The sequence below is a fragment of the Pinus tabuliformis genome, chromosome 2_2 (assembly GCF_031772625.1).
Source record: "Pinus tabuliformis cultivar Carrire ecotype Pingquan chromosome 2_2, CPIR1, whole genome shotgun sequence".
Classification (NCBI taxonomy): domain Eukaryota; kingdom Viridiplantae; phylum Streptophyta; class Pinopsida; order Pinales; family Pinaceae; genus Pinus; species Pinus tabuliformis.
In genome coordinates, this window is record NC_142300.1 from 1,098,554,359 (window position 1) to 1,098,626,447 (window position 72,089).

The following is a 72,089-nucleotide window of genomic DNA, read 5'->3' on the forward strand; positions in this document are numbered from 1 at the left end:
TCAAGCTTCATGGTTGAGCTAGCACAAAGTGTGGAATTGGTAATTGGGGTGGTGTTCTCTTAACACTCGGGTCAAGCTCCTTGGGGTCAATCTCCGTGGTAATTACGGTAACTACAGTAGTGTAACAATCACTCCGTGGTAATTACGGTGGTGTAACAATCACCGTTGAATCAGTAATTAGGCGGTGCAGATAGTCGCCATCGAATCGGTAATTGAGGTGGTGTGGAAGTTGTGGAATTGGTAATTACGGTAATTACGATGGAGTCAAGCTCCGTGGTAGTTGCGGAATCTGTGGTAATTATGGTATGATAAAAATGGATGTTCTATTAATTAACTAGCTCTCTAGGTAAGATACCTGGAGAGTGCCCAAGCACTTCACACATACACACTGCTTACAATCAGGAGAACAACCTAATATATATAGGCTTTCTCACAATCAGGGTGGTTTGAACCACTCCCTAGATATTAGGATCTGAGATCTAAAATTAGAGTCTCAATCCTATCATCACTATAACAGTAATCTAAGTTTAGCTTTCTCCATTATCTCCAACACTCCCCCTTAATGGAGAAAGGGTACTAAACAATAACATATGCCTACTGGTCTAGTCTCAACTAGGCTTACAATTAAAACATGAAAGAAACTTGGTAACAGAGTTTTCATTTTACTCTTCTTGCAGCAGAGCCCATACTTGTTCATTTGTGGATGAGGCTTCATCTTCACTTTCTTTTCCATTAGGTAGTGCTGTATCTTCACCTCATTTCTTCCCCTGTGAAGGAAAACTTGAATTCTTATTCTCACCCTTCTAAGAATTATGGCAAGCTGGATAGGGAAATTTTCCTTCTCACTATTTTCAGTGTCAATCATCTGAATGTCAACGATGATGTTTTCATCATTCATTGATGCAACTTCTGTGTTAACTTCATAAAGACATGGTGTTTCAAGCCATGCTTCGAGAAACTTCAATTCTTCTTCAAACTTCGTTACTTTTTCTTTGTTTTTATTAGTAACATCTGCACACACAAAAATATTAATGAGATCATCATAGTTTAAATTTTCTTGAGCTTTGTTTTCTTCTACCACATCTTTGCAATCAGCTTCATTTTTCTCGTCCCCTTGATCTTCAATACTTTGTTCCTCTTCACATCCTTCCTGAAAAACAACTCGTGAGTCTTCAATCTCACGTTGTTTTAGAACATATAAAATCTCTTGATAATCATGGTCATTAATAAAACCACTATGCCTGATGAAAAAAATATCATCAAGATTAAATATATCTAAAAGTGCAAACATATTGGAAAAGTCCAGCTTATCTCGCTTTGAGATTTCTTTTCGACTCCACACAGTCCTCTAACGAGCTCCAACAAACCCATTACCACACGGGCAGGAAACTTCTCCCTTTGGCAGCTCCTCAACTGTAGAACCTTGTAGACTGTGGCTTCTGTGCCACGCAGGTCTTAGTGCCCTCGGCTTTGGTGACGAGCAACTAATCGACATCTCACAAGCTAGAAATGCTATCAGTATCTAATTTTGATGCACATATTAATGAAATGGATCTTTCTGAAAAATCATTCCTGCAAACATACAACCAAGGATCCACATATCAAGAGAATATTCATATTCTTCTAGATCTACAAGCAGTTCTGGGCCTTTAAAGTATCTGGAAGCCACCCGAACATTGTAGTCCTTTCCCAGGTGGTAAAATTCTGCAAGTCCCCAACCTATCAGGCAAAGTTTCTATTGTTGATCGTCAATCATCACATTGTGCGGCTTCACATCTTGATGCATAATGCCCTGTGTGTGGCAGTAATCTAGTGCCTTGAGAAGCTAAAAAATGTAGTAGCTTATATCATGATCTGAGAACTTTAAATCTATATTGTTTACGTATTCAAAGATCAAGCAAGGTGTCTTAGATTTTGGATCTCTAACCACATCTAAAAGTTGCACAATATTTTGTCCTCCACAAAGGTTCTGCAAAATTCTGATCTCTCTCTTAATCTTTTTCTTTTTGACAGGCTTAAGAATTTTGACAATACAGCGCTAGTTGTTGTTAGCAGTGTTGATCCCTTCAAATACCTCACTGTACTTTCCCTTGCCCGCTTTTCTCACCAGTTGATATACATCCGGATCACCCCACGGCACAACGGGAGATTCGTAATCCCAATAATTTGAAGAACGCAACACACAAAATGAAAATGCGTAGCCAAAATTGCTCCCTCCAATGCGTAGCCTTCTCAGATGGAAGCCAAAAAACACAGCCAGCACAATCGTCGCAGTTATTTTTCTCGGATCTGCGACTAGTCACAGATGTACATCTGATTCCTGCGACGATGCAGAGTCAGCCACAATGTCGACGCGATTACTCTGCAACTTCCCGCGATGATGTCACGTTCCTCAACTCATCGTACAAGCCTCTCCTTCCTGCAACTTTGTTACCATGATAAAAATACCTGGAGAGTGTATAAACACTCATACAAGATACACTCTGTATACAATCAGGAGAACAACCTAATATATATAGGCTTTCTCACAATCACGGTGGTTTGAACCACTCCCTGGATATTAGGATTTGAGATCTAAAATTAGAGTCTCAATCCTATCATCACTATAACAATAATCTAAGTTTAGCTTTATCCATTATCTCCAACATGGCAATTACTGTGGTGTAACAATGTGGTGTAGAAGTCGTGGAATAGGTAATTACAGTAATAACGGTGGGTTCAAGCTCCATGGTAATTACGGAATCGGTAATTGGGGTGGTGTAGAAGTCGTGGAATTGGTAATTATGGTAATTACAGTGGGGTCAAGCTCCGTGGTAATTACGGTGGTGGTAATTATGGAATCAATAATTGGGGTGGTGTATCAGTCATGGAATTGGTAATTACGGTGGGATCAAGCTCCGTGGTAATTACGAAATCGGTAATTGGGGTGGTGTATTATTCATGGACTTGGTAATTACGGTAATTATGGTGGGGTCAAGCTTCGTGGTAATTACAGTGGTGTAATAGTCACCGTCGAATTGGCAATTGGGGTGGTGTAGACAGTCACCGTCGAATCGGTAATTGGGGTGGTGTAGCAGTTGTTGAATTGGTAATTACCGTAATTATGATGGTGTAACAGTCACCGTCGAATCCGTAATTGGGTGGTGTAGCACTCGTGGAATTGATAATTATGGTAATTACGGTGGTGTAATTGTCACCATTGAAGCGGTGATTGGGGTGGTGTAGCAATCATGGAATTGGTAATTACCATAGTGTAATAGTCAACATCAAATTGGTAATTGAGGTTTATATGGTGTAACAGTCATCGTCAAATTGGTAATTGGTGTGGTGTAGTAATTTTGGTAATTACGGTGGTGTAACAGTCACCGTCGAATTGGCAATTGGCGTGGTGTAGCAGTTGTGGAATTGGTAATTTTGGTAATTACGGTGGTGTAACAGTCACTGTTGAATTGGTAATTGGGGTGGTGTATCAGTCGTCGAATTGATAATGATAATTTTAGTAATTACAGTGGTGTAACAGTCACCGTTGAATTGGTAATTGGGGTGGTGTAGCAGTCGTGGAATTGGTAATTTTGGTATTTACGGTCAGTCACCATCAAATTGGTAATTGGGGTGGTGTAGTAGTTGTGGAATTGGTTTACGTTGTGTAACATAATTGGGGTGGTGTAGTAGATGTGGAATTGGTAATTTTGGTAATTACGGTGGTGTAACAATCACCATCGAATGGGAAATTGGGGATGTGTAGCAATCGTGGAATTGGTAATTTTGGTAATTACGGTGGTGTAACAGTCATCGTCGAATTGGTAATTGGGGTGGTGTAGCAGTCATGGAATTGGTAATTTTGGTAATTATGGCGGTGTAATAGTCACTATCGAATCGGTAATTGGCATGGTGTAGCAATGGTGGAATTGGTAATTTTAGTAATTACATGGAATTGGTAATGTTGGTACAGTGTGGAATCGGTAATTGGCGTGGTGTAGCAATGGTGGAATTGGTAATTTTAGTAATTACAGTGGTGTAACCGCCCAATTGATAATTGGGGTGGTGTAGTAATTGTGGAATTGGTAATTTTGGTAATTACTATGGTGTAAGAGTAGCCCTTCAATTGGTAATTGGGGTGGTGTAGCAGTCGTGGAATTGGTTGACGGTGGTGTAACATAATTGGGGTGGTGTAGGAGACATGGAATTGGTAATTTTTGTAATTACAGTTACCATCGGATTGGTAATTGGGGTTGTGTAGCACTCATGGAATTGGTAATTTTAGTAATTATGGTGCTGTAACAGTCACCCTGGAATTGGTAATTGGGATTGGGGTTGTGTAGCACTCATGGAATTGGTAATTTTAGTAATTATGGTGCTGTAACAGTCACCCTGGAATTGGTAATTGGGATGGTGTAGCATTCGTGGAATTGGTTTACGGTGGTGTAACAAAATTGGGGTGGTGTAGCATTCGTGGAATTGGTAATTTTGGTAATTACAGTGGTGTAACAGTCATCGTTGAATTGGTAATTGGGGTGGTGTAGCAGTAGTGGAATTGGTAATTGTGGTGGTGTAGCAGTCATCGATCTCTATCTCCAAATCCGTGAACCACATAGAAAATTTTATCATTTTAAAATTAAGTAATAATTATTATTTTTGTGACGAGTGGAATTGGTAATTGGGGTGGTTTCATACTCACGTTGACACATGGTTTAATTCCGTCCACTGAATATTAAGTGCACCACACTCACTCTTAAAGTTAACGCAAGTGAAATTTAAACAAAATATATATATAACATGCTTTGTTGAATATTTTACATCATGAAAACTAAATTACCATTATAAATATTAAGTGCACCACACTCAGTCATTATAAATATTAAGTGCACCACACTCAGTCTTAAAGTTAACACAAGTGAAATTTAAACCAAAAATAGTATATATAACATGCTTTGTTGAATATTTTACATCGTCAAAACTAAATTAAACAAATATTACTCTATTAAAATATAAAGTATATACCAAATTCACTTTTCCAATTATATTTCATTATTTTAAAAAATTTATATAAATTTCAACATCTATAAATATAATTATAATAAAAATTATCATGGAATACAATTACTTAATTTACAAATCTTATAGAGTGGACATTCTATGATAAACATTTATGTTTTAGATTATGTATTATAATTTTCCTTATTTATAGAATAAACATTTATATACTATTTTTGTAATATTTTCCTAATTGGTTTAGATTTATTTTAATTTTAGATTTACAAAGTGTATAGAGGGATCAAATCTCTTTTCACTCTAAAAGAGATTCGCACCTCAAGAAATTTGATCTCCCTTATGATTGGTAGATCTAGAATTAAGATAAATCTAGGTTGGTTTAGTTATTAAGTATAATTATAATTATTAATTTTATTTTATTTTTAATGTAATTTGACAGAATCAAAATGTTTTAATTAATAATGATAATTGCTAATTTTATTTTATTTTGTTTATTAATTATTTGATTTAATTATTATTTTTATGAGTTAGCATAAAGTGATATTTACAGGTGGATTTGTCTAGTACAAATATTTTGTGGATGTAATTATAATTACTAATTATATTTTGTTTTGTTTATTAATTATTTATTTCAATTTAATGGAATTTTTTTTTACAAGTTAGCAAAAAGTGACTTTGTGAATGTAGCAGTCATCGATCTCCAGATCTCGTGAATGTGAATCACAAAGAAAAAAAATCATCATTTTAAAATTAAATAATAATAATTATTTTTTATGATCAGTGGAATTGGTAATTGGGGTGGTTTCATACTCATGTGACACAAGGTTAATTCTATCTACTAATACCATTATAAAGTTAACACAACTCAAATTTAAACCAAAAAAATTATATATAACATGCCTTGTTCAATGTTTTACATCCTAAAAACTAAATTTAAAAAAAAAAAAAAATATTATTATTAAAAAATAAAGTGTATAAAAAATTCACTTTAACAACTATATTTCATTATTTTAAAATTTGTATATTAATTTCAACATATATAAATATAAATATAATAAAAAATTATCATGGAATACAATTACTTAATTTACAAATTTTATAGGTTGGAAATTCTATGATGAACATTATTTTTAACTCATGTATTATAATACTTAATTTACAAATTTTATAAGTTGAAATTCTATGATCATTTATTTTTAACTCATGTATTATAATTTTCTTTATTTATAGAATAAATACTTATATAACATTGTTGTGATATCCTTTAAATTGGTTTAGATTTATTTTAATTTTGGATTTACTAAGTGTTGAGAGGGATGAAATCTATTTTCAGTTTAAAAGAGATTTGCACCTCAAAAAAATTGATCTCTCTTGATGATTGATAGATCCAAAGTTAAGATGGATCTATGTTGGTTTAATTATTAAGTATAATTATAATTATTAATTTTATTATTTTATTTTATTTTGATTTTAGTTTTAATGTAATTTCACCGAGTCAAAATGTTTGATTAATAATTATAATTAATAATTTATTTTGTTTTATTTATTAATTAATTATTTTATTTTAATATAATCTTGAGTTAGTCAAAATGTCTACATAGCATAACAAGACATGATAGGATATTATAACATTTCTTACATACCGTGCTGGGGAGCATCTCTCAGTGTAATTAGTAAGTGTGTAGTCTCCTTTTGAGATGACCAAGTGGTTGGTTATATGGGATGTTATCTCTTCCACATAGTTTCAAATGCCACGGGGGAGATCTTTGGTCATTTGTGATAAGGCTCAAGGAGTAGGCTCCCACGCCCTTATGGAGTCTCGACTATTACTAAGTCATAAATTCTTGGTATATCTTGCTTACGGACTATTGGAGATATTCCTAGTGTTACAATGAAAGCTACTATATTTGATCATGAACTACTCCCAAATTACTCCAACAAGTTACAAATTCATCATAGTAAAAAAAATTTGTATTTATAACTTCATTTTTTAAGTTTCTATATAACATTATATTAATGTATAAACTTTACTAACTTATTGACTTTTCGAAGTTAAACGCTTCAAATTTTGATATAAAAATTTTATTCATTTGTAAATATTTGGGATGAAAAGGAGAAAATATAATAACAGACCCCCCCTAGAACAGGCTCAAGAGATCGCAGACCTGCAAATTTTGAAGAAAAGGGACTCGATGTTGGGTATGAATTCCTCACTTCCTCCTTCCTCCTTCCTCTTTTACTTCTGATGTTGTTTCCTCACCCTGTATGAATATTTCATCCCTCATGTCCTCTACCACCTGTTCAATATCTGATCTTCAAAATATTGCATCCCCCCCCTACTATTCCCATTTTTTCCCCTAATTACCCCTCAAGTAATATGTCTCCTATCTAAAATATACCATTTATGTTGGGTGGTTCTCTTCTCCCCTAGGCCCTTGTGGTCTCTTATCCATATTGCTTGTGTTCTTAGGTTTCCCATAAAGTCGTTGATGACTTAACATTGGCATACTTTGTTCTTGAATTGGGTGGAGGCCTGAGGCTTTTAGATGACGCTTTTCCACACAGCTCGAGAAAGGGAAGAAAATCCTTCATATCACTAGCCATGAAACAATCATCATCGAAGGTTAAATCAATAATGAATAAATCCATCCTTGGGGAACTTAGAGCTTAGGACCTCGCTAAGATCTCGGGATGAGAATCTTATCTTGGAACATCAAGGGTTGGCCAACCCCAAAAAAAGTTGGCCCTAAAAAGATTAGTTTTGACTTTATCCCCTTAGGTTATCTTTCTTTAAGAAATGATGGTTGAAGGCTCCAAAGCATAATCAATTCTCTCTGGCCCTCTCCCCAAGTAGTCTTTTGCGACACTAATGTTGCTAGAAAACCTGGAGGGCTCATTTCAAGCTAGCAGACCTTCCCATGTGTTGTGTTGTGGCATGGGCTTCCTCTTCTTGCCTAGCTACATCTCTCTTTGACAAGGCCAATAGATTCTTTTTCATTGGTCTAAATATTTACAACCCTTACGCTAACAGGAAGCCCTTTTGGTAGAACATTTTTAATATGTCATGTTTTGGATCAGATCTTTTATGCATTGTGGGTGACCTAACTTTCACCATGGGTCAATCAGAAATATGGGGGCATTCAAACCATGATGATTCCTTAGCTAATTATTTTGTGGATATTCTAGAATTAGTGATTCTGGTGGACATCCTCCCTTCAAATATCCTTCCCACCTAGTCAAACAACAAAATTGGGGATGACCACATAGCAAAGAGGATGGAATGTTTTCATTTTGGAAGGTTGCTTGGATCAAATTTTCAAATTAGGCTATGGATAACCTCCGAAGGGGAGTTTGATCATAACCCTATCATTATCGATTTGAAAATAGGGTCATATAAGCCAGTGAGCCCTTTCAAGCTAAACAAAGGATGGTTAGAAGACCCCTCCATTATGGAAAAAATATGAGAGTCCAGAGTTTTCTACAAACTAGAACATGGTCCCTCCTCCCGCCGCCCAACCCCCCCCCCCCACCAACAATTCAGTTTCAGGAGAATTTAAAAAGAAAAAAGAAAACCATAACTATCTGGGCCAAGGAAAACATAATTTAGGACGAGAAACTAATAATTGAAGTGGAGAAGAGCTTGCAAGACCTCCTTGAAAATTTGGACAATTCAATCTTCTCAGAAGAACAAAAAAAATCCTAAAATCTCTTGAGAAAAAGAGGAGGAACCTTATACTCAATAAGGAAAAGGAGTGGATATTTACAAGCAAAGATTTATGGCTTCAGGTGGGGGATGAAAACACTTAGTTTTTTCATAGAGTGGCCAATCATAAAAATGTTACTAATACTATTTGGGAAATTACAAAATTTGATGGCTCAAAAGCCTCCACCTTCAAGGACATAGCCAGTGAAGGATGCTCCTATTTCAGAGATATCTTAAAAAATAATGAAAATGAAAATATAGAGAAAATTATATTTATTGTTGACTTCATCCCAAGGTTTGTAAATGAAGAAGAAAACTTGGATCTTATGAGGGAGGTCACTAAATAGGAGCTAGAAATGGTACTAAATAGTTTTCAAAAAGATAAAAGTCTTGGGTTGGATGGACTCCCCATTGAAGTTATTTGGCTTGCTTTAAATTCATTGGTGAGGCCTTGAAAAGAGTTATAGAGTACTCCAGATTAAATGGAAGGATCATTTCTCCTTTTAATTCCATTTTCTTGTCCCTCATTCGAAAAAAACATTTAAGGTTGATTCCTTTGATAAATTTCATCCCATCTCCCTATGAGTTTCCATTTTCGAGCACAACTCCCTTGAGCAATTCAATTTTTTGAAACATCATCAAGTCCATGAGGCTATTGGTCTAGCACAGGAGGCTCTTCACTTCCTTCACATACAAAAAAAAAGGCCATCATCTATAAAGTGGATTTATGAGAAGCCTTTGACAAGGGTGGATTGGATAAATATCAAGTTGTTGTTACTTTATTTGTGGCTCAATACACAATTTGTATATTAGATATATGGTCTATCAACTCCTCCACCATGGCCCTATTAATCAATTCCTATGTTTCCCCTTTTTTCAGTCCTCAGAGTGGACTTCATCAAGGATTCCCCTATCCTCTCTTCTCTTCCTCCTCGTCATAGAAGCTCTATTTAGAGCCATTCTGGATGCAAAACAGAGACATCTTATAAAAGGTATCTCTATCACACAAAATTGCTCCCTCATGCATCTCTTATTCTTAGATGATATTATTATTTTTTTAGCTTTGGACTATGGCAGCCTCCATGTTATTAATCACGTTTTGGATACCTTCTCCTTGTCCACTAGAATGAAGATAAATCATGAAAAATATACCCTTCTTGGGTGTGCACTTGATCAAGGAGAAGTTGACATTTTCAATGGGATTCTCTCAAAATCGCCTCTCCCTTTTGGGGGCCCTTTGAAATATTTGGGTTACATGCTTAAGCCAAACAATCATAGGAAAGTTGATTGGGCTTGGCTCATTGCAAAAGTGAAACTCAAAATTAGAAGTTGGTATAATAAATGGCTCTCTAGAGTTGGTAGACTAGCATTACGTAGATTTGTATTGCAAGATATTTCGGTGTATTGGGTCTCTATAATTTAGATTCCAAAAGGTACTCTAAATAAGATCAAGAAAATATCTATGAGATATCTCTAAGCAAGACAACAAGATAGAAAACTTTTTCATTGTGATTCAATCTTCACTTATGTATATAAGAGACTAGGTATCATATTACATCGAGAATCTATTCCACAAAATTGACATTTATCTCATAGATAAGGAAATCTCTTTCAACAAAAAAGTAAAAACCTTGGACTTGATTGTGCAACTTGGACTATTTCTTTCATACTTATATTAGGCCTCAATCATCATTCAAATGTTAAGGATGTATCTCCTCATCATCATGCCTGATAGAATATCAGGCTTAGAGAAGCTTGGATCATCATACAAAGTTCATATCATAATCAACTCAGATCACTGAGCTTAGACTTGGATCATGACATTGAACCAAAGACTTATGTGTCACAAAATTCAGTTCACTTTGTTACATATTTAATCTTTGAATCATTGCTAATTGTATTGCACAACCATGCTACATATGATACCAAAATTTGGACTCCTGTCATGAAAACCAGTTTATGACTTTGTGCTACATTCATTTTGAGAAGTGTATAATCCCTGAATGGCGTCATCCACTACAAGTGGCATCCTCTATCATACCTGCAACTTCTATTGTATGAATTCACGATACATATGACCAAAATTAGTTGAATGTCAAGAACTCGTTGACAAAGAATTTAAACAACCACTATCGAACCATAATGTCGAGGAAATTGTAACTAAGAAATCATAGATAATTCACGAGTGATCCATAACCAATAAACAATGAATCATACTCTTACTAAAAAAACGAATCATACTAGTGATTTGTAACCAAGAAAAGGAACTCAAATGGGCCACAGAGAAGTTCCAGAGATAACCTTGGATGCTTAATTCGTCAAACTCCAGATTTTGGGTTCATAAAATTCGCACATATGGATCACATTGTTGCACTCCCCGTTAATGGCGGTGTTGATCCAACGTTCCCCTGTGTTTCGTGGCATGTGCTTAACACTAGCGATGTGTCTGTTTACTAACACCTGTGGGTTTTGGTGTAGCAACAATTGTGTCTCTGACAACGGGTATCAGAGCTAGGGTCGAATATCCACTGTGAAAACCGCTTAGTGCCATCGCCTTACTTTGGGAGCATTCGTTAAAATGTTGGTTGTTACTCCTGGAGCTGTTGAAGGATCTGTCCAGGAAATAGCTGAGGAATGCTGGAACTAAAAGATAGTTGCTGCTAGAAAAACAAGGTCGTGGACCTATGTTGAAACGTGTTGCTGGAGTTTGAAAGGTGGAGATCTGTGGAGATTGGAGTTGAAACATGGTGTTTGTAAGTTTTTTTTTACATCAAGCTTGCACGTATACGTCAATTTTTTTCTCAAACCAACATATGTATGTGTGAAATGTGAAAAGTTTAAAACATTATATATGCTTTTATATTTATTATGAAACATATATAATTATATGTTGGAATTTTGAAAAGTATATTTTAAAAAGGAGCAGGAATTTTGAAAAGGGTATTGTAAAAAGAGGAAGGTCATTATTACTAAATTTTAAAGAGTAATAATTAAAGTTTTATTTTTAAGTGGAGTTTTTTGTGTTTTGGGGCATGAATTTGATTGAAAATGGAGACAAAAGTTACAAATATGGAGAAGTTGAGCAGGGCTAATTTTTCCCTATGGAAATCACAGATGGAGGATATATTGATTTTAAAGGATCAGTATTTGCCGATTGAGGGCACAACAAATAAACCCTCATCAATGAAAAATGAAGAGTGGAATAAGATAGATAGAAAGGCAATTGTAACAATCCACCAATATTTAGCAAAGAATGTTTATTTCAATGTGTCCAGAGAAAAGACGGCTGAAGGATTATGGACGAAGCTCCATGATCTATATGAGAATAACACAGCATCAAACAAAGTTTTCTTGATGAAGAAGCTTTATAATCTCAAAATGAAGGAGGGTTCTTCAGTCGCTAAGCACTTGAATGCATTTAATATTATTACTAATCAACTTGCCTCTGTTAAAATCATTTTAGATGATGAAATTAGAGCTATTTTACTAATGTGTTCTATGCTAGACAACTGGGAAAATTTAATTGTAGCTATGAGCACTTCAAAAACTATAGGGACCCTGAAGTTTGATGATGTAAACAGTAGTTTAATGAATGAGAAGCTGTGACGCAAGTCAATTGCAGAAAACTAGGGAGGAGAGGCTCTAGCTCTAGCTGATCGTAGTAGTAGAATGGATCGAGGCCGGCAAGGGTGATCAAGATCAAGAAGCCGATCAAAATAAAGGAGAGAAAGAATCATCTGCTTTCATTGTGGCAAACCTGGGCACATGAAGAAATAATTTCGATTTGGAAGAAAGGACAAAAGGATCAGAGACCGTCTAGTACAAATCACAAGTCATCCAACACAAATGAAGGTGAGACTACTACTGTAGCCACAGATGGTGATGCGTTGTTTACTGTTTCAGTAGAGGATGCATGTGTATATACATCTAGCAGTAGCTTTGATTGGATCCTTGACTCTGGGGCATCTCACCATGTAACCCCATGCAAAGATAGTTTTGTTTCATATAATCCCGATGATTATGGTAGAGTGCATTTGGGGAATAATCATTTTTGCAATATTGTTGGAGTGGGAGATGTCTAGATCAAGATGAAATATGGACAAGATATATTGTTGAAACAGGTCAGGCATGTACCAGAAATGCACATGAGTTTAATCTCTATGGGATGACTAGATGATGAAGGCTATTCGACAAGCTTTGGAAAAGGAGGCTGGAAAATTAGAAAAGGTGCATTGGTTGTAGCCAAAGGACCCAAGACATGGACATTATACACATTGAAGACACTGATAGGAAAATCAGAATTGTCTGTTGTCACAAAAGAAGGAAATTCAGTAGATCTGTGGCATAAGCGTTTGGGTCACATGAGTGAGAAGGGCTTAAAAATCCTTGTTGATAAAAATTTATTGTCAGGTTTGAAATCCTACATTCTTGATCTTTGTGAGCATTGTATATATGGTAGACAAAGAAGGGTTTAATTCCTTAGAGGTGGCCATGACAGAAAGAAAAATGTGTTAGAATTGTTACACTCAGATGTGTTTGGGCCTGTTAACATCAAATCATTAGGAGGAGCATAATATTTTGTAACATTTATAGATGATGCATCCAGGAAGGTTTGGGCATATACTATGAAAAATAAAGTGAAGTGTTTGGAATATTTCAAACATTCCATGTTGATGTTGAAAGAGAGATTAACAAATCGCTAAAGTGTTTAAGAATAGATAATGGTGGAGAATATTGCTCAAATGCATTTAAGGAATATTGTAACAGGTTTGGCATAAAGCATGAGAAGACTGTGCCTGGTACTCCTCAACAAAATGGTGTCACAGAAAGGATGAATCACACCATTATGGAAAAGGTGCGAAGTATGTTTTCCAATTCCGGTTTGGAGAAGAATTTTTGGGCTGAAGCAGTCAGGACCGCTTGCTACCTCATAAATAGATCTCCAACTACAGCCTTGGATGGTGGTATCCCTGAAGAAGTTTGGACTGGTAAGAATTTGAATTATTCTCACTTGAAAATCTTTGGATGTGAAGCATTCGTACATATTCCCAAAGAAAATAGAACTAAGCTAGATGATAAATCTATGAAATGCATTTTTTTGGGATATGCGGATGAAGATTTTGGTTATCGTATATGGGATCCAATCAAACATAAAATTATTAGAAGCAGGGATGTTATATTTAATGAGTCAGAAATGTTCAAGAGGACTGTAGGTGAGTTGGAGGTTAAGAATGTTATTAACAAGTTTGAAGAGCAGTAGGAAAACATACCACTAATACAAGAAAATGAGCAGCAAATTCAATAGCATGAAGAACAACAAGTGGAAAATAATGAACAACAAGAAGAAGGAATCTTGCAGGAACCTTTATAGGAAATCGAACCTGATAATGCACCACCATAGTTGGTTTGCAGATCTTCTAGGCCTCATAAGCCTTCACAAAGGTATCCTCCTTCAAACTATATTTTGTTGACTGATGAAGGTGAACCTAATTATTTTCAAGAAGCTTGTAAAGTCGAGCACAATAAAGAATGGAAGAAAGCAATGGAAGAAGAAATGAACTCTTTGCAGGAAAATAAAACTTGGGAGTTGGTAAACCTCCCAAAAGGTATAAAGGCTCTACAAAACAAATGGGTGTACAAGATTAAGCATGAAGGTGACGAAAAGAAGGAGAGGTATAAAGCAAGATTGGTGGTGAAAGGTTTTGCCGAAAAAGAAGGTATTAAATTCACTGAATTTTTCTCACCTGTTGTTAAAATGTCATCCATTAGAGTCATCCTTGGTCTACTTGCTACTTTAGACCTAGAATGTGAATAGTTAGATGTAAAAACTGCTTTCCTTCATGGTGAATTGGAGGAAGAAATTTATATGGAGCAGCCAGAAGGCTTCATAGAAAAAGGCAAAGAAGGCCTTATTTGTAGGTTGAAGAAGAGTCTCTATGGGTTGAAACAGGCACCTCGACAATGGTACAAGAAATTTGATTCATTCGTGTTGGAACATGGTTTTCAGAGGTTGGAAGCTGACCATTTTGTCTATATCAAGAGGTATGATCAAGGAAAGTATATAATATTATTGTTATATGTGGATGACATGTTGATTGTTGGGCATGATAAGAATAATATCAATAGGTTGAAGAAAGATTTGGGTAGAAAATTTGTAATGAAGGATTTGGGACCAGCACATCAGATATTGGGCATGCGGATTATGCGTGACAGGAAAAAAAAAGGTTGTGGTTGTCATAAGAAAAATATATCAAGAAGGTGCTTGACAGGTTTAACATGAAGGATGCCAAGCTAGTTGGTACACCACTTGCAGCCCACTTCAAGCTAAGTACTAAATTATGTCCTAGTGATAACAAGGAGAAAGAAGAGATGAGCAAGATTCCTTATGCTTCAGTTGTTGGCAGCTTAATGTATGCCATGGTATGCACACAACCAGACATTGCATATTCAGTGGGAGTAGTGAGTAGGTTCCTTACCAATCCAGGCAAACAAAATTGGCAAGCCGTAAAATGGATTTTGAGGTATCTCAAGGGTACTAGTCATTATTGTTTATGTTTTGGTCATGATGAGACTGTGCTTGAAGGATTTACAGATGTAGATATGGTTGGAGATATGGATACCAGAAAGTCCACTGCAGGTTATTTGTATACATTTGCAGGTGCAGCAGTATCTTAGGTGTCAAGACTACAAAGAATAGTAGCCCTCTCTACAACATAAGTAGAGTACATAGCTGCAACAGAAGCTTGTAAAGAAATGTTGTGGATGCAGCGACTCCTAGGAGAGATAGGAATAAAGCAGGACAAATATGTGTTATATTGTGATAGTCAGAGTGCCATTCACTTGGCGAAAAACCCAACATTTCATTCAAAAACCAAGAAAATTGACTTAAGGTAGCATTGGATCTGGCATGTGTTGGAGGAAGAAAAATTATCCTTGGAAAAGATCCATACAGATAGGAACCCTGCTGATATGCTCACTAAGATTCTACCATGAAATAAACATGAGTTATGTAGAGGCATGGTAGGACTCGGTGTGACTTGATGACTCTTATTTGGCTTCAAGTGGGAGAATGTTAAGTGTGAAACCAAATTCACGCAATATCCTAGATCCTTCTAGATTAGATTTTTCTAGATCTCCAGGATTCTAGATCCTCCCATAACGCCAATAGTTTCTAGATCATTCCAGATCTCCATTTGAATCACATACAGGATTCTAGATCCTTCTTCTGCCTCTATAAATTTGTAATTTCTTTGGCCAAGGAAAGCAAGCCAAGGTCTAGGCTTGTTAAGTAATGCAAAGTGATTTTTGTTCTCCAGTGATTTCTTTATCTATTCCGTTGTTTCTGACTAAGTAATCTTGTTGTTTCTCCATTTATCTGTCTTTGTGAATTATTCTCTGTTATTGCCATCTAAGTCTCTGAGTATAAATCTGCAGTGTGTTATGTATGCTTTGATCTAACACACATAAACATGAAATAATGTCATGTATAGTCTTAAAGTATACAATCCTCTATTACAACCATTCTGATTCAAATCTCTTTTAATTATTTTCCACAAAATTCATGGATCTCACACATTTCCATAGTAACATGTATAAAATCAAGGAAATTTAACACATAGATGGATGAGAGAACCACTAGGAACCTCTTTAAAATTAGGAGAGATCTATGAAGACAAAGGGATAAAAAGTTGTGAAGAGGTATGCTACAACAATATTAAGTAGTTTTTCTATTCCTCTAATTTTATTTTCTATAAACTGGAGAGTTGATATTTTTTTTGTAAACTGGAGAGTTGATCTTAATGGTGACAACAATTCTATCTCTAAATGAACCAATTAGGGTGACTTCTCTCAATTATAAAAGGATTTGGGAAGGTATCTTGTGTTCTTTTTGATCATTTACTTGTTGTTTAGAAGATTTTGTTTTTTAATTATCAGCGCTAATGATCATCTTTATGTAGAAAAGAAGTTGTCCAATTTCACAATTTGCTTGAAAGATCATCATGCTCCCAGTCTTATTTGATTCCTTGAATGTTGTATATGAGCCTGTATGTTGTAGTAGTTTGAGTTTTTGAATTGGTCAAAGGTCTTCCCACAGACCTAGTGTTAAAATTTAGACTATTATCTTTATCAGTAAAATTAATCTATTTTCTGTACAATCTCTATCTTTGTATACCTCTTATATTTTATATTATTATTCGCGGTTTTTCACAACTTATGCTCTACAGGATTTCAAGGTTTTGACCTAAAATCTTGACTAGCTCGTTGTTAATTGAACTCTGATTTTTGTCTTTTTTTAGTCTCAGTTAATCATTTATCTCATTGTGAATATCATGTTTCAGATGTATATATCTATCAACTTCTCCTTTCTATTAGTTAATATATTTGCAATGTAAATACATCCAAAACAAAAACAAAAATAATAAAATATTAGCACTTTACCTTATATATTTTGAACAAATTGTCTCATTATCTTGTTGGGATAATAAGATTCGAGGGGTTGATTAGTTTATTTTGTTTAACTTAAACCAAACTATCAACATTATTTACATGACACAAAAGTTACAATAAAATTTTCAAATTTATGGTCCAATCAAATATGTAAAAAATAACTTTTATAATAAATTTTTTTTTCAAAATTAAACATTATAAATTTCATTAACTAAATTAATAATGATAAAAAAACCAATCTAATAATCATAATAATAATAAGATTTAATTAATAATATTTGCACACAAGTACAAGGTAAGTTGATCATGCATAGCCCCAAGAGTTAGCTCAATCGGTCAAATCAGTGCCTCGCCAATCGGGAGGTCACAGGGTCAATTCCCGAAAGCTCTTGGGGTTAGGTCAGTATAGGCCGAGGGGTGTGATCCCCTTCGGGGTCGATCTACCCAGTTCTTACCGTGGACGTAGCGGCTACCCAGTGACCATGGGTATCCGTGAACCACATGTGAAAAAAAAAAAAAAAAAAAAAAAGTTGATATGCATCTTGTCGAATTAGATAATGACGTTCGACTCAATCACATGCCCTATTACAACACAACTTCTAGTCTTAAAAAATGTTACAGTTTTGGGAATACAAAACGCGTGAAATCACAAATCGGGAGAGAATATGGGTAATAATCAAATGTTTTGATCTTATCTGCAAATTATATATATTATATATAGAAGGTCATAATAGTCCTTAAAACTCCAAGAACTTGGGAATGATAAAATAAATCAAATCACATAGAGATTTGGGATTTTAAAAAATATCATTGGGCATATCTTAAATAAAAGATTTACATTCATCCATAATCTAAGTGTTGGAAATCAGGAAGACAATATTCTAGAATTTGCCAACCAACCGGCAACCACTTTCCCATTGAAATAGATTATCTTTGAGAATATACCTTGTATCAGATAATATATATTAAATATTAATTTGCAATAGTGGTGGTCAGTGAGTGTGATTTTTTATCTGGTTTGGAATATTTTAATAAATTATTATTTTAATATATATATATATATATATATATAGATATATATATAAATAAATAAGAGTTTTAAATTAAATTTAGTTGTGATGGAAAAATATTTTACTGTGAAATGTTATTATTAAAATTATAAAAAATTTAATTAAACTTCAAAAATAATTTTTATTCCAACCTCTTTTCATTAACTTCAAACTTAAAACTCTTCATTAACTTTAAACCAACTAAACTAATATTAATTTAGGAAAAAACAATACCTTTAAACTTTAACAACATATCACTTTTTCTTTAAAAATAAATAATAGACACCCCTTTTATATCACGGAGTTGTCTTTGGTGCGATTTTTTGGAGATTCCGGTGACGGAATCCGGCGGGGAAAAATGAGGTTAAATCTTGATTTGTATTATTTAAAATGATTTTTTAACTGCATATTTGGATTCAGCACCCTGAAAAACACCCCTGGGACGCTTTGATTTTGCAGAAATTAGTTATCAAACTTGCAATTTCAATAAATTGCTACCGATGTTGACCAAAAAAACCCACCAAAAAAACTTCCAAAAAACCTCTTTAAAAACAACTCCTATATTACATATCTCAATGACAAATCAGATCTCAATGACAAACCAGCATTGATCACTTGATTTTAGCGTTGAAATGTGAAAACGCAACGGCTTTTTCATAATTATACGTAAACTAAATTTATGTGATATGAATGATATCACATATCTTAATGAGAAATTTACATGTGATCTGAGTCATATCACATATCTAAAAGACAAATTTGTAATGATCTTCTGATTTTAATCTTGGAATCTAAATAACACGAGTTTTTCATCTTTCATAATCATATTTAAATTAAATTTAATTATGTGATATGATATTTTAATAGAAAATTTGTATGTATCATATACTTTAATATGTGTAATGAATGTTATATTTTAATATTTAAATATTTTAAGTTAATTTATCTATTTATTTATTTATTGATATTTAATAAAATTAGAGTTAATATAGATTTAGATTGGTTATATATAAGGGTCCGTGTAAGTGGTTTAAAGTCATTTGTGAAGTTTTTTGATATTGTTATTGGTCGTGAGTTTAACTCTTTTTTATTCCCTTAAGATGAGACTCTTTAATTAGGGTTGATGGTTTACCCAATTTACCATCCAAGAAATGTGGGGAAGTACTATGGAGTTTCTAGTGCATCCTGTGGCAGTTGATAGATCTAAAGTTAAGATGGATCTAGGTTGGTTTATAACTAAATAATGTTATATATCATTTGATTAACTCATCATTTTTAAAAAGACTTGAGGGTTAGCTCAATTGGCTGAGTCTCACCATTAAAGTAACTTTGTTGTTGAGAAGTCATAGGTTCAATTCTCTCAACACTCTTGGGGTCAAGCTTTGTTTTAGAGCAAATTATTATTGGTAATTAGGATATTAGGAGCAAATTGTATCTCTCTTTATGATTGGTAGATCTAGAGTTAAGATGGATCTAGGTTGATTTAGTTATTAAGTATAATTATAATTATTAATTTTATTTTATTTTTTTATGTAATTTGACTGAGTCAAAATGTTTTAATTAATAATTATAATTACTAACAAATTAATTTATCCAATTATTAACCCTTTGACAAGGTGGATTGGATAAATATAAAGTTGTGGCCCTATTAATCAATTACTATGTTTCCGCTTTTTTCAATCCTCAAAATGTTTTAATTAATAATTATAATTACTAACAAATTAATTTATCCAATTATTAACACTTTGACAAGGTGGATTGGATAAATATAAAGTTATTATTACTTTATCTGGGGCTTAATACACAATTTGTGAATTAGATACCATGGCCCTATTAATCAATTCCTATGTTTCCCCTTTTTTCAATCCTTAAAGGAGGCTTCATCAAGGATTCCCTCCATCCCCTCTTCTCTTCCTCCAGGTCACGGAAGCTCTATGTAGAGCCATTATGGATGCAAACATGAGACATCTTATAAAAGGTATCTCTATCACACAAAATTGCTTCCTCATGCATATTTTATTCTTAGATGATATTGTTATTTTTTTAGCTTTGGACTATGGAAGCCTCCAAACTATCAATCAAATTTTGGATAGCTTATCCTTGGCCACTAAAATGAAAATAAATCATGAAAAATGTACCCTTCTTAAGTTAAATTTAGTTTAGTTATGAAGTGGAAAAACGATTTACTAATAATGAGATGTTATTATTGAAACTATAAAAAAGTCAATTAAATTTCCATATTTTTATAAAATAATTTAATTTTCCAAAAATAATTTTTATTCTAATCTCTCCTCATTAACTTTAAACCTAAAACTCCACATTAACTTTAAATTTAAAACTTAATAAAAACTAAACTAATATTAATTTTGAAAAAAACAATACCCTCAAACTTTAACAACATATCACTTTAACAACAAATCACTTTTACCTTTTTACTTTGTGATATGAATAAACACCACATCATATCACATGTCTCAATGACAAATCTACAGTGATCACTTGATTTTAGTGTTGAAATGTGAACAACGCAAGGGTCTTTTCATAATTAGACGTAAACTAAATCTATAAAATACGAATCTTATTACATATCTTAATGAGAAATTTACATCTGATATGAGTCATATCACATATCTAAATGAAAAATGTGTAATGATCATAATTTTAACCTTGGAATCTAAATAACTCAAAGATTTTTTCATATTTAAATTAAATTTCATCCTTATTTATGTGATATGATATTTTAATAAAAAATTGTATCATATCAATGAAAAAATTATAATATATATTATATTATATTATCTAAATATCTTAAGCTAATCAAATAATCTTATTTGCATCAGAAAATTATATATTATATGTAAGGCTATAATGGTCTTTAAAACTCCAAGAACTTGAGATTTCTTTCGAAAATGTTTTTATTCAAAATAGAATCACAAAAATTTGAACACGAAAATAAATCAAATCATACAGAAATGAAGATTTTAATTTGAACACGAAAATAAATCAAATCACACAGAAATGAAGATTTTAAAAAACATCATTTGACATATCTTACATAAAAGATTTACACTCATCCTTAATCTAAGTGTTTCAAATCGGGAAGAAAGTAATCTAGAATTTGCAAACCAACCTCTTTCCCATTGAAATAAATTATCTTTGAAAATATACATAAATATTAAATTGTAGTAGTGGTAGTTAGTAAGTATATTTTTTTATTTGGTTAGGATATATATATATATATATAGAATTGAATTTATTTATTAAATAAAAAATAATTTATTTATTATAAAATATATTATTAACAAAATCATAAAAAATTGATTAACTTTTCTTTTCTTTAAACTTTTTATTAATTTTACAACTCAAACTTGATAGAAACTAAACAACACTCAAATCTAACGGATATCAATTAAGAAAAACAATATCCTCAAACTTTAACAACATATCACTTTTAACTTAAAAGTAAATAGCTTTTAAGAATAAAAACCACATCATATCTGCACTAATCCCTTGTTTTAGTGTTGAAATGTGAACAACCCTAGGGTTTTTTCATATTATACGTAAACTAACTTTATATAATATGAATCATATCACATATTTTAATGAGAAATTTGTATGTGATATGAGTCCTATCACATAATTAACAAATGTGTTGTGATCATTTGATTTTACTCTTGGAATCTAAATAACACAGGAAGTTTTTTTCATAATAGGTAAATTAAATTTTATCATTATTTATGTGATATGATATTTTAATAGAAAATGTGTTTTATAGTATATATTTTAGTAAAAAAATTGTAATGAATGTTATATTGTATTATTGAGTCTACGGGGCTTTGGATTGATGGTGAATGGGTGTACTGTTAAGGCACTCTTTGTGATAGGTCACTAGTTCAAATCCCCATGGGTGCTTACCTACCAAAAAAGCCCCACGAGGGTAGGCGAGTTGGTAATCACAATGCAGTGAAGTTCGTTAGAAAGGAGGGCTCCGTACTGAAGGTCATGAGTTCAAATTCCTCGGACTAACCCTGGAGCTGTATAGAGGGGCGAGCGCAGCTCCTAGTGGTTATAGAGGTAGAGGTCAGAATCAACCCCATGTAACGCGAGTCGCGAGGCTGCCCCTGTTGCCGATTCCACTGTAATAAAAAAAAGAATGTTATTTCGTATTATTTAAATATTTTAATTCAATCATCTATCTATTTATCTATATATATATATATATATATAGATATATGCTTTAAAGATTGGTGTAAGTGATTAGATTAGTTGTGAAGTTTATTTTTATATTATTGTTGATAACGGGTTTGATTTTCTTTGATTCTTTTAAGGTAAGGTGTTGTAATTAGAGCAAACAATTTACTTATATTATCTATTTTAATGAAAAAATGTATGAATATTATGGTGTATTATCTAAATATTTTAAGTTGGTCAAATAAAAATAATCTCTCTCTCTCTCTCTCTCTCTCTCTCTCTCTCTCTCTATATATATATATATATATATATATATATATATATATATATATATAACCAACCTAGATCCATATTAACTCAAGTTCTATCAAGTGCCAAGAGGGATGAAATATGTAGGTGCAAACCTCTTTCTTTAGTGTAAAAGAGATTTGATCTCTCTCCGCACTTGATAGATCTGAAATTAAAGTGGATCTAGGTTGGTTTATAACTAAATAATGTTATATATCAATTGATTAACTCATTATTTTTAAAAATGCTGAGGATAGCTCAATTGGTCCAGTCCTGTCATTAAAGTACCTTTGCTATTGAGAGGTGATGGGTTCAATTCTCTTAACACTCTTCGAGTCAAGCTCCATGGTTGAGTTGGCACAAAGTCTGGAATTAGTAATTGGGGTGGTGTTCTCTTAACACTCGGGTCAAGCTCCATGGTAATTACAGTAATTATGGTGGTGTAACAGTCACCATCGAATCGATAATTGGGGTGGTGTAGACAGTCATCGTTGAATCGATAATTGGGGTGGTGTAGTTGCTCTGTGGTAATTATGGTGGTGTAACAATACGGTCGAATCGGTAATTTGGGTGGTGTAGACAGTCATCGTCGAATCGGTAATTGGGGTGGTGTAGTAGTCATGGAATTGGTAATTACGGTGGTGTAACAATCACCATCGAATTGGTAATTGGGGTGGTGTAGACAGTCATCGTCGAATCGGTAATTGGGGTGGTGTAGTTGCTCCGTGGTAATTATGGTAATTATGGTGGTGTAACAGTGACTATTGAATTAGTAACTAGGGTGGTGTAGATAGTCACCGTCGAATTGGTAATTGGGGTGGTGTAGCAATCGTGGAATTCGTAATTATGGTAATTACGGTGGTGTAACAGTCACTGTCGAATCGATAATTGGGGTGGTGTAGTAGTCATGGAATTAGTAATTACGGTAATTAATGTGGTGTAACAGTCATTGTCGAATCGGTAATTGGGGTGGTGTAGCAATCATGGAATTGGTAATTACAATAGTGCAATAGTCACCGTAAAATTGGTAATTGGGGTTATGATGGTGTAACAATCACCGTCAAATTGGTAATTGGGGTGGTGTAGTAATTTTGGTAATTACGGTGGTGTAACAATCACTGTCGAATTGGTAATTGGGGCGGTGTAGTAGTCGTGGAATTGGTAATTTTGGTAATTACGGTGATGTAATAGTCGCCGTCAAATTGGTAATTAGGGTGGTGTAGTAGTCATGGAATTGGTAATTTGGTAATTACGATGGTTTAACAGTCATCATTGAATTGGTAATTGGGGTCGTGTAGCATTCGTGGAATTGGTAATTTTGGTATTTACGATCGGGTAATAGTCATTGGCGAATTGGTAATTGGGGTGGTGTAGCAGTCATGGAATTGGTTTACGGTGGTGTAACAGAGTTGGGGTTGTCATGCCCCTACCCTGGCGGTAGTATTTCAATCACACGAAGGGGGGTGCGGCACCACCACCTATTTTATTTTTAACAATACTCACACATATGCACAACGGATATTTAACGAGAAGGGAAACTCCATGAAATATGAGTCTACCTGATGATAATAACAATATTTTACAAAATATACAAGTTACAGTCTTTGCCAGGAAACCCCAAGTTTCCTCCTTGAAATTTCTGCCATAACCGTGCAACCCGGCCTGCACTATTCGGTCCATCCGAACCAACGTTTGGAGTTCCCACTAGTTCTATCATTTGTCACAACTTGGAGAACACTGTATCTCGGCTCCGTGCTTCGGCCCAAGATTCCACTTGCACTTCATCACCATTTTAGAATCTCCAAGATAGCTCGCCCTCCTAGCTCACATGAGCACTTGGAAGAATTGCTTGATGATTTGTCCCACCATCCACCACTTGGTTTATATGGTGGTTGGCCCTTTGGTTGGGGCATCGGCCCACCAAGCCGACCCACTGTTTTGTCCAACTCGCCCCTTCATCACATCGGCCCATGGTGTGGGTGCCCATACATGGGACTGCCCTCCATATAAACTTGCCAACCCATCCATACTTAGCCATTTTTACGATGAGCTATCGTGCGGTCGTTTCACATGTTTCCTCCATTTGGCTAGCTTGGTGCATTGTGTAGAATTTTTCTACAAATCAGTCAACTCTGATACCATGTAGAAATTCCCACTTGTAGATCACCTGGTAATGCAATGTACTAAAGCAAAACACTTGATCTACTTCTACAAAAAAATTAGTGGAAGCATAATCGAACATGAGCAACACCAATAAGAACACATATAACTGATATGAAGGAACCAATCACACATAACACAGAAGAATTTACCCGGGAAAAGCACCTGCCTAAAACCCCATTTCTGTATTATCATACAAGTGGAAATATAGTCCAAATTACACAAAGCCTTAGCTCGGAAGCTATCCAGCTCTTAGTAGAATCCCTCTACTACTCATAGACAGTCAAAGGCTTCTCACAAACCTTCTCCTTTCCCTCCAAGCCTCCTATTTCTATGCACAGTTTTTCCTGGGTCCTCTAGCTGCAACCTGTGTGATTCTCACCTCACACAAAACACTGACCTTTGAAATAACTGCACAAACCTGAAGGAGATAAATCCTCATCATGGATGAGCTTCCTTTATAGGAAAAATATTCATCCAACTGATAGTACATTGTCCCTTCTCTGATCTCAACTGGGTCTTTGTTTGAACTAACATGCATGAGTTATTTAAGCTATAATATTCAGTTATCTGAAAATACCAATTGTTACATGCATGCAAGCATTAAAAAACTGAATCTCATTAATTTAACAACTTTTTAAATTAATCTAACTGGACTTGACTTAGTTAACTGAGCCAACTAATTACAACTCATCCTTATCTCTTTAACTGATGGATAAATTCACCAATAATAGATAAATTGTTGCATGTCCTCACATAGACTTCAAGCTTGTTTTTCCTTAACTAATTAACTCATGGAGATTAATTAATTAATATTTTAAACTGTTGTTAATACCAAATTCGTTTTTACTTCTTATAGATAGACCAAAGACTACTATAAATAGGAAGGGACCCAGAAATGCTATTTTTAGAACTTTCTATTTTTAGCAGTTTCACCTCTCACCCAAGGTGGCCAATGACCTCACTAGCCAAACTGTTATTTTTAGACACGTTGTTTTTAGCACATTCTAAATTTAACATCTCTTGTTGCACATTTTTCAACACATCGTGCAGGCACGCCTTGACTCGTCGGTGACCACCCAGCTCGTTGCTCGCCCATCGCACGCCCTCGCTGACTCGACACATCGCACAATGACTCGAGGGTCTTACATCCTCCCTCACCTCAAGTCATTGTCGTCCTCGACAATACCATCACACGACATCGCAGAGTGTCACTAGCTCCAACATCAGAAATGTCCATGCTGATCACCTTTGCTTTGCCAGTGCACAAACCATAAAGGCTCATGTCTCCATGAATCAGAAATTCTCCTAAACCCATGATCATCAACCACGTCTGCCGCAACCCCACATGCTACCCCACCGTCGAAGTCTAGTCCCTCCAACTCAAGCTACAACAACATATCGTGTCGACCCCATCATGTATCGACATTGTGTGTACTGCTGCCATGATACTCCAACACAATGCTAACATATCTCTGTACACTGCTATAGCCCCCATGACTTGAACTAGTTGGGTGATCAGTCAAAATGTCGTGCTCAAACCATGAGAATGCACATCCTCATGCCATCGTCAGTCGTTTCTGCTAGCCTCCTATCACAACGTCAACTCGATCAAGAATCCATCTCCATCTCCAACAAAATGTAAGCCATACCCAGGTCCATGAAGTAACCCTCATCTCATATACAACATGTTTTCCATGATGTTGGTGTCAATGTGCTGCAAATCAGTCGCATATATCCCAACATCATCATCCATATATGTGTAGAATCCATCTCCTCAAAGTTAAGAGATCCTCGCATCAAACCAACTCTTAATGTGCCACATCCAGGTCCATGAAGCAATCTCCATCTCATCTGTAATGTGCCATCCCTTAAACCTGCCAAAGAAACAAGTATACACCTGTCTCATCATCCATGTGCTGCCCATGATCATAGACCAATCAGCTTTCATGTATCAAAAGTGGTTAAGTCTCAACTCAACCCATGCCCAAGTTTTGCCACCAAGGCATCATCACTGCTGCAGCTCTATCACTACAAAGTGTCTCATATCGATCCTCCACATCAAGTCACTCTCTCAAGCACACCCATAAATGTACTCAAAAATATGCACCCCATCCTGCATCAAAGTCCCTGACCTCAGATCCTCAATGCATTAGATCCTCTGAGTCCACCATAATATGAAGTACCAAAAATTCACGACCTCGTGTCATCATGAGCTCCATGAGTCATCTCCAACCGACATCCTAGCAAGCATACATGTCTCAGCCCAAAGGTCTCTGCAAGATGCGTCATCTCTCCATGTAGTGGGAATGCTCCATAGTCTGCTCACAACTCCACCAAGTCCATGGCATTGTTGTACAAGAGTGCATAACATCCCCATCGGCTCATAAGTAAAAAGTCTCCATGTCACGTCACCAAATCCATTCACACAACATCACTGCCTTAGCACTCCTCATTGGATACCCATAAGTGACACCACTACAAGTGCTTCTACGTAATTTCCCTACATAATATTGACATGATCCATCTCTCCAACATGATGTTAATGACTCAAGTTGTCTATGTTGTCCAAATAAGTAGACCCATCACAACATCGGTCATCCTCATCCAAGTCTGCAATCCGGTCTAGTGAACTCGGTCACCCAAACCATATAAGTCATATGAGTCCCTTCCATCACAACTCCCCCACCAAAGGTTCCACCAAGACTTTCTCTTGGTCTCAGCCATGAGAATTCCACCCAAGTATTATCAAGTGTGTGCCCTTCTCTAATCTGTCCATGAGTCATGCCGGGCACTTAGCCAATTCCTCCATATGGCTAAAGCATGACCCATTCCTCCACAATGATCATCACGTTCCTCCCTTGTCAAATGAATTTTCACCTTCTGCCATAAGCTCACAAACAACCCCAACAAGCTTTGCAACAGTCAATGGTCCTTGCCTCTCCATAAAAGGTCTCTTCGTAGACATCCATTGTAAGATCTTCCACTACATCAACAAACTAATTTTTCCCTTCCCTACATATGGCCCATTTACCAAAAGCTCCAATGAAACACAAGTATAAGTAGTACTTACTTCATCATGAGGTTCCTCCATGTGAGTATCCTCATTCACCAATTTCTGTAAATTGCACAATCTTGGTCCAACTTGATCAATTTCAAGTTCCTCCTCCATCGTTGTCATGTTTGAAACATCCTCAAACATCACAACTTCCTCTTCTTCATCATCGCAATCTGCAGCTACATCCTGCTCCATTGCCTTCAAGTTCATATCGAATCTGTGGGTTCTCTTCTTTCATTCACTGCAACCTGTACAAGGTCAGCAAGAGCCTCCCTTGACATTCTTCAAAACCTGCCATGTCTTGTCATTCAGCTTGGCCCAAGTACGAAGCTTCACCCCTACTAAACCTTCATGAAGTGTAACACTTCCCTTGGTAAGCTTGGTTTGACTAAATCAACTTGGCTTTGATACCATCTATCACAAAGTGATAGTGGGATCAACTTCTCTTCAAATCTCCAGTGAAGCCTTGTGGAAAATCAAGCCTCTGATACCATCTGTCATGCCCCTACCCTGGCGGTAATCTTTCAACTGCACAAAGGGGGGTGCGGCACCACCACCAGTTTTCTTTTAACAATACTCACACGATGTGGACTACGCCTACTTTCTATACTTAGTTTATTTTTTCACTTTTCTAAGTATAACATTCACATACACAACGAAAACATTCAATTATTCATCTTCATCGTTATTACCATTTACACATATGCACAATGAATATTTAATGGGAGGGGAAACTACCTAAAATATGAGTCTGCCCAATGATAATAACAATATTTTATAAAGTATACAAGTTACAGTCTTTGCTAGGAAACCCCAAGTTTCCTCGCAATTTCTGGCACAACTGTACAACCTGGCCTGTGCCGTTTGGTCCACCCTAATCATCATTCAGAGTGCCCATCGGTTCTACCATCTGTCATAGCTCGTTCAACGAAGTGATCGTTCAGCCCAGCTCACGCCTCCGTTCGGACCTGCCCACGGCGTGCCACCTACCCGACGCCCACCCACAGTTCGACCTCCCGTTCCACACTTTCCTGCACCTTCGTTCACCTCAACTCGTCTCGTCACACTGGGCGCTCTTCGCCCCTTCACCGGCTCGTCGTGCCAACCTGTCTGTTTAAGCTCATCGTGTCACCTGACTCACGGGTCACCTAACTCATCATTTGGACGCGCCCACCCGCTCGCTGATACACCACCAACTCTCCAACTCACGGTCTTCCCAACTCACCGTGTCGACCACCCTTCGTTCCATGGGCACCTCAACTTGTCGTGCCAACCCACCCAACCGCGGTTCAACTGGCTCACCGCGCTCCCATTCAGGTCACCTAGGCACCTCCACCCAACTCGTCGTTCAACTAGCCGAGTCACCCAAGCATGCCCGTCGTTCAGTTGTCTGCCACTCCTACAGCTTTTCGTACCTTCGAGTGTGCACACCATTCAACCTGTGGCCGACCTGCGGTTGCCTTCGCTAACTCATCTGCTGCAGCTTGAACAACCTGCGACTCACTCGATATGCAAACTCTGTATCTCGGTCAAAGAGTCCGCCTGCACTTCGCCACCATTTCAGACTCTCCAAGATAGCTCACCCTCCTAGCTCACATGAACACTTGGAAGAATTGCTTGATGATTTGTCCCACCATCTGCCGCTTGGTTTATATGGCGGTTGGCCCTTCGGTTGGGCTGTTGGCCCACCAAGTCGACCCACCGTTTTGTCCAACTTAACCCTTTGTCGCGTTGGCCCATGGTGTGGGCACCCATACATGGGACCGCCCTCCATATAAACTTGCCAACCCATCCACACTTAGCCATTTTTATGATGACCCATTATGCGGTCGTTTCGCTTGTTTCCTCCATTCGGCCAACTCGTCACACCGTGTGGGCACACCTTGACTCGCTAGTGACTGACCAGCTCATTACTCGCCCGTCGCACACCCTCGTTGACTCTCCACACCGAACAATGATTTGGGGGCCTTACAGGGGTGGTGTAGCAGATGTTGAATTGGCAATTTTGGTAATTATGATGGTGTAAAAGTCACCATCAAATTGGTAATTGAGGTTGTGTAGCAGTCGTGGAATTGGTAGTTTTGGTAATTACGATAGTGTAACAGTCACCGTCAAATTGATAATTGGGGTGGTGTAACAGTCACCGCCAAATTGGTAATTGGGGTGGTGTAGCAGTCATGGAATAGTAATTTTGGTAAATACGGTGGCTTAATAGTCACCATAAAATCGGTAATTGGGGTGGTGTAGCAGTTGTGGAATTGGTAATTTTGGTAAATATAGTGGTGTAACAGTCACCGTCGAATCGATAATTTGGGTGTTGTAGTGGTCGTGGAATTGGTAATTTTGGTAACTACAGTGGTGTAAGAGTCTCAGTCGAATTGGTAATTGGGGTGGTGTAACAGTTGTGGAATTGGTTTATGGTGGTGTAACATAATTGGGGTGGTTTAGAAAACATGGAATTTGTAATTTTGGTAACAAGGAAAATTTTAAGGATGGAAAATTTTCTTGAAGTTTAAAACATTGGCGAATCTCACTAATCCCTAATATGCAAATTATAAATGTTTATTGATATATTTGTAAAATTATTCAAATTTATAATTATTTTATATATAGTCTCTATATAATGTTGGCGATTTTTAAGGTAAAATAATTTTATAATATAAAATTTGGGCGAATCGTCTTTTATAAAATTGGAAATTGGCGAATCTTTTTGTGGAAAAATCATGGAAAATTAGCCCACTGGGCGAACATTAGCCCCTAAAATTTTCCATGTTTGGTAACTACCGTGGTGTAAGAGTTTCCGTTGAATTGGTAATTGGGGTTGTGTAGCAGTTGTGGAATTGGTAATTTTGGTAATTATAGTGGTGTAACAGTCATCGTCGAATTTGTAATTGGGGTTGTGTAGCAGTCGTGGAATTGGTTTACAGTGGTGTAACAGAATTGTTGTGGTGTAGCAGTTGTGGATTTGGTAATTTTGTTCATTACAATGGTGTAACAGTCACCGTCGAATTGGTAATTGGGGTGGTGTAGCAGTCGTAGAATTGGTAATTGTGGTGGTGTAGTAGTCATCGATCTCCAGATCCGTGAACCACATAGAAAAAATTTATCATTTTAAATTTAAGTAATAATTATTATTTTTTGTGACGAGTGGAATTGGTAATTGGGGTGGTTTCATACTCATGTTGACACATGGTTTAATTCTGTCCGCTAATACCATTATAAATATTAGGTGAACCACACTCACTCTTAAAGTTATCACAAGTGAAATTTAAACCAAAAGTAGTATATATAACATGCTTTGTTGAATATTTTACATCCTAAAAACTAAATTAAACCAATATTATTCTTAAAATATAAAGTATATAACAAATTCACTTTTCCAATTATATTTCATTATTTTTAAAAAAATTATATTAATTTAAACATATATAAATATAATTATAATAAAAAATTATCATGGAATACAATTACCTAATTTACAAATTTTATAGGCTGGACATTCTGTGATGAATATTTATGTTTTAGATTATGTATTATAATTTTCCTTATTTATAGAATAAACATTTATATAATATTATTGTGATGTTTTCTAAGTTTAGAGGGATCGAATCTCTTTTCATTTTAAAAGAGATTTGCACCTCAAGAAATTTGATCTCCCTTATGATTGATAGATCTAGAATTAAGATAAATCTAGGTTGGTTTAGTTATCAAGTATAATTATAATTATTTATTTTATTTTATTTTTAATGTAATTTGAGAGAGTCAAAATCTTTTAATTAATAATAATAATTAATAATTATAATTACTAATATTATTTTATTTTGTTTATTAATTATTTAATTTATTTTTTATTTTTATGAGTTAGCATAAAGTGATATTTACACGTGGATTTGTCTAGTACAAACACTTTGTGGACGTAATTGTAATTACTAATTTTTTTGTTTTGTTTATTAATTAATTATTTTAATTTAATTTAATTTTTATTTTTATGAGTTAGCATAAAGTGATCTTTACAAGTGGATTTGTCTAGTATAAATACTTTGTGGGTGTAGCAGTGACCGATCTGTGAATGTCAATCACATAGAAAAAATCATCATTTTAAAATTAAATAACAATTATTATTTTTTTTGTAACCAATGGAATTAGTAATTGGGGTGGTTTCATACTCATGTGACAACAAGGTTAATTGGGGTGGTTTCATACTCATGTGACACAAAGTTAATTCTATCCACTAATACCATTATAAAGTTAACACAAATCAAATTTAAACCCAAAAAATTATATATAACATGCTTTGTTCATTATTTTACATCCTAAAAACTATATATATATATATATATATATATATATATATATATTATTAAAAGATAGTGTATAAAAAATTCGCTTTTAAAACTATATTTCATTAATTTAAAATTTGTATATTAATTTTAACATATATAAATATAAATATAATAGAAAATTATCATGGAATACAATTACTTAATTTACAAGTTTTATAGGTTGGACATTCTATGATGAACATTCATGTTTTAAATTATGTATTATAATTTTCTTTATTTATAGAATAAATACTTATATGATATCCTCTAAATTGGTTTAGATTTATATCAAATCTAATTTCAGTCTAAAAGAGGTTTGCACCTCAAGAAATTTGATCTCTATTGATGATTGATAGATCCAAAGTTAAGATGGATCTAGGTTGGTTTAGTTATTAAGTATAATTATAATTATTATTTTTATTATTTTTTATTTTTTTAATGTAATTTGACCGAGTCAAAATATTTAATTAATAATTATAATTAATAAAAAAAATGTTTATTAATTAATTATTTTATTTTATTTTAATTTTTTAATTTAATTTAATTTTTATTTTTATGAAATTTGGCTTAGTCAAAATGTCTACATAGCATAACAATACATGATAGGATATTACAACATTTCTTCCATACTAGATTGGGGAGCATCTCTCGATGCAATTAGTGAGTGTGTAGTCTCCTTTTGAGATGACAAAGTGGTTGGTTATATGCGATGTTATCCCTTCCACATAATTTCAAATGCCATGGGGGAGATCTTTGGTCATTTGTGATAAGGCCTCATGGAGTCTCGGCTCTTGCTAAGTCATAAATTCTTGGTATATCTTGCTTACGAACTATTGGAGATATTCCTAGTGTTACAACGGAAGCTACTATATTTGATCATGAACTACTCCCAAATTACTCCAACGAGTTACAAATTCATCATAGTAAAAAAAGAAATTGTATTTATAACTTCATTTTTTTTAATTTCTATATACTATTATATTAATGTATAAACTTTACTAACTTATTGACTTTTTGAAGTTGAAGGCTTCAAAATTTGATATAAAAATTTATTGATTTGTAAGTATTTGGGATGAAAAGGAGAAAATATAATAACATATGCCCCCTAGAACAGGCTCAAGAGATCACAGACCTACAAATTTAAAAAAACAGGGACTCGATGTTGGGAATGAATTCCTCACTTCCTCCTCCCTCTTTTACTTTTAATGTTGTTTCCTCACCCTGTATGAATGTTTCATCACACTTTTCCTCTACCACATGTTCAATATTTGCTCTTCAAAATATTGCATTGCAACCCTCCCCTCCTCCCCGCTCTCCCTAATATTCCCATCTTTCCCCCTAACTTCCCCTTAAGTAATATGTCTCCTATCTAAAATCTACCATTTATGTTGGGCAGTTCTCTTTTTCCCTAAGCCCTTGTTGTCTCTTATCCATATTGCTTGTGTTCTTAGGTTTCCCATAAAGTTGTTGATGACTTAACATTGGCATACTTTGTTCTTGAACTGGGTGGAGGCCTGAGGTTTTTAGATGACTCTTTTCCTCACAGCTCGGGAAGGGAAGAAAATCCTTCATATCACTAGCCATGAAACAATCATCATCAAAGGTTAAATCAAGAATGAATAAATCCATCCTTGGGGAACTTAGAGCTTAGGACCTTGCTAAGATCTCAGGATGAGAATTTTATCTTGGAACATCAAGGGTTGGCCAACACCAAAAAAAGGTTGGCCCTAAAAAGATTAGTTTTGACTTTATCCCCTTTGGTTATCTTTGTTTAAGAAACGATGGTTTAAGGCCCCAAAGAAGAACCAATTCTCTCTGGCCCTCTCCCCAAGTAGTCATTTTGTCACTCTAATGTTGCTAGAAAACTTGGAAGGCTCATTTCAAGCTAGCAGGCCTTCCCAATGTGTTGTGTTGCGGCATGGGCTTCCTCTTCTTGCCTAGCTACATCTCTCTTTGACAAGACCAATAGATTCTTTTTCATTGGTCTAAATATTTACGACCCTTACACTAAGAGGAAGCTCTTCTGGTAGAACATTTTTAATATGTCATGTTTTGGATCAAATCTTTTATGCATTGTGGGTGACCTAACTTTCACCATGGGTCAACTGGAAATATGAGGGCCTTCAAACCATGATGATTTCTTAGCTAATTATTTTGTGGATATTCTAGAATTAGTTAGTTTGGTGGACATTTTCCCTTCAAAACTCCTTCCCACCTAGTCAAACAATAAAATTGGGGATGACCACATAGCAAAGAGGATGGAATGTTTTCTCATTTTAGAAGGTTTCTTTGATCAAATTTGCAAATTAGGCAATGAATAGCCTCCGAAGGGGAGTTTAATCATAACCATATCATTATCGATTTGAAAATAGGGTCATATAAGCCAATGAGCCATTTCAAGCTAAATAAAGGATGGTTAGAGCACCCCTCCATTATGGAAAAAATATGAGAGTCCAGAGTTTTCTACAAACTAGAACTTGGTCCCTCCACTCCTCCACCCCAAAATTCAGTTTTAGGAGAATTTAAAAAGAGAAAAGAAAACCATAACTATCTGGGCCAAGGAAAACATAATTTAGGACGATAAACTAATAATTGAAGTGGAGAAGAGCTTGCATGACCTCCTTGCAAATTCAAACCATTCCACCTTCCTGAAAGAATAAAAAAAATCCTAAAATCTCTCGAGGAAAAGAGGATGAACCTTCTACTCGATAAGGAAAAGGAGTGGATATTTACAAGCAGAGATTTATGGCTTCAGGCAGGAGATGAAAACACTAATTTTTTCCATAGAGTGGCCAATCATAAAAATGTTATTAATACTATTTGGGAAATTACAAAATCTGATGGTGATCCAGGTGGATATTGGTGGCCACCTGCCAAGTCCACCTGGACCCCCACGATTGTCTTTCTCAGCATTTTCAATTTCCTTAATTGTAGCACAACTTACTATTTTTAGCATTTTTTTGGGTCCTGAACTTCCGGAGTCGTTTTGAGGCCCTAAACGACGTTTTTTGGGGAATCCGGGGGCAACACGAGTCCATGGGATGGATTAGTGTTGCCCGTTCCAACAATGATAGTGCTCGGATAGATCTTTCTAATGAGCTATTGTACGCGTCAAACGGAGATCATGTGCCAAAGTTACGACCCCGGGAAGTTGATGTACCAACTTACCCCCAAACAGGGCCCACAGTTTGGCGTTTCATCTCCTAGGGTTAGGTTTTGGAATGTTAAGGGTTTTTCCATTGTTTCTCAACAATAAATAGGCCTTCGAGCCTCATTGTAACACAGTTCAGAGGCATGTAGCCATCAAATCTCTTCTCAGAGATAAGCTACCATCGCCCTAGCTAGTTTATTTCCATTTCTGTCTGTAAGCATATTTCAGTATTTTCCATTAATGGAAAATACTGAAATATGCTTACAGACAGAAATGGAAATAAACTAGCTAGGGCGATGGTAGCTTATCTCTGAGAAGAGATTTGATGGCTACATGCCTCTGAACTGTGTTACAATGAGGCTCGAAGGCCTATTTATTGTTGAGAAACAATGGAAAAACCCTTAACATTCCAAAACCTAACCCTAGGAGATGAAACGCCAAACTGTGGGCCCTGTTTGGGGGTAAGTTGGTACATCAACTTCCCGGGGTCGTAACTTTGGCACATGATCTCCGTTTGACGCGTACAATAGCTCATTAGAAAGATCTATCCGAGTACTATCATTGTTGGAACGGGCAACACAGTCCATCCCATGGACTCGTGTTGCCCCCGGATTCCCCAAAAAACGTCGTTTAGGGCCTCAAAACGGCTCCAGAAGTTCAGGACCCGAAAAACTGCTAAAAATAGTAAGTTGTGCTACAATTAAGGAAACTGAAAACGCTGAGAAAGACAATGGTGGGGGTCCAGGTGGACTTGGCAGGTGGCCACCAATATCCACCTGGATCAAATGGCTCAAAAGCCTCCACCTTCAAGGACATAGCCGATGAAGGATGCTCCTATTTTAGAGATATCTTAAAACATAAGGATAATGAAAATATAGATAAAATTATATTGATTATTGACTTCATCCCAAGGTTTGTAAATGAATAAGAAAACTTGGATCTTATGCGGGAGGTCACTAAAGAGGAGCTATAAATGGTACTAAATAGTTTTCAAAAAGACAAAAGTCTTGGGTTGGATGGACTCCCCATTGAAGTTATTTGGCTTGCTTTAAATTCAATGGTGAAGCCTTGAAAGGAGTTATAGAGTACTCTAGATTAAATGGAAGGATCATTGCTCCTTTTAATTCCACTTTCTTGTCCCTCATTCCAAAAAACATGCAAGGTTGATTCCTTTGATAAATTTCATCCTATCTCCCTATGCATTTCCATTTATAAAATTACATTGAAGATTATTGCTCTTCTCTTAAAGCCCATTCTTTCGGAGCACAACTCCCTTGAGCAATTCAATTTTTTGAAACATCCTCAAATCCATGAGGCTATTAGTCTAGCATAGGAGGCTCTTCACTTCCTTCACATACAAAAACAAAAGGCCATCATCTATAAAGTGGATTTATGAGAAGTCTTTGACAAGGGTGGATTGGATAAATATCAAGTTGTTGTTACTTTATCTGTGGCTCAATACACAATTTGTATATTAGATATATGGGTATATCAACTCCTCCACCATGGCCCTATTAATCAATTCCTATATTTCTCCTTTTTTCAGTCCTCAGACGGGACTTTGTCAAAGATTCCCTCTATCCCTTCTTCTCTTCCCCCTGGTCACAGAAACTCTATGTAGAGCCATTCTGGATGCAAAAAGGAGACATCTTATAAAAGGTATCTCTATCACACAAAATTTCTCCCTCAAGCATCTCTTATTCTTAGATGATATTATTATTTTTTTAGCTTTGGACTATGGAAGCCTCCAAGTTATTAATCACGTTTTGGATACTTTCTCCTTGTCCACTAGAATGAAGATAAATCATGAAAAATATACCCTTCTTGGGTGTGCACTTGATCAAGGAGAAGTTGACGTTTTCAATGGGATTCTCTCAAAATAGCCTCTCCCTTTTGGGGGCGCTTTGAAATATTTGGGTTACATGCTTAAGCCAAACAATCATAGGAAAGTTGATTGGGCCTGGCTCATTGCAAAAGTGAAACTCAAAATTAGAAGGGGTGTAACAAATGGCTCTCTAGAGTTGGTAGACTAACATTATGCAAATTTGTATTGCAAGTTATTCCGGTGTATTCTGCCTCTCTAATTTATATTCCAAAAGGTACTCTAAATAATATCAAGTAAATATCTCTGAGATATCTCTAAGCAAGACAACAAGATATAAAACTTTTTCATTGTGATTCAATCTTCACTTATGTATAGAAGAGACTAGGTATCATATTACATCGAGAATCTATTCCACAAAATTGACATTTATCTCAAAGATAAGGAAATCTCTTTCAACAAAAATGTAAAAACCTTGGACTTGATTCCTGTAGCTTGGACTATTTCTTTCATACTTATATTAGGCCTCAATCATCATTCAAATGTTAAGGATGTATCTCATCATCATCATGCCTGATAGAATATCAGGCTCAGAGAAGCTTGGATCATCATACAAAGTTCAGATCATAATTAACTTATCATTGAGCTTAGACTTGGATCATGACATTGAACCAAAGACTTATGTGTCACAAAATTCAGCTCACTTTGGTACATATTTAATCTTCGAATCATTGCTAATTGTATTACACAACCATGCTACATATGATACCAAAAGTTGGAATCGTGTCATGAAAACTAGTTTATGACTTTGTGCGTGTATAATCCCTGAATGGTGTCATTCACTACAAGTGGCATCCTCCATCATACCTGCAACTTCTGTTGTAGGACTTCACGATACATATGACCAAAATTAGTTGAATGTCAAGAGCTCGTTGACAAAGAATTTAAACAACCACTATCGAACCATAATGTCGAGGAAATTGTAACTAAGAAATCATAGATAATTTATCAGTGATCCATAACTACTAAACAACGAATCATACTAGTGATTTGTAACCAAGAAAAGGAGCTTGGATGGGCCACAGAGAAGTTCCATAGATAAGCTTGGATGCTTAATTCGTCAAACTCCAGATTTCGGGTTCATAGAATTTTCACAGATGGATCACATAAAAACGAAATAGTGTCACGTATAGTCTTAAAGTATACAATCCTCTATTACAACCATTCTGATTCAAATCTCTCTTAATTGTTTTCCACAAAATTCATGGATCTCGCACATTTCCATAGTAACTTGTATAAAATCAAGGAACTTTAATACATAGATGGATGAGAGAACCTTTGAATTTGGTAGATAACTTAGCCTATCACCCCAAAGTAGGGTCTCGACCCTTCTAAAAATTTGCTCGACAATGATAGAGAATATCACAGAGTTCAGAATTTGTATAGCTTCGGGATTTTTTGCATGGTATTTAAAAAAACTTTGTAGAGTAGTGCATAGAAGTGATCATAATCATGATGTCCTTCATTCCAAACTGCTTTTCGATCTTTCATGCCTTTGATACCAATCTTTCATGCCTTTGATACCATGTTTATTTTGCAGAGAACCTGCTAAAATTAAGTTTTATTTTCCATCACTGTTTCAATGATCAATTAAACATTAATTTCACATAGTATTAAAATTCAATATCATTTAGGTAGTTATACAGAAGAAAAACACCAACTAATAAACATTAAAGTGTATTAAAGTAACCATGAAACAATAAAACAAGAGACATAAAAATTAGGCGCATAAGATAAAATGTGAACAGAATTGAAAAGAAAGAGATGTAGCTTTCAGGTGTGGCCTGCACCTAGAGTCTACACTCACAAAACTTGAGAGATCACTCTCGTCCACTCTATTCATCAATCAATCAAAGATTACATCATTAAATACAATACTAGGAAATAGGAAGTTACACCCAAACCCCATAACTATAGGAACTAATCCTAAACTAGGGAGAAAGTTACAACAACGTAACTATTTTCTCCATTAATATCAAAAGAATATTAATTATTCTCAACTCCCCCCTTAATGGAGAAAGGGTTCTCCTGGACTCCTAGCATCTTTCTAAACAATTCAAATTTCACTCGTGCAAGAGGCTTTGTAAAAATATCTGCCACATTGTCACAAGTTGTACAATATTCAACAACAATTTCTTTTGACTGTATTTTTTCTCTAACAAAATGGAACTGAGTGTCTATATGTTTGGTGTTTTTGTGAAACACTGGATTGTATGCTAATTTGATGGTGTTCTGGTTGTCGCTTTTGATAGAAGTGGGTTGCTTTTGTTCTTTTCCTGCATCTTTGAGAAGTCTCCTCAACCAGATCACTTCACATGTTGCTGCACACAATGCTTGATACTCAGCTTCACATGACGACAAAGCTACAGTACTCTGTTTCTTGCTGCTCCATGCTATGACCCCGGAACCTATGTTGAATGCATAACCTGTGATGGACCTCCGATCATCCAGGTTACCTGCCCAGTCTGAGTCTGAAAAACCTGCTAGAGTAACATCAGATACATCAGTGTATAAAATACCAAAATGAACAGTACCACAAAGATACCTCAACACGCTTTTTGCTGTTGTCCAGTGACTTTCACGCGGTTTCGACATGAATTGGCTCAACACACTAACTAAGTATGCCAAGTCAGGTCTAGTTGTTGTAAGATATATCAGGCTGCCAACCAGCTGTCTGTACATTGTGGCATCTGCCTCCTTAGTGCCATCGTCACTGCTCAATTTCAGATTTTGCTGCAAAGGTGTCGCTGCTGATCTACATTGATCCATCCCAAACTTTTCCAACAAATTTCTAGCATACTTCCCTTGGGTAAGAAAAGTTTTCCCAGTATCTCTGAATACTTCTAATCCCAGACAATAGTTAAGGCTTCCGAGATTTTTCATCTCAAAAACTTGTGCCATGAGCCTTTTGATTCCTCTGATTAAGTCATCTGCATTTCCTGTTAGAATCATATCATCCACATATAGAGAAATCAAAATAATCTGCCCCTGATCATTGTACTTGGTATACAAATTTGGGTCATTTAAGCTTCTATGGAAACCATGCTCTATAAAGAAAGAATCAACCTTTTCATACCAAGACCTGGGAGCTTGCTTTAAACCATATAAAGCCTTTTTCAACCTACAAACAAGCTGTTCCTGCCCCTGCTTTACAAATCCTTCTGGCTGTACTAAGTAAATTTCTTCTTTTAAATCACCATTTAAAAATGCAGATTTAACATCTAGTTGGTGTAATTCCCAATTACATTTAGTAGCTAAAGCAATAAGTAATCTGATTGTATTTAGCTTTGCTACAGGTGCAAAAGTATCATCAAAATCAATACCTTCCTGCTGTGAGTATTCTTTTGCAACCAAACTAGCTTTTAAATTATCTATACTTCCATCTGCATTAATTTTGGGTTTGAACAGCCATTTACTTCCTATAGGTGTTTTGTTTTTAGGCAGCTCTACTAATTCCCAAGTATTATTTCTAAGAATTGATTCCATCTCCTCATTCATTGCAGCTGTCCATTCCTCAAATTGACTAGCTTCTTTATAATTAGAGGGCTCTATAATGTTCAAAAATTTTGACATCAACGCATAGTTTCTCAACTTCAATGGTAATTGAGTCTTCCTATCTGACCTCCTTGGTAGGGGACTTACCTCAAATTTGTTTTCCTCTGCAATAACTGGGCCTGCTTTTTCACCTTCTTGTTGTTCTTCTTCATTCTCTTCTTTCTGCTCCTGTTCCTGCTCCCTTTCATCCTCGCTGCTTTCCTCCAACAGCAATGGAATGTGCCAATCATCTCCAACATCAGCTTTCCTTTCTTGTACCTGTTCATGAAAGACTACATCTCTACTTGCAAATGTCTTACGAGACTCAGGATTAAACAGTTTGTATGCTTTAAACTCTGTACCATAACCAACAAGGATGCATTTCACTACCTTAGGGTCTAGTTTCTTTCTATCAGCTTTGGGTACATTTTCAAATGACTTTGACCCAAAGACTCTTAAATGGTTTACTGTTGGTTTAAATCCATATAAGGATTCAAAAGGGGTTTTGAAGCCAAGAAACCTAGTGGGACTTCTATTTTTCAAATATACAGTAGTATTTATCGCTTCTGCCCAAAAAAATTAGATAGACCTTTACCTTGCACCATGCTCCTTGCGCATTCCACCAAAGTTCTGTTTTTACGCTCTGCAACTCCGTTTTGTTGTGGTGTGTGCGGTACTGTATACTGCTGAACAATCCTGTGAGCTTTGTAGTATTTCATGAATTCCTTTGATTTGTATTCTCCTCCTTGATCAGATCGGAGAATTTTAATACTTTTTCCAAACTGTTTTTCCACCAGGGTTTTGAAATCTATAAAACATTGGAAAGTCTCACTTTTCTTGTTTAAAAAATAAACCCATGAATACCTAGTGCAGTCATCAGTAAACAACAAAAAATAGTATGCTCCTCCTAGCGACCTTGTCTGCATGGGACCACATACATCAATGTGCACTAGCTCTAAGATTTCTGTTTGCCTCCTCCTATCATGCACAGGGAATTGTTCTTTGTGCATCTTACCTAAGGCACAACCATCACAATTTAACTGAATGTTACGAAAGATGGGGAGACCTTCGACCATACCTTTCTTTTGTAACAACATGAGATCCTGCATATTCAGATGACCAAACCTCTGATGCCAGAGTTTTTCAGCTGTCGACTCTCCTGCAACCATGACTTTCTTTAATATACTTTTTGCATCCAATCTGTATAGGCTTCCAACTTGCATGCCTGTTGCAACAATTTCATTCCTGCAGTCCTTTATCACACAGTGAGTCTTGAAGAATTCGACATGCATATCTTGATCAGCCATCATGGATACAAATATCAGGTTTTTCTTTATTCCAGGTACATAAAAAACATTTGAAAGGTGACTAACTTAACTGAAATCACCCCATGACCTTTAATCTGATATCCATTATCATTTCCTAGATATATTTTTGATCCATTTATAATTTCTTCAAGACTATCAAAAAATTCCTTATTACCTGTCATGTGAGAGGATGCTCCGGAATCGACATACCAGATGTCATCTTCATTCGATGCTGAAAGGGCACAGTCGACTATGAACAGTCGAAATTCATGACTGAAGTCTTCTTCTTCAACAAAATATCCTCTGTGTTTTGGATTTACCTGTCTCCTCTTTGCCTCATCAGCCTGCTTCTTATAATAACAATCTCTCTGTATATGACCCTTCTTTCCACAATAAAAGCATTTCTTTTCAGAATGATTTGCAAGCATACCTTTATGACAGTGATTTTTATGTGTTGTTCCTCCTTTCTGGACTGATTGCTGCTGTGACTGCTTCTCTTTAGACAGTCGTCGTTTTGCCATCAGTGCGAGATCGTTACTTTGGGGGTTCAGATTCAGGTTTTGCCGTCGCTCTTCCTATTGCTACAAGATCGCAGTGAGATCATCAAACGTGGGTGTTTTCTCCCTTGCCGAGACTCCAGTGATGAAGGTTTGGAAATCATCACGCATCCCATTCATTGTAATTGCAACAAGATCTTCATCAGCCACCGCCACTCCAATGTCCCCCAATCCGTCTTTAACATCCTTAATTCACGCAACAAATGCAGTAGCAGACTCCCTTTCGTCCATCCTCATTGAAAATAGCTTTCTTTTCAGAGCCAAAACTCTATTTGCATTCTGGGTTTCATACATATTCTTGATTTTCGTCCAAATCTCTGCGGACATTTTACGGTCTCTGATGTGTGTAATGACATTGTCTTTCACAGACATCTTCAACAGGACTTTGGCCTTGTTTTCTCGTTTTTCCCAGTCTTCCTTCTGTGTGGTTGTAGTCGGCTTCTGCTCATCGCCTGTCACTATAGTCCAAGCATTCGCACCTTCGAGAAAGGTCTGGATCTTAAACTTCCAATTCGTGAAGTTAGACCCGTTGAGTTGTTCTACCAGACAAGAACAACCAAAAACTACTAGAAGCTTGCCTTCCATAATTTTCCCCTCATCAATAAGTACATCCTTCAAAACTTGCCTAGAACTCTCTAGTGAATATAGCAAAATGCATGTTCCAGTTTCAGTAACAGTAGCACCACAAGAAACATCTTTATCTATTGATAGATCACGTTTCACACTGTTGAAGAGACAAAATTGTTGGAAATAATACTGAGAGGGGGGGGTGAATCAGTATTATCAGATCAATCAAACTTTCTCAATGCTCAGAAACATATACGCTACTTCAGTTAAGTGAACCAGCGTGTACACGCTACTGTGTCTAAGGAAAACAGCGTATAACCAGAAAACTTATAATTCAGTTAGTTTATCTTCAGTTAAGTGCATCAGGTCATCATTCACCATATTAAGAGTAAACAGATGCAGTATAACAGAACAGATCATCACACAAAAGTCACACACATGAACACCATGATATAAGGTGGAAACCCAATGTGGGTGAAAACCACCTGCTGCAAGTCGTCTCTATCTTTCTTTAATAAGAATTTCAATTTACAATCTTTTGTACTGGTGCAGCCTTATACCAGTACGCAGGCTACAACCTGCAGAAGGCTTCAACCTTCTCTCGTTCTCCAAACTTCCTTGGAAGGGAGCTCCAACCCCCTTTGCTCTTGTACTAGCTAAGATACTAGTACGTAGGTGCTGGCCTACAATCTTCTTTCCTTCAGGTACCACTTTTCATCAATTTTCAGACTGGATACTCCTGAAGCACAACATTACAATCTGAAGACCATGATTCATTCACAAATCATATAAAACAACCAATACTAGCATCATCAATCTTTGAATCACTGAACCATTGAAACCCTGTCAAACCCAGTCACCAGAACACAAAGCAGACTACAGAACTCTGCAATAACAGTCAGATCCAGCTGCAACCCAAAAATCAAGCTCCAAAAGATATACGCTACTACTATGAAGGCAACCCGTGTATACACGCGGTTTTACCGAAGACAACCTGCGTACAGATCTAAAAATAATTTTTCATAACTTGCAGTTGTACCAGATTTCAGTTATACCCAGAACATAACATTGCGTCAGTGTGCAGATCTAGAAATTCGCATAATCAACCATATAAAGATAGTTCATTTCAAACCATTTGATCCCGATCTCTCCTTAGATCTTGTTCTCCATCAACCGATGAGATCTCTCCTTAGCTCAGATCAAGCAATACACCATCAATCAATAACCTGCATACTGGATCTAGTACTTCATTAGATATTCAAGACATTTCAGATACCATTGCCTAAGATTTCCTTCTCCTTATATAGCCTTAGGCCTTGTTCAATACCAAGAGCCAAAACCATAGAAATCCAATACCATCATCCTCAAAACTAGGGATCGACACGTCCGTCGAGACACCATGGTCCGAAACCATAGGCACAACTTCCAAGGAATAACCGCCACAGACCAAAAATAAGTTTTCCACATACACGCGCTTTTACTGAAGCTAACCAGTGTGTACACGCGACTTGGGCTTGATGAACCTGCATATATGAGTTTTCTCTTCTTCTTATAGTTTGATCATCAATTCCTTCCTGCTGATCTTCTACACTATGATTTGTCATCAGTGTGGTTTGCCATCAAGGACAATACTTGTCATAATGCCAACAATCTCCCCCTTTGGACTTGATGGCAACCACCACACCAAGTCACTCTCCCCCTTTGACATCAAGGGCAAAGGGCTGTGCTCCCCCTGAGTACATGCTGATATCTTTGCTTGGCTGTGCTGAAACATGCTTCCTCTGACTGTAGGCAAGATCTGCAAAAGATGTTCTTCAAAAGAACCAAGACTTATACACCATAAGGGACCTTCCTATCACCAAAAGACTCAATACATACATCCATACTCCCAACCAAGAGGGGATACGTCATAAATAACCAATTATATCACATCATTCATCCCAGGCATAGTGGGGAAACCAACATAGGCCGTTACATGACCTTGACACCATAGAAGAGATATCACAGAAGAGATACATGACATAGAGACAACAATTCTAGACCAAGACTTATCACAGGCAGCATCTGATACACATCTTTTAGATCAGCAACCAAGATTTCCTTCTGAGCTCCTTCTCCTGAAACCAACAACAGTTGTGTACTAGAACCAAAAGCATCTAAATGCCAACAATGCTTTATGAGATTTTAATCTGCTCCCCCTGAACCTGTGCCTGCTGCTCCCCCTGAACCTGTGCCTGAAGAATTCTGGCATACCCATCTCAGACCTTCTCTGACTAGAGTCTACCCTTGCTGTTTAGAACTCCATATACGCGACTTCTTCTGCAGAAAACGGCATATGCACGCGGATATGCTTTCTGCAACATGCGTACATCGTACACGCGACTTTCCCAGCATAAATCGGCGTATATACGCGGATATTCCTTACGTAACTTGCGTATACCAAATTTTCTGTAGAACAGCCAAGCTTCAACAGCAGGATGAAGCATCAACTGCTCCCAGCTTTTGTCTGAGATATTCAAAAGTTTCCCTGGGCAGTGGTTTTGTGAGAATATCAGCAACTTGTTCCTTAGAAGGAACATACTCCAACTTGACCTTCTGCTCAAGCACTTGTTCCCGAAGAAAATGGTACTTGATTGGTATGTGCTTGGTCTTTGAGTGCATGACTGGATTCTTTGAAATGCTGATTGCACTTGTATTATCACATAAGATAGAGACTGGTGAGGTGCAAGTGATTTGAAAATCTTGCAAGGTCTGCATCATCCAAAGAAGTTGTGTGCAACAAGATGTCGCAGCCACATATTCTGCTTCAGCTGTAGATAAGGCAATCGAACTCTGTTTCTTGCTGAACCAAGATACTAATCTGGAGCCCATAAAGAATGCACCACCACTTGTGCTCTTCCTGTCATCCACGCTTCCGGCCCAATCTGCATCTGTATAAGCATGAAGTGTGAGATCAGTATCTCTAGGATACCATAATCCATAATTTTGTGTCCCTTGAAGATATTTGAATATTCTCTTCACTGCCTAAAGATGAGTCTCCTTTGGATTTGCCTGAAATCTCCCAACTATTCCGACTGCATGCATGATGTCTGGTCGGGTACCTGTCAAATAAAGAAAACTCCCAATCATGGATCTGTAAGTTGGTTGATGAACTGTTGTTGATTCATCATTTGCACTGAGGCTACAACCTGTAACCATGGGTGTACATACTGGCTTTGAATCTTCCATGCCATACTTCTTCAAGATCTGCTTGAGGTACTTGGTTTGAGACAAGAAGATGCCTCCTTCATTTTGTTGGATTTGCAATCCAAGAAAGTATGTCAATTCTCCAAGTAGTGACATTTCGAATTCTTTCTGCATAACCAAGGCAAAGTTTTGACTCATAGTATCTTCATTGCTGCCAAAGATAATATCATCTACATAAACAACAAGTATTAGCAATTTGTTATTTTCAATTTTTATATAGAGATTGCTATCTGCTGATCCTTTTGAAAAGCCTTGTTGGTGAAGATATTTGTCCAATCGATAGTACCAAGCCCTTGGAGCTTGTTTGAGACCATAGAGAGCCTTTTTTAATTTGCATACAAGGTTTGGATCATTCCCAAGAATGAAACCATCTGGCTGCTCAATATATACTTCTTCTTCTAAGTCTCCATTCAGAAAGGCTGATTTCACGTCCATTTGAAATACCTTGAAGTTCTGAAAGCTTGAGAGAGCAAGGAACATTCGGATGGCCTCAAGTCTTGCTACAGGAGCAAAGGTCTCTTCAAAATCTATCCCTTCTTGCTGCGCATACCCTTTACAAACAAGTCTGGCCTTGTTTCTAATTACTTCTCCATTTTCATTCAATTTATTCTTGAAGACCCATTTTGTCCCTATGACATTCTTATCTTTTGGTCTAGGAACTAGTTCCCAAGTGTTGTTCTTTTCGATCTGCTCAAGTTCTTCATCCATTGCCTTGACCCAACATTCATCCTTGCATGCCTCTTTCACATTTTGTGGTTTAGTGGAAGGGAGTAATGCCAAATAGCTTGAAGCTTCTGCAATTCTTCTTCTTGTTTGTATTCCTGCTTCTTTCTGCCCCACAATCTGAGATTCTGGATGATTCTTTTGAAAATATCTGGATAGAGTCTTCTCCTCTATTATTGTCTGCTCCTCTGGTTCTTCTTGAGGTTCTTCTTCTTCATCATTCTGCCTTTGAGGGTAGCCTTCATCTTCTTCAATGTCTTCATGATGAACTTGCCTAGGAATATATCCCTTCTCATCAACCACTACATCAACGCTGTCAACAATTCTGCCAAGTCTTTTGTTGTAGCACTTGTATGCTTTGCTATATGGAGAATAACCAAGAAGAATGCCTTCATCTGCTCTTGGTTCAAGTTTGCCAAGTTGCTCATCAGTATTCTTAATATAACATTTGCTCCCAAATATTTTGAAGTGCTTCACCGAAGGAGTCTCACCACTACAGAGCTCATGAGGTGTTTGAGTGCTGTTACTCGGACATTTGTTTTGTTAAGAATAATAACCGCAGCATGTGCAGCTTCACCCCAGAAAGTTGCGGGAGTACCTGATTCATCAAGCATAGCACGAGCCATTTGTTGGATTGTTCTATTCATTCTTTCCACCACCCCATTTTGCTGAGGAGTTCTAGCTGTAGAGAATTCTCTTCTTATCCCATGTTCTTCACAGAAATCGAAAAATTCATTTGAGGTAAACTCCCCACCTCTGTCAGATCTGACGCACTTAATTTTGTGTCCTGATTCATTTTCAACCAAGGCTTTGAAGGATTTGAATTTTTCGAATGCTTCATCTTTGTGCTTCATAAGTCCTAACCAGACAAACCTGGAGAAATCGTCAATGAATAATACCAAGTATTCTTCTCCTGGAGGTGTTCTTTTTGTAGAATGGACCACATGTATCTGTATGTACTAGCTCAAGAGGCATGCTGGCTGATCCTTCCTTCTCTGGAAAGTTAGTTCTGGTTTGCTTTCCAAACTGACAAGATTTGCATATAGTGTTGTCTGGAATTTTGATATCTGGAAGACCACGAACTGCCTGATATTTGCATGCTTTCCTTATTTGTGAAAAGCTTAGATGCCCCAACCTTCGATGCCATAGCCAGTGTTCATCATCCTTGCTCAAATAGCATTGTTGTGGTCCTTCTTCAAATATGTATAGATTATTTGGAGTCCTTCTTCCTTTGATCACTGTTTTACCTGTATCAATATCACGAACACAACATCCATTTGATCTAAATATTACCTCTGTTCCTTGATCGCACATCTGACTGACACTCAGAAGATTATGCTTCAATCCATCAACATACAAAACATTTCCAGCTTTGACCTTCTCTTTTAATGGAGCCACACCTTTTCCTTTTATGGCTGCAGAGATATCGTTTCCAAAAGAAACTTTCTTCCCTTTTTCTAATGCGGTATATGACTCAAGCTTTTCTTTGTCCCCTATCATATGCTTCGAACATCCGCTGTCAATGTACCATAGACTTTCTTGACCTTCTGCATAAAAGGCTATCCCACATCTTTCTGGTTGTGGTTCCTTTATTCTCCATGTTCTGACATTTGAGTTTTGCTCCTTCTGAATTGTCTTCCGGAACCTGCTCCTGCATTCAGAGTCTTCATGGCCAAAGTTATTACAAATAGAGCATTCAACTTCATTTTCAAGGACCGAAAAGTTGTTATAAGTCCTTTTCATGGTTTCAGTCATTCTCCCTTGCTTTTGAGCTTCTCTAGTCATGATTGTCTTGTATGCAACACATTGAGCTGCTTTGTGACCGAAGTTATGGCAAGAAAAGCATTGGCCATTAAAGAAAATTCTGTGATAACCAGATCTATCATCCAACCGATTGTAGCTTCTATTTATTCTTGGAGCAAATTGGGAAGATTTTACCTGTGGCTGATTGTAGCTTCTGTTTGTCCTTAAGGCAGTTTGTCCCCAAATTTCTTGATGGTCTTTATTTTTTCTTGAGGTAAACTGTCCCTGATTCACCTGATTACTTTTAATTGGCCTTTGCTCGCTTTTCCTTGCTGCATCAAGATAACTTTTAGAGGTAGAGGCTTGAGATGTTTCTACGTGATATCCAAGACCTGTCTTGATCAGAGGAGATCGCTGCACATTGATAATCTCATCCAAGGTTTCAGATCCTTTAACAAATTTAAGATTAATAGCTTTTGTTTTCTCAATCTCTTTTCTAAGACCAACAATTTCACCTTCTAGTTTTTCAAGATGTTTTTCCTTTTCATCAATTTGAAATTGTAGAGTATCAAAGATCACATTCTTTTCTTCTATACATCTCTTGAGTCTAGTAATTTCATCATAAAGATTATCCACATCTATAGCATCCATATAATCATCATCTTCAAATGCCATTAACAACTTATATTCATTACCTCGTTCATCTTCATCACTATTTGATAGACCATCACTATCTTCATGAGTGTAGTAGCTTTTCTTATTTGCACTCTGTTTCTTGTTCCATCTAGCAGGTTCCTTTCCTTTATCCTTATAAGGACATTTTGCAGCATAATGGCCTACTCTTCCACAAGCAAAGCATTTAAAAGGTAACTTACCTCTGAATCTTCCAGAACCCCTTTGAAGATTTCTGACAAAATTTGATTCTTCTTCCTCTTCTTTTGGGACATGGCTTGCTTCATAATAATCTTCTTTGCCTGATGCCTTGAAAGCAGCTTCTCTTCTGTCTGATGGACCTCCCTTTCTCATTTCATAAGCAGTTAGAATTCCATGTAGCTGAGACATAGTAAGAATTCGTAGATTTTCCTTTTCTTCTATTGCAGATACTTTAGATTCAAACTTGGGGGACAATGATCTTAGAACCTTTTCAACCACTATAGCCTCTTTTATTTCTTCACCCAAATTTTTCATACAATTAACAATCTCATCTACCCGAAGAAAATAGTTAGCCACACTTTCATCATTATACATCTTGAGAGTCTCATATTGAATCCTGAGAGTTTGAAGTTTAGCACGCTTTACCTGTTCATCTCCTTCATAGCTTGTGACAATTTTGTCCCATATCTCTTTTGCGGACTTGTAGTGCATTACCTTCATGAATTCCGTTTGGGATATACATCCTAATAGGGTACTGACTGCTTTCGCATTTGTTTCATACTTCTTTTTCTCAGCTGCATCTGTAGGAGTAGTTGAAGGAAAAGTGTAGCCTGTTTCTACGATGTCCCATACTTCTGTACCAAGAGATTGAAGATAGGCAGTAACTCTTACCTTCCAATAATTGAAGTTTGTCCCATCAAAAACCGGTGACCTGATTGATGCTTCTCTCTCGTAGTTGCTCATGATGAACGATTTACCTTCAAGCGATCAAGCTTTTCTGAAGGACCTGCTCTGATACCAATTGTTGGAAATAATACTGAGAGGGGGGGTGAATCAGTATTATCAGATCAATCAAACTTTCTCAATGCTCAGAAACATATACGCTACTTCAGTTAAGTGAACCAGCGTGTACATGCTACTGTGTCTAAGGAAAACAGCGTATAACCAGAAAACTTATAATTCAGTTAGTTTATCTTCAGTTAAGTGCATCAGGTCATCATTCACCATATTAAGAGTAAACAGATGCAGTATAACAGAACAGATCATCACACAAAAGTCACACACATGAACACCATGATATAAGGTGGAAACCCAATGTGGGTGAAAACCACCTGCTGCAAGTCGTCTCTATCTTTCTTTAATAAGAATTTCAGTTTACAATCTTTTGTACTGGTGCAGCCTTATACCAGTACGCAGGCTACAACCTGCAGAAGGCTTCAACCTTCTCTCGTTCTCCAAACTTCCTTGGAAGGGAGCTCCAACCCCCTTTGCTCTTGTACTAGCTAAGATACTAGTACGTAGGTGCTGGCCTACAATCTTCTTTCCTTCAGGTACCACTTTTCATCAATTTTCAGACTGGATACTCCTAAAGCACAACATTACAATCTGAAGACCATGATTCATTCACAAATCATATAAAACAACCAATACTAGCATCATCAATCTTTGAATCACTGAACCACTGAAACCCTGTCAAACCCAGTCACCAGAACACAGAGCAGACTACATAACTCTGCAATAACAGTCAGATCCAGCTGCAACCCAAAAATCAAGCTCCAAAAGATATACGCTACTACTATGAAGGCAACCCGCGTATACACGCGGTTTTACCGAAGACAACCTGCGTATAGATCTAAAAATAATTTTTCATAACTTGCAGTTGTACCAGATTTCAGTTATACCCAGAACATAACATTGCGTCAGTGTGCAGATCTAGAAATTCGCATAATCAACCATATAAAGATAGTTCATTTCAAACCATTTGATCCCGATCTCTCCTTAGATCTTGTTCTCCATCAACCGATGAGATCTCTCCTTAGCTCAGATCAAGCAATACACCATCAATCAATAACCTGCATACTGGATCTAGTACTTCATCAGATATTCAAGACATTTCAGATACCATTGCCTAAGATTTCCTTCTCCTTATATAGCCTTAGGCCTTGTTCAATACCAAGAGCCAAAACCATAGAAATCCAATACCATCATCCTCAAAACTAGGGATCGACACGTCCGTCGAGACACCATGGTCCGAAACCATAGGCACAACTTCCAAGGAATAACCACCACGGACCAAAAATAAGTTTTCCACATACACGCGCTTTTACTGAAACTAACCAGCGTGTACACGCGACTTGGGCTTGATGAACCTGCGTATATGAGTTTTCTCTTCTTCTTATAGTCTGATCATCAATTCCTTACTGCTGATCTTCTGCACTATGATTTGTCATCAGTGTGGTTTGCCATCAAGGACAATACTTGTCATAATGCCAACAAAAATGAATTTAGATCTTCTTCACAATCATGGCCATTTTTTTAACTTCAAGCATGCTCATCTTGTTAATCGTAGCTTCAATAAGTGATTTTGTAGAAATTCCAAAGTCATTATCATTATCTGGTTTTTTATCAAAAGTAATTTTTATGAATGAAGAAAAATCCATGTCAGTAAATTCCACCATTATTCACATTCATAAGGGTTGGTAATCTTCACCTATCACAGGGTTATTTATGGAAGACATATCCAGTTCAAGTTTGCAGCCAAGGATTTTTGGAACCAACAATGGGATGCTTCCCTTCCATCACCTTTAGTATGAATTTCAACTCTTCAGTTTCACATTGTGACCCTTTAGTGTCACCCTTTTGATTTCTTTGCATGGCAGAAGCAAGTAAATTTATAAAACTATCACTTAATGTTGCATTGTGTGTATGCATGTTGATGCTAGCTTGTTTTAGTGCAAGTTTATCAAGTAATGTTTTTTATGAGGCAATGAGCTTTAGTGGCAAATAAATACATTTTACTATCCACATCAAAGTCCTTTTTAAAACACATTACTGCAATATTATGCTCCAAAGTTTGAGATTCACTGTCCACTACCCTTTTTTGTGCATCTACGTTTTCAAAGTGAATTTTTTTTTATCTTCGTATAGACATAGAGCTTACTATCTAGTTGTCAATTGTAAATTAAATAAGAATGATCGGCCTGTAATTTCTCCATTGGATGTAACTTCGATAAGTTGTCAACCGGTTAAATGCAATCATACTAGTTGGCTTTAAATACCATCATATACATTATCAATGAATCAATAATGTCTCTATCACTTTTATGTGAGGTTTTAGTATCCATAAAGGACATATACTAAAATCCTCATATAGTGTCTTCTAATAGAAATCTTGTTTTAAACTATATCTTTGTCCATATGATGCTTGTCATCTTCATAAGAATGTTTTCGTAGGATTATTTTTCTAGACCATATTTTCCCATAGCATGTTATGAATATATGTTTTAGCTATGTATCTTAGGCCTCTATCTCATGGGTTGTCCTTATATTCTCTGTATCTTTGATACCTTCTTGAATAGAGAGATCTCTACAATCACAAGTGTTATTTCTAGAGAAATATCTACCAACACAAGTTGATACCTTCTTGAATAGAGAGATCTCTACAATCACAAGTGTTATTTCTAGAGAAATATCTACCAACACAAGTGTCATTTCTTTAGATGTTTTTGGTTTTTCAGGAATTATCCCAATGCATATGCTCTTGGGTATAAGGGGGATTATTCATTAAAGATGACCACGTGTTGTTACTAAGCAAAAATATGCTCATTAAGCTCACAAGTGTCAGGTATGAAAGAACATGATAAAAGAGTAGGAGATAAGAGATGGAAGTAGATTGTAAACCTCTTAGATTAGAGGCCTTTTCATTGAGATGACAAGGTCTCATTTATTAGAGCACTATAGTTGATAATGACAGGTTGAAGAAAGGATAAAATTAAAATCTCTGTTTTAAAAGTGTGTAAGGAAGTTACTATTAATATTAGATGAATAAGAACCATTTTCTAAGCATAATATAGTGAATCCAACATCAAGTGTAAGGGTTGAACACAACAAATAAATTCAACTTACTAACACTTTCTTAATGATTTTAGTAATTAGCTTTAAAATATATCTATCCAAAGTCATAGAAAATCACAGAAACTAACTTTGAATCCTTTAGCTATGCTCTATATATCATATAAACATTTCATACAACTCAGAAATTACAAAGAAATCTAAAAACTTCAAGTGTCTCTATAAATCCTTGGCTATATAAGGACCCTGTTTTAAAAGTTGCAATAATTACATTCATAACAAAAATAAAAAGAGATAAGGAATGCGAATATTAACATAGTAAAAAGAGAGAAAACAAGACACCTAAGTCACCTGACATGAGGACATGGGACACATAGGACACAAAAATACGAGTATCTGACATGTGACAGGAAAACCCCAAAGAACATGACACATCAAACACATTATATATTATATATTAAAAATATAAAAAATTAGTGAATTACATAGTCATTTAGTTATTTTCGCACTCTAGAGCATATAAAATTGTATGCTCAACTTAGAAACTCTCAATCTTATTTTCTATATATTATACCCCAAATCTTAATCTCCACATCTTATATTTTAACATTGTTTATATTTCTTGTTATAAAGGATTTTCCTAACTTCCTACATATCAATTCCACTACTCTTTGTCTTGTAACAAATATCAATATACCACTAGGTGACAACTTCTTTTGTTGATTTCTTCCTCAGAGATTAAACTGGTGCGTTTCATTTTCTTAATTCATATTATAATTTACACTAGGTACATTCTTATCATGCTTGACCTTAGTTCTAGGTATCATTAATAAACCAATAGGAAAACAAAGAGAAGGTTTTCAGTAGCAACAAAACATGGGGAGACTTAGTTTACATAGTCCTCTCAAAAGACAACTAGCCAAAGACTCATTCCTGCCAATATTATATATAGTTGTAATGACATCCAAATATGGAAATACTAGTTCCAAAGCCTTAACTCATTCTAGCTAAAAAGCACCACAAATGTTTCATGCCACTAGTACTTCCACTAGAGACCACCAATGAGACTATGGTGGTAAAATATTTCTATGAAGAATCATCTTCTTCTTGTATGAATTAAATTTACTAGATTCACAGTTACTATCGATTGCTCATCTTGCTCAAGTTGTTTTGAACAAGTTCTAATGAAATAACACTTTCTTTATGTTTCAAGTAATAAATTTGATTGATGCAACAATGTTCCACTTTCAAGGGTGATGACAATGCCCAAGTTGATATGCATTTTGAAAATCAACATTCACTCATCACGAAGCAGAAAAAGTGTAAAAATTGGCATCTCTAATAAGGAATCAAATTACATACAACACAAAACAATTAAATAGGCAATTTAATCCCTGTCATAGAAAGGAGGGTTTCCAAAGAATTAATTTGTTCTAAATTGAAGCCAGGTGAAGAGATTATTTTCATTCAAAAAACAAATCTATTCTTGAATGGTAAGAATCCACTGTTCATTCTTTTTGTTGTGCTGAATAAACATTTCTATTGTAAATGAACAAACTGGAGTAATTCAGAATAATTATCTCCAACACTCTTCCTAATTATGACCATTACTATGTGCTACTCTTCCTAATATGCTAGGATTACAATACTCTTGAATGCTAGTATAGGTTGTTCTCAATTATATGTTGTATAAGCATTTTTTCCCTTTTTTCTCCAAATTTTATATTCTACAAACATTTTCTTGTTCTTTAGCTTCATCTTTACTATGGTATTCTTCTTCAATAATGTCCTTGTCTTCTTTATTTTTATTTATTTTCTAGGTCTACTTATACCCCATTCTTTGCTAATTAAACTTTTTTATTGACCCATGTAAGATAAAAAACAATATGTTCATTTGATTTCATCTTCTCTTCCTTTGTTCAAAAAGCTTCAACAATTTTGACGGTTCTCTACATGGTTATAAAAAAACAAAATTTGAACTTTATAGTTCTAAAAATTGACAAGTTGTATCTCTCCACTTGAATCAAACAATCAGAAATAATGTTTCCAAATGGAAGTAAAATTGGAATCCTCCCCACTTTCCATGCTAACCATATACCTAGTACCTAGAATGTATTCCATGATAGAATTTGATTTTAGATATCTATTTTTCATCATTCTCTCATTAAGTTCTTGATCAAACTTTTTATGGTCAAGGAATTTGCAAAAAATAAATATATTATTCCTTTTATTGAATTTGTTTTTTATAGGGATAAGAAAACCCATTAAACATGGTAAAAAAATGGACATTATGCATTGAAGTTTCATGTTATCCCAATCCAGGACAAGCAGTGATTACATATGTGTTATACAATATTGTGATGAAAAAAGTCCTCCAAAGGAAAAGGGGTGTAAGTGGAAGGACAACGAACAATGAACCATATTATATTACACTTATAGAAGACCAAGGAAGAACTAAGGGCTATGGATCCAATGGAATTGTAGTATTCACCAATTCTAAACTTGTGTGTAACCAAATGGAAGGCATGTACCAAGTCAAAAAGGAGAAGTTAAAACAATTACATAGAGAAGCAAAAACTATTGCTAGTCAATTTGAATCATTTAGAATAATTCATTATGCAAATGTTAATAAGATGTCTAATGATTTATTGTATGGGGAAATGCCAATTCAATATTTGTGTGTGAAAGATGAATTGGTATCAAGAACCACTCCATGAAAATTTTTTAATGGACACTGTAAGATATCTCTGATATGTATGTTTTTTTTAATTATAAATGTGGTGTATTTAATGACCATGTGGTTCTTTCAATACTATACTAAGTGCGCCCCCACTGTGTAATCACTACTTGGTGAATTATCGAGGTGAGAAGTTTAATCAAATTTTATATTTAATTCTCAAGATGTGCACTTTAGCATATGTGTTTTTAGTCTTGAGTATATTTGAATTGAACATTTAAATATTGAGTATTTAATTGTTATTTATATTTATTATCTTCAGCTGAAAAGAAATATACACCAAATAGTTTTGAATAAACCCTTAAATAGTTACATTTATCTGTCCTATTAATTTTTGGAATTCTTGATATTTTTAAATAGTAATTATAAATATTTTTAAATGCATTAGGTAACTTGGGTTTTTTGAAAGATTATATATGTAGAGGGAGATATATATATGGAGTGAGGGTCTTCATAATCGCATGATCAATCACCACTTGATTGTTCGAGGCATAAAGGAGATAGAACATCAACTGAGTCTCGAGCGCAACTTTCTATGGATGCCGACGAGATTGGTAGTGGATCGAGGAGAGTATCAGATGAATAAGGGGAGGACCATCATTTGTTATATCATCATCGTTGTGTGTGTGTGTGTGTGTATATGTGTGTGTGTGTGTGTGTGTGTGTGTGTGTGTGTGTGTTCAAACTTGAATGATATTCCTAGAATCATATGTACATACATACTGAATTTACTTTTGTCACTTTAGCTTTATTAATTTATAATAAATTCCATCTTTTTTAGAAGCATATCTCACTAGGTCAAGGAGAGTATTAGATCAATCAATGGAGGACACTCATTCATTACATCATTGTGGTATGGTGTATATATGTTTATGTGCATTTACTTAAATTATAAATTGGTAGAATCATATGTACATACATATTGAATTGATTTTTGTCAATTTAACTTTATTAATTTATAATTTGTATCTTTTTTAGAAGCATCTCTCACTAGGTCTTCGTGTGTAGGTGCTCAACCTTCTCTTGGTGGTAAACAAGCTCAATCAACTGATGTAATTGGGTGTGATGGTGCTCAACCATCTTCAGGTGGTCATGAATCTCAATTGGATCATGATCATCCATTTGTCAAATTATATGACTTAATTTTTTATTTTTATTTTTATGTTAAAACAAATTTGTACATAAATAAATTGTATGTACATATACATGTATGTCTATTTTGCATGTATATAAATACATTGAAATTTTCTAATATTTATGTAATAATATTGAAGCAGGGGGTGAAAATTTAGATGAAATTCAATGTAGGTGAAGGATGGTGTTTCTTTTTTTTTGATCCAGTAAGAGTGGAGCCTTCCATTAATCGAGAAAAAATACATAATGTACACTTCTATAATGGAGCGAAGAACAACAACACTAGCTCTGTAAACATTCAGCAGACAGCTGGGTTAACACAACCCCGTACCTGACTCAAACAAACCTACAAAAGGATTGATGCTTAAACCACCAATGAACTGCTCATCCTCAGATCTATGCTTTAGAAAACCTGCCTTCCTTCCTAACCTGAAAGATAAATTTGAAAAGTTCTAAGGTACTTTCGGGTTCGCTAAACATCGTAATTCTTGAGAAACAAAGAACCTGACAACCCTTAATGACGAGGGCCCACATATCCTACGGCCCTCATATCCTATGGCCCACACAACAACAGTAAGTCACAATAAAACAAGCCTTAACCTGTGGTTGACTTGGCAACCCAATGGCCGAGAAATCCAGCCCTCGAAGATCTGACGGTCTTTAACTGATTTCGGGTCAACAACTTGCCCACTCCTTAATTTGCCTTTTAGACCCTATGAGAAACCAAAACCATATTTTTATAATATTTCGGGTCCGTTTTGTGGATTAGCCCTTGATTAGCTTTATGACCCGACTACCATGTGATCCGGCCCTCGTCGATCTGACTGTCCAGAGTTGATTTCGGGCCAGCAACATGCCCACTCTTTATTTTTCCATTCGGACCTGATGAGTGGCCTAAACCACCGCTCTATAGTTTTTCGGGTCTGTTTTATGGGATATCCTTCGTGCAGCTATCCGCCTAAAATCCATAGGATGCTGGAGTTCACTGCCATCTTTGGTCAACTACCTGTCAACCTGCCCATTGTTTACCCCTTGCTTCTTCCATGTTATTGGTTCACTTTCTATTGTTTCCATTAGTCTATTTACTACTTTTCTTTCATAAATTGAAAATACTCCCTATCTGCGATTGCCTATCTGTGACAGTCCTCGCGCAAATTCCCTGAGGGTGTCGAATCCCAAGCATAGCTTCTGTTATCTCTTGTACAAAGCACTCCTTCATTCACCAGACGATTCACTAACCTATTGGTTGTTCTGTGCACATGAACAAATCTGAGTGTTCTTAGGGCTCTCAGGTGGGATTGTATATGTTGATAGACCTGCAATAACCGCCAGCGATTTGATACTTTTTTTGGTGGTGTGTCGTTGTTTATCTTTTTGACCAAATTAATTATCAATTCAAAGTCTGCTTCTATTATGGCATTGTGTAAATTAGATTTAATCAAGATTTCTAAGCATTCCTCTAAGGCCATGAGTTCCACCATATTATTAGTGGAATTCCCCAAATGACTATGAAATATGACTTTTATGTTTCCCTGCTCATCTCTCATGACTCCTCCATAACTAGCAACCCCAAGGTTTCCCTTAGAGGCTCCATCTATATTAAATTTCAAAAGGCCATGAGGAGGCGGTTGCCAGAAGTCCTTCCCCACTGTTGTATGTCTTACGATATTGCTTATGCCTTGGGGGATAGGCAACTGGAGACCCAAATGCAAAAGTATATGAGAATCCTGGTTTAAAGGAGGGTTCTCGGGGAGTTTCTCTAGAAGGGTGCTCACAGTTTCTTTGAGCTATCTTATAATCTGAGCTATGATACTATGGGTTGAGCCAATTCTATTCTTGAAAATCCTATTGTTGCGTTCTTTCCATACATCATAGATAAAAAAACCTAGTACCAGAGTCTAGGCTTTGTTGATTATTTCATTTTCTAAGAAGTCTTTCCTCCAGTTCTTCAAAGTGCCAGTGATGCTGAATTCGTCCCTGACAGTTTGATTGAAGATCGAGGCTACCTAATTCCACAAGGTAGAGGTGAATGGGCAGAGATTGAGTAGGTGATCCATCATTTCTTCTTGTAGACCACATAACTGGCATCTAGATGGACCAGCTAAACCTCTTTTTCTAAGATTTTCCCAAGTCAGAATTTTTTTATGTTGCACCAACCACATGAATAGTTTGATTTTCATCCAGTGTGGGTTCTGCCATAGGTCCTTCCATATCTTATCAGGGTTTGGAAATTCAAGCCTAGTGGCAATTCTTTTGGCTTCTTTGAGGTTGAAGTTGCCTTCGCTGTTTCTTACCCATCTTAGTTGGTTAGACGATTTTGAAGTCAAAATATTTCTCTATTCCAGGATCATTGCAAGAGCTTTTGCTTGGGGCTTCAAAGGGGTCTCTTCACTGTATACTAGGTCCTTCCATGTTCTCCATTTTCCCTTGTCCCTTGTCTGATCCCAAAAGTCACTTACCCTGAGTAGCCCTTTATTGTCAGTGTCATTCTTGAGAATGGCTAGTTCTTCTCTACATAGGTTAGGCTCTTGCTACCAGTTATCCTCCCAAAACCAAGCTAGGTTTCCATCTCTGATCTCCCAGAAACTATGCTTCTGAACAATGGCTCTATTCTCCCAAGCATTGTTCCAAATGTGGGAGCCCTTGATGAGCCCTGTCATTCGAATATGATCCCTTTCTTCCCAGTTATTTGCATACTTCTGTTTCCAGAGCTTGGCCCAAGGGTTCTTGTTTCCTTTAGCCATCTCCACCAAAGTTTTTCCCCCAAAACTTTGCTTAGGATTTCGGGTCATGAAGTCCCAAACCTCCATGGGTATTGGGTTTGCAAAGCGTTTCCCAAGCTACCAGAGCCCATTTGTTTTTCTCTTGCCCTTTTCCCCAAAGAAAATCTTTTTGGATGTTCCCGATGTGTTGTAAAACTCGTTTTGGAGAAGGAAGAGCTGAAAACATGAAGATGGGGATGGTTTGCAAGACAACCTTTGCAAGCACTAGCTGTCCTACTAGATTCAAAGATATGGACAAATTCAAAGATCTGCTTGTCCATTTCCTAATTTTGTCCTACAATTTATTAATCATTGGCTCCCAAACTTCCTTACTCATAGGTTTGTCAGTGAGATGTATTCCTAGATATTTCGATGGTAGTTGATCTCTTTAAAAGCTGAGAATTCCGGAGATATTTCTCTGAATAGCAATGTCAGTATTAAAAAAGAAAATTTTTGATTTTGTGAGGCTTACCTCTGTACCAGCGGCCATAGAAAAATCGTTCAGGATTTGTTTGAAAGCTTTAGCTTCCTTGACCGTGGGTGTACCCTGCAGCATAGTGTCATCCACAAATTGTTGATGAGTCAAGGTATCCCCATTCAGGGTTAGTTTGAGACCCTGGATTCTTCCTTCTGCATTAGCTGATTTGATCGATTTGCCTACTCCTTCCATCATGAGAATAAAGAGGAAGGGGGAGAGCGAATCTCCTTGTCTGAGGCCTCTCAAAGGCCTAAATGTTCTGGATGGAGAGCCATTAAGTAGGATTGAAAAAATAGTTGTGGTAACAAGGGCCTTTACCCATCTTATCCAGTTGTGGTCGAAGCCATACGCTTTTAGTACTTCCCTGATTTACGACCAGCTTAGCTTATCATTAGCTTTCGCTAGGTCAAGCTGTATGATCATACCCACTTGCTTATTTCTCTTTGGAGAATGAACCACCTCGTGAGCTTGAATCATGTTATTTAGAATTTGCCTTCCTTCCACATATCCAGTTTGCTCCTCAGGCACAAGAGTTGGAAGAAGGGGCTTGATTCTGTTTGCAATTAATTTAGAAATAATTTTGTACACCACATTGCATAAAGCTATGGGTTTGAATCTATCTGGTGTCATAGCTTTTTCCTGCTTTGGAATTAAGGCTATGAAAGATGCATTGAGTGCCCTCAAAACTATTTTAGATTTTCTCGAGTCCTCCACAACATCAAGGATATCTTGTTTGAATATTTCCCAGCATGTTTTGAAGAAGTCTACGTTGAACCCATCCAGGCCTGGAGCTTTCCCATTTTGCATCTCTTTGATGACTTCATTGACCTCCTCTTCAGTCACTGGCCTATTAATATTGTAATTATCTTCCCTAGTTACAAGTTTTGGAATGTACTGTATGAAGTTGTTGATAAATTGAGATCTGTCTAAGAGAGGCTCCTCTGCTATGATTTGGAAATGTTGTACTAGAGCAGATTCCATTTCTTTGTGGGTACTTAGCTCTTTCCCTTGAGTATCTCTGAGTTTTGAAATCCTGTTATGTGCCCTGTGATCCATGGTTGACTTGTGAAAAACTTTGTATTTCTTTCCCCTTCTTTAATCCATTGCACTCTTGATTTCTGTCTCTAGAAGATCTCCTCTTGCTGGCATCTGTTTTCCCATTCCTGTTGAAGAGAGTCAGCTTGCATTTTCCTTTCCTCGGTAAAGCCATCTATGATGAGGATCTGGTTAATTCCCTGTAGTTTCTATTCAACTTCTCTTTTGGCTTTGAAAATATTTCCAAACTCATTTTTGTTCCATTCTTTAAGCCTGAGTTTGATGTGTTTCAGTCTTTGTTGCAGTAGGAACATCTTCGTGCCTTGAACGGGCATGTCTTCCACCCACCATTTTCCAATATTAGTGATGAAGTCAGGGTGAGTGAGCCAAACATTTTCAAACATGAAAGGTCTATTCCTCAGAGTGCCTATAAAAGAAGCTTCAAGCTGGATAAGCCAGTGATCCAAGCGTCCGAAAGGAAGGATTAAAGCAGTCAAGTCAAGGCCAGTGAGAAAGAGTTCCTCCGAGATTATGAATCTGTCTATTTTAGAGGCAACACGAGAAGCCCCTCCCCTCTTGTTGTTCCAGGTGAAGGTGCCATTTATTGTCTCCGTATCCACCAGCCTCATGTTGTTTAGGAAGTTCTGGAAGGCAATGGAGTCTCTGCCTAGTATTCTGGTCCCACCTTTTTTTCTGTAAGAGATCTGATCATATTAAAGTCCCCTCCCAGAATCTAGGGCATAACAGGATGTCTCTCTCTCAACTCCTCTAGTGAGGTGAAAAGCCTGAGTTTGTCTTCAAGTTTTTGAGGACCATAGACATTTGTGATCATATAGAGTTCCTTGTCACCCAAAGGTTGGATAACCATCGAAAGGTAGTTCCTGGATGTTGAAGAATCCATGATTCCAAATTTTTGGGGATTCTAAGGAGTGAGAATCCCTCCTACTGTGTTGTTTTCTTTAACTTCTAGATACTCGTACTTAATGAGCCATTTGCTATGTATCTCTCTGATTTTGTCTATTAAACATTTTGTTTCCTATATAAACACCATATCTGGTTTTTCTTCTTTTATTCTATTGTTGAGATTTCTTTGTTTTCTTTTACTTCCTAGACCCCTAATGTTCCAGGTTGTGAGCTTCATTATGAAAGGTTTTTAAATGAGTAACTATTAAGATATTTCATCTTGATTGAGTTAATCATGAGTTTCCCACACTCTGTTAGCAGCTCATTCTGTCTCTTCCTTCCTCTTTTTCAGCCTAGGTTCTTGGAAGAGTGCCTTGATGTTATCTCCATTGGTTTTACCCCTCTATTTTCCTAGCTATCATGGTTCCTTTTAACTCCAAAACCCTTTTCTTGAGATCTCCAGAGGAAGAGCTATTGCACTCTGTCAAACTCCTCTTGTGGTAGAGAATCAACACCTTTGGTGGTTCCCTGCTTCAGGAAATTTTCTGGATCAAGATTCTCCCTCTCAAGAATCTACTGTAGTTTGTGGTCCTCCATACCAACTTCACTTGGGGTCATCCCATGGTCCCTGCTGTTGAGTTCCAAAACTGCCTTTCCCTTAAGCAACTTTCTCATCCTTCTTTCTTTACTTTTCCATGAAAAATGCATCCTTAATCATCAAAAACAATTACACATTGCCTCAAGGAGTATATTTCAGTGATTTACAAGTTATACTATTATTTTTTCTATTTGAATAGGTTTTTGTCTTTCAACTACAGAATGCAGCCACATGCCACAGCTAATCGGCTGTGGAACACTTTTGTAGGTTACAGGTGTCAAGAGAGGAAAAGGACCACATGGGTAGCTTGGAAAAAATCAGAGCATGGATCGTATCCTATCCATCTGGCCTAGATCGATGAGGAGGACTCTGGTCAAAGGAAAGTCAACTATAGAAACCTATGGCAAACAGGACTCTGTTTTGCACACGTTTCTTGGTGATGGGATCCGAAGCAATCTCCTAAGGTCACGGACTTCATGTGCCACCTGCGCAAATGGAATCTAATAGCCACTACCATAGATTTATGTTTCCAAGCAACTAGGGACAAGAATTCTGCATACTTGCCTGTCTACGTGTTTTGTTGTAGCTGATTTCTCTCTTCAAAACAGTTGTATATTTCTCTATAAATACCAGCGTGTAGAACGCAGAACAAGTTAACATTTTTTTTCTTATGTAATAGTTCAGATTTCTACCTTGCAGTTTGAAGAACTCAGTTGTCTGTTTTAATATAAAAACTTTATTTTCAATGGATACCTGAAGTGTTGTTGGTGTATTGACTGAGTGATTATAATCCGAGACCTTTGCAAAGGGCCCCTGCATGATCAAGAGCGCATTTTATTTCTGTTTTGTCTTTCATAGTTCAATTGTAAATTCAGTATGTTTTTTCCATTATGTTTATAGTCATTTTCTAACTATGTTTATAATGTAGCTTGTGTCATCTTTTCACTAACTTAGTGTAGTTTTATTTCAATGCAGAATAGTTCTTTGGTTAATCACTGCTCTCTAGTTTCTTACCAGTAGCTTTAAGTTGATGTCAGTAGCATAAATTGGTTCATTTCATTTGTTGTTCATTAGTTTTTAGATTTTGAATTAAGCTGTTAATTGCCATTTTCTTATTAGTTTAAGTAACTCATGTTATAAATGAATATTTCGAAAAGCCCTTTCAGTTAATGGTTAATCTTAAAACTAAGTGGTGAAATATTTCATTTCTGAATGAGTCTTTCTTTGCATTTTCATGTTTACTTTTCTTAGAATAATGAAAAATGAAATCTCTCAAAATTCTATCACAAGGAGGTAGTTCTCCCTAAATTGTGTAGAAGAGTGACAAAAATAATTCATTTAGCTTTTCTTTCATAATAGAATAGTTGCAACTTCGTTTTCAATTATGGTTTTCACTTAGTTTAGCTACAATTCCATTTTCAGTTGTTCATTAAGTTTTGATTCTACAATAGATTAGACAATAGTGGTAATCTTACTTTTAGTATTTCATTTTTGATTTATCATAGATAGCTGCAATCTCATTTTCTCATTTAAAGCTTTGGTTTTATAATTGAGTAGATAGTAGTTTTTAGTTCTTCTAGTTCATGTTTTGGAAACAATCATAAAAGCAAGAAGAGAAGCTTTGTTTTCATTTTCCTGGTTAAAACTTTATTTCCAAATCTGGCTTAAAGAACTTTTAGCTATCATTTCATTTCTCTAGATTCTTAGTAGTAGTAGATTATGATTTTGTAGATTACATTGCAAAACATTAGGAATCAAAAGAACAAACCCCAAAACAAACATAAAACTAAAAAATAGTGAGGTAACAGGGTCATCTAGCACATGTAGTGCACTACACTTCATCAGTTTACGATACCTAGATTGATAATTTATGTAGCAATTTAGGACACTAAATTGACTAACCACCTGCCAAGTTCATAGTGCTTGGTAGATCCTCCTTTAGTTTGTTGTTATCATGTATGTCCTCCATGCTAGCTTTTTTTTCCTTCTCTACAGAATTATCCTTCGGTGCCTGGTTCGTTCCATTGTTCCCACCTTCTGCTTCTAAAATCTTGAAACTATTATGACTTGGTTTCTTATCCTCGTTAGTTTTATTTTGATACTTTTTTCCTCCTTTCCCTTTACCTCCCACCTTGGTAAAGCCTTCAGGATCTTTGCCTATGTTTGTTTTCATATTGTCCTCCAGTTTGTTTAATGGGTAGTCTTTGAAGAGGTTCCCATGTTCATGACATTTATGACATCTGAATGGGACATGTTCATAGTCCACCGCCTGCACCCATTCTACATCATATACTTCTAGAATGATTTCATCTGAAAGTGCTCTTGATAGGTCCATTTCTACACAATGCGGGAGAAAGAGGTATATTTACCTCACAGTGTCGCATCTGATATTTTTAAAAATGACCTAATTTATGGCCTATGGATTTTAAGATTCTGGCAGCCAATAATCTAAAGGTAGGGAGTAGAGTCTTATCCATACTGGTACCGATGTGAATGTTTCTTGTTTCAAGACAAAATTCATCACCCATGGTCGCATGTAGAGGCTTGCAGCAACATAGAAATATGGTCCTCCTTCGAACACTCTGTCTTTATCCTCTAGGTTTGTGAACACCACTGTGAAGAATCCCTTGGACCCAAGATGAAGGTTTATATCTCCCTTTGGTTTCCAGTGGTTTCTTATCCACATGTGAAAAGCCTTCTCCATTGGCCATATTCCCATAAATTTGCATATAACCACGTATGCCACCATGTCATCCCTGTGCACCTGTAGCACTGGATCATTTAAAACAACCCGGGGTTTAATTGTTGACCTGGGTTTATAGAGTCCTGTCATAGTCTTGTGCTCATTTCTCTAACTGTTGTCTCCTGTTCTCTTCTCTCTTCTGACTTCCTCGTGATTCTCTTCCTATTCATGAGATTTGATGCTTTCTGACTTTTTTGTGTTTATCTTCTCTGTTTCTGCCTCCATTGGTTTCTTAAATAGATTTGAACTAGCCACCTTGCTTCTGTTCGCAACTACATGACTGTAGGAGGGAGTGGAGCTCCCCCCTGCTTGCCCCTTAATGGTTACCAGCTCACACCCATCGCTCCCTGTTCAAAACCCTCGTTCTGCTCATTCCGCTCCAATCCTCCATGCCCAAAAGGATGGTGTTTCAAGAAGAAGACAATATGCCAATTACCACATATTTGTTTGATATTCTTGATGAGCTTCCTTGGGAGACAAATATCCAATAGTGTACGTTACATAGGTGCATAACTCATTATTCAAAATTGAAGGACGATCTTGGGAGGTTAGAGCTCCTTGTAGAGAGTCGAAAAAGCTTAGAAATAGTTTTGCACTCTCTAAGTACATTTCTTGATATTTACAGGAACCTTGGGCCAAAAATTGATGGATTTATAGATATGATGAGGCATAGAAAGGAAACATTGATGGGTACCGATAAATGGGTTGAGGTAAATAGGACAGTTACAAAATCACATGCCAAATCTATGTTTAATTTTAAAGAAGGGTTGAAAAGAAAGATGTTGAAGGTGCAATATTTCAAGCACCCTGAAATAGACCACCATTTGTATGATAGGTTCCTTACAGCATATGGGAAAATACCATGGAATGACGAGGTTCCATATTATTTTACTCAATTGTTTTATGCAGAGTTTTGTTGGGTATGAAACTTGATTATACTGACCTTCCATCGAAATATTATGGTACTAGAAAAGGTCAAACATATGATCAGAAGGGTGCATTAAGGGATATTGCATTGCCTCGTCCTCTGCCTCCTTTGGTACCTCAACCACCACCTGGTAACTCTGCAGTTGGAGAAGGATGCCACTTCTAAGGTTGGTCGAGAAGCAAGGGATGTCATTCTAGACAACATACATACTATATTTACTAGAATTGATGTCAGTTTAAATCATCAAAGAGCACGAGTTGATGCACGTGCTAATTTTGTATTTAAATCAGATGTGGAAATAGATAATATGAATATTTAAGAGGTTAGAGTGTATGCAAAGGCTTTTCGTGATGGCTGGAAATACCTAATTGGTCATGAGGAAGAGGGCATGGGATTAGTATGTGTTAATGTTTAGGGTTGATATTTTAATGTAATGTAATGTATGTGTTAATGTTGATTCACATACATTTTGTAATTTTTTTCAAATATAATCTAACACGAATGTTTCATATGTTCACCATTTGCAGTTAAGTCATTTGTTGAATGAAAATTTTGATAATATAATGTTGTCGGGTTTGGGTTCAAATGAAGATATGTTGAGAGATGTTACTTTTCTTTTAAGAACATGTTCATACTATTAATTTAATTTTATTATATTGGTATTGTGAATACATTTTTGTAAAATAAATAATTACATAATTAAATGTTAACATATTTCCATTCCATCTGGCATTTTTGACACTACGCGACTCTCTTCCTCCCTATTAGGAGATGTGCTAGAGATTGGCTTGTCACAAATATTGAATATTTCAACTTTGTTTCGTTATAAAGTGAAGCAAGTTTTGTTAAAAAATGATATCTATCATAAAATTTTCAAATTTTTGGATTTTAGGTTTGTGAAGGCAGTTTTCCTTCTCCAAGGACGTTAGCAATGGAGCCAACTATGGGGATTGGATTGTCTAGAAATTTTTAAAATGTTGTTATATTTTTTTTAATATTATGAGTTCATGCTTTTTCATGTGCAATTTTAAATTTTAATATATAAATGTACATGTGTTGTATAGGGCATCCATGAGATCGCAATGTAGAGAGAACACCATGAGGTAACACATGGAATTTGAACCCTTTTCTAATTTTGTTTTGATGATAAAATTCTCATTTAATTTTAATACATTAAAATTTAAGTTAAAAGTACACAATCTTATATATATATAGATATATATATATATATATATATATATATATATATGTGTGTGTGTGTGTATGTATATATGCATATTACACATGTTGTGTAGGGCACCCATGAGGATGAGGATGATGATAAATCATAGATGCGAGTGAGATTCTCCTTGATGCATATTTGTATTTGACAATCTTTTTATTATATTTACTTTTATCATGATATAAATTTTGGACATATTTTTCATAGAATTCTTTATTATGAATTGATCTTTAATATAAAAAAATTTGAGTTTATACATTTTACATGATGAATCTTATAATGTTGTAGAAGATAATATGGATTTGGGTTGATACTTAGGTTTTATAAAGTTCTTTAAAGAATAGAAAAAATGAAAATTATAAAACATGGTACATTTTACATTCATGAATCTTATCATGGTGTAGATGTCTAAAGAAAACATAACTTAAAATTGCATTATAAAACATGGTGTATTTTCATTCATGAATAGATCATCATCTTGTATAGGAGAACTACTATGGATGTGGGTTGATACTTAAGTTTTAAAATAAATTTGTTCAAAGCAAACATATTATAAAATTGCATTATAAAACATGGTACATTTTGCATGTTGCACGGTTCGATGCTTAAAGGATTTACATCTAAGTTCATGAATATGAAGCAATGAAAGTAAATTCAAACATAGTTGGTACTTTTTATGGCTCACATATGTAGAGTTTTAGAACCCAACTTTTGATACCCTTTGTAATAGTTATAGTTTCTTCATACCAAATTTTCAAGTGATACATGTTTGAAGTTAAATGATAAGTAGAATGCATCAAAATTGTGAACAAGTGTAGTCACATATAGGTCACATTTTGGATGCCGTTATTACCCACCAAAGTTCTCATTGATCAACCTTTGCTTGGTTGTTCTATTTAATTTCCAAATTTTTGTTTGATGTAAGGTTTCAAGTTATAGTTTGCGAGTTTAATCAATAATCTACATTATAAACATGGTACATTTTGCATGATGCATGGTTTGATTCTTAAAGGTTTTACATGTAAGTTCATTGATATAAAGCAATGAAAGTAAATGTGTATTTAGTTGGTACTTTGTATGGCTCACATATGTACAGTTTTAGAACCCGACTTTTGATACCCTTTGTAATAGTTAAAATTTCCACATACCAAAATTTCAAGTGATGTATGTTTGAAGTTAAATGATAAACATAGAATGCATCAAGTGATAAGTATAATTCAGATAGTTAAAATGCGGATAAGTAGAATGCATCGAAATTGTGAACAACAACGAAATTTAATTTAGAAAATGTGGTCATTGACTTTGTATAATAAAAATTTAATAGGTATGAGATGAAATATTTCATATGAACATGGGAAGAAATTATATTATAGCCTCATGAACTTCTTTTTCATAAGAAAATTTGTAGTAAGTACCTGATATATAATAGACGTTGTCGCTACAATAAACACCCCCCAAAATTTTTCCTATACTTGAATTTTGGAGCCTATTATGGATCTTGCGATCGGTCGTTCCATAGTCACTTCTTGGTCAGTTGATACTTTGTTAAGTATTAGAGTTCCCTGCTTGGATTGTAAGTGTCGAAGTCACCCGCTCAAATATGCTCAGACCGTAATAAATTCAGGAGCACATTCCTTCATGCAAGCTTGAACAGGCTTAGCACAGTCCACCAAGACAGTGCATATGTAATGTTGAAATCATGTTGACAGTCAATGCACATTGTCATTGATAGTTTCTCATTTTTGGCTGCATTTGTACTTCTTTTTTAGTGAGTTTTTTACACTATCGCTTTTGCACACCTTCACTTTCACAAGTGTCGCTTTCATGTTTTTTACCATTTTTTTTTTATTTCACTTTAATTAGTGTCATTTTCATGTTATATTCACTCTGGAGTGTGTCTCTTTCATTGTCGTTCGCATATCACAAGTGTCGTATGCACTTTCTCTTCATATAGAAAATGGCATCTTTTGGCAAGGGAAGTGTCGCTTATCATGTAAAGTAGATTTTTGGCTTGTTTCAAATGGTAAATTTGGTGTTGATGAGTTCCTCTATTCTTGTAGACATGTTTTACACTCATTCCCAAAGTTTTATACATTGTCTCACAAGTGTCATCACCGTCGTCGCAAAGTGTACCTTTAGTGTCGCACTTGGGGAAAGTTGTCGCATTGAGGGAAGAATGTTGTTCATGTATTTTGAGTGATCAATGTTTTGTCTTCAATTTTCCTAAGTGTGTGATCATGCTCAAGTTTTTCCTTGTTCACTTTGATCCCACTAATTCCACACTTAGCCTCATCCGAAAAATTTCACTCTCGGGAAACTTAAACTCACTCAACCTTCCTAAATTGCGCATTCTGCATTCGTAACCCTCAAGCCCTGACCTTGCCTCTTGGAACTGCACATTGCATAGTCACAGTTCCCATATTTGACCCTTCAGCTCCAGAACTGTCCAATTTATGCCTCCCAGTAAGCCTTAATTGGGCAATACACAATGTCAAGCCTCAAACTTCCATCTCAACACATTGAGTTGTGCAATTTCACAATCCATTAGACTATCCTTCCTCCAAAATTGAAAATTTGGAAACTTCAAGCCTGAAGCCTCAACCTTGATCTCTTTAATCCCTCAACTGTGTAATCTTCTAGTATGTTCTCTTGCCAAAACTGCATATTAGGAAACTCCAAGCCTCAAGCCTCAACCTTGAGATCTTAGGCCCCTCAACTTCGTAGTCACCTAGCATGGGCTCTCAAAATTATGCATTGGGAAACCTCAAAAATCAAGGCTCAAGCTTGACCTCCTTATTCCATCAATTGTGCAATTCCTTGAGTTTGTCCTTCCAGAACTATGCATTGGGCAGCCTCAAGCCTCAAGCCCCAGTCTTGAGCTCTTGATCCCCTCAATTGTGCAATCCTTTGAACCTTGTGTCCTAAACTACACATTTTGCAGTCTCAAGCCTTAGTCCCAGGCCTTGACTTTTAGAACTCTGTAATCCCTAACTTAGTCACACAACTACTCACCAGTTTCAGCCCTAACAAGTGATTATGTGAAACATGTTAGATTAGGAGCTTTTCAGATTGATGGCATCTTGTCATGAATGATTTTCAGTTGTAGGTATTCTATCTCATCATGACATGACAATGATGTATGAAAAGGAGAGGGAAACTATGTTAGAAGACACCTATGGACTTGAAACTATCAGATGATCATCAAGCGATAGGATCAGATGATCATCAAGCGAGAGGACGGAGGACGATGTGTCAAGGGATGATCGACATCTTTAAGAAATTTCTATAGCACATGCCAAAAAAAATGGCCCTGTTATCCTGGCATTGGCTGAGCAATCCATTAAAAGCAGGAGGATTGGATCTCAAAGACCCTTATATTCTAAACCAAGTCATAGGGACCAAGCTATGGTGGAGACGGTTCCAGGAAGGAACAGATCTATGGAAATAAATATGGGGGAGAAAATATGGAATGCCACGATCGATCAAAGGAAGGCTAAGAGTCCAGTAAAACATCAAGGGATCGGCCATATGGAATTTAGCATCATAAAATAGGGAACTGAAAAGAACTAACAGATTTTGGGAAATAAGGGGTGGAGACAAAGCCAATTTCTAGAATGAGGCGTGGAAGAAGAAAGAAAAATTACATAATAGAACTCATTTGGGGGAAATATGTCAATTCACCAATAACCCTGCAAACCAAACAGTGAAAAATTATTGAAGCCCAGACAGAGGAGAACATTGGAGAAAATGGAAGTAGAAACAAGACTGGATGGATGCTCTAAAATCCATTCAGTGGGAAACATACGAGAAGGAGATGAAGTCCCAAAAAATTGCAATATCGGAAGGCTCGGATATAATAAGATGGGGGTACAAAATCAAAGGGATGTTCACCATACAAGAAGG

General features: G+C 36.1%; 1 pseudogene; it reads right to left on the reverse strand.

Moving 5' to 3' along the window:
- Positions 1 to 1,540: 1,540 nt before the first annotated feature.
- On the reverse strand, positions 1,541 to 29,695 carry LOC149197225 (casein kinase II subunit alpha-like; annotated as a pseudogene).
- Between the last annotated feature and the right edge of the window lie 42,394 nt (positions 29,696 to 72,089).